At 42.7% G+C, this 71,586-nt stretch overlaps 2 protein-coding genes across 7 annotated transcripts; one reads left to right on the forward strand and one right to left on the reverse strand.

The window, feature by feature from the left end:
- Positions 1 to 758: 758 nt before the first annotated feature.
- EIF4ENIF1 (eukaryotic translation initiation factor 4E nuclear import factor 1) lies at positions 759 to 39,555 on the forward strand. 6 transcript variants are annotated; one of them, XM_061141501.1, is made up of 19 exons: positions 759 to 792; positions 1,892 to 2,011; positions 14,233 to 14,306; positions 16,284 to 16,411; positions 17,405 to 17,691; positions 17,942 to 18,143; positions 21,567 to 21,742; positions 26,289 to 26,424; positions 26,639 to 26,818; positions 27,445 to 27,677; positions 30,584 to 30,655; positions 31,108 to 31,291; positions 32,219 to 32,298; positions 32,644 to 32,786; positions 34,881 to 34,965; positions 36,237 to 36,369; positions 37,504 to 37,848; positions 38,089 to 38,253; positions 38,784 to 39,555. In XM_061141501.1, the coding sequence occupies exons 2-19, from the start codon at positions 1,919 to 1,921 to the stop codon at positions 39,023 to 39,025; spliced, it is 2,958 nt and encodes a 985-aa protein (XP_060997484.1). In that variant the 5' UTR covers positions 759 to 792; positions 1,892 to 1,918; the 3' UTR covers positions 39,026 to 39,555. The 6 variants fall into 6 exon arrangements, with proteins under 6 accessions (XP_060997484.1, XP_060997483.1, XP_060997486.1 ...); XM_061141500.1 differs by lacking the exon at positions 759 to 792 and adding an exon at positions 909 to 973; XM_061141503.1 differs by lacking the exon at positions 759 to 792 and adding an exon at positions 909 to 973 and having other exon boundaries at positions 32,647 to 32,786.
- Positions 39,556 to 44,093: 4,538 nt separating this feature from the next.
- DRG1 (developmentally regulated GTP binding protein 1) lies at positions 44,094 to 57,892 on the reverse strand. The gene is made up of 9 exons (XM_061141506.1): positions 57,740 to 57,892; positions 56,833 to 56,956; positions 55,740 to 55,915; positions 51,410 to 51,479; positions 49,001 to 49,170; positions 46,823 to 46,953; positions 45,639 to 45,806; positions 45,251 to 45,373; positions 44,094 to 44,407 (listed from the first exon to the last, which is right to left on the reverse strand). The coding sequence occupies exons 1-9, from the start codon at positions 57,779 to 57,781 to the stop codon at positions 44,308 to 44,310; spliced, it is 1,104 nt and encodes a 367-aa protein (XP_060997489.1). The 5' UTR covers positions 57,782 to 57,892; the 3' UTR covers positions 44,094 to 44,307.
- Between the last annotated feature and the right edge of the window lie 13,694 nt (positions 57,893 to 71,586).

The raw sequence follows: 71,586 nt of genomic DNA on the forward strand, positions 1-71,586 counted from the left end.
TTACGTACTAAGCGCTTGACATCTACAGTCTCATTTTCAGCCAAAAGTACTTGCACTTCCCCTTTCTGTGCAGGCTAAGGAAAGATTCAGGTTACGGGGCGGGAAAGAACATTTCAATGAATGTCAGTCGCCCGTAGCTCATTAAGAAGCAACCGTGGCAGTTTTGCTTGTTAACACAGCAACCCGTAATCTCGCTTATTCCTCATACACATAGATCATTTCAGTAAGAAGAGCGGAACTCAAGAGTTTTGCCCAAGATCACACCACCAGTTTAAAAAAAAAAAAAAAAGCCGAGGTTCGAACACACTCCGGAAGGCTCCAAGCCCCCAGGTTCGCCTAACACAGAATCCCGCTGCCGAAGCCCCAGAGTTCTCCACCGACGCGGATAGTGCAAACGCACCAGCCGCCGCCTTCCGAGGTTGCGACCCCCTGACCCACTTCCCGGCCCCGGTTGCCTTCCTCCGACAGCCGCCGGGCGGTGATGGTGGGCTCCAAGCTCCGCCCGTCCCGTCCTCCCCGTCTGCCCCGCCCCGAAGCGCGCGTGGGAACGCGGCGTCCTCCCCGGGGCTGCCCGCGACGACTGCCTGCGCGCATCCGGGAGCGCTCTCCAGGCCCCCGGCCCGGTCTCCACCCGCCGCCGCCATCGCCTCCCGGCCTCCGCCTCCCCGCCGCCGGGCGCACGCAGGGGCCGGCGCCCTGGGAGCGCGCCGCGATGTTTCCCTTTTCCGGCCGGCACCGTCGTGGACACCTCACATCCGGGCGCGCGGCGGCGAAGGCGGTGCTGGGGCCCGGGTGCGTGGAGGGAGTTATTAAGGGGGAGGGGGCCGGGGAGGAGGGGCGGAGGGCTGGGCCGCGGTTACGGCGGCTGAAGGGAGACAGCCCGGGCTGGTGGGGGGGCGAGAGCGAAGGCCGCGCGGGGCAGCTCTCGGGCCGGCGCGGGCGGCGGGGAGGGGAGCGGCGGCCGAGGCAACCAGTAAGGGCCGGGCGGCACTGGCGGGGTCCGGAGCTCCGCGCGCCTAGGCCCGCAGGGAGAGAAGGGGCGCGGGCGCGCTGCGCCCCGGGGTCGCGTGCGTGAGCGCGAGCGCCGGGGCGCGCGCGGGGGGCGGGCAGGGACCAGAGGCCAGCGGGGCGGCTGGCGGGCTGCGGGCGGGCTGGCGGGGCCCGAGCCGCCGGGCCGGGGTGGACAGCGGCGGGCCTGCGCCGGCTCCAGCTCGAAGCGCCGGGGCTGGGGGATTCGGCCCTCCCGCTCCCTCTGGCCCGCCTCCCCTCAGTGAGTACCGTCCCCGCCCTTCCTCCGAAGGCGGCTGCTGGGCCAGGGCCTGCGCGAGAGGCCGGGGGTTGGGGTCGCGGCCCGGGGAAGCCGAGTTTCGGATCTGAAGCCGGCGCTCGCCCCTTCCTTGGCACGGGCGCCCCTGACATGTCCACAGGTGCGGCGGGCCGGGCGAGGGGAGCTGTGGCCCCGTCCCCAGTCCCCTGCCTCCGGTAACAAGGGGCAGCTGGCGCCGTCCATTGGCAAGTGACAGGCACTTTACCACTGCCCGACTTCCCCGATCCCAGCCCGTCTCCTACCTGCCCCCACTTCGGGAAACTTCCCTACTACCGCCGGACGGCCCTCGCGGGTGGCAGCGACCAGCCTTGGTTTCTTTTTATATTAAAGCTGCTTAGAGGCTGTCCCCTGATCTGGGCACGTTCCACTTCTGCTTTCCTTACCCTGTTGATGGTTAGAGCTCTTGTAAGAGATATCCAAGTACCCGTGGCTTTGTTTCCAGTGGGTCCTGGTTTATAGAAAGGGCTTTTTAAAGGGAGTCCGAGATCATTTCAGTTTCTTAAACTGTGAGGACTTTTGAAAATTTATGGTTCTAGGTGACAGTTTTGTGCTGATTTTTTCCAGGTGCAAAAAACTGTCAACCAAGGAGCCATGGATAGAAGTGTGGGTGAAACAGAAAATGGAGATGCTTTTCTCGACCTCAAGAAGCAACCGGCTTCCAGATCCCCCCATCGCTATACAAAAGTAGGCTTTGTTATTAATGAAATAGTGTTTCTTTATAGGTGCGGAGATTAGCAACAATGTGCAGAAACTTCATTAGTGCTGTTTAAAGGGGCAGCTCATTCTGACTGACTGTGTGGACTAAAGATTAACTAAAGTTAGGAAAACATTGCTTTGAAACACCCATACTTTAAAATTTGCCCCTAAGTAGGCTTCCACTGAAGGCTCAGATCCTCCCTGTGTGAATCTGTGGATTGGAATATGTTGGCACTTCCCTGGTGACTCAGTGGTACAGAATCTGCCTGCCGATGCAGGAGACCGGGTTTTGATCCCTGAGTCGGAAAGATCCCCTGGAGAAGGAAATGGCAGCCCACTCCAGTACTCCTGCCTGGATAATCCCATGGACAGAGGAGCCTGGCTGACTACAGTCCATGGGGTCGCAGAGAAGAGTCGGACAGGACTTAGCAATCAAACAACAGCAGCAAATGTGTTGGCGCACACTTGGTATAACGGCTGTGTCACTGGCGTGTTACTGCTGACTTAGAGCCCGCAGAGGAAGGATTCCAGCTCTGGGATGCCTTGCAGAAATCTGTGTCCTCTGTGCTGATGTTTCCTTGAGAGGTGAACTCACAGGAGTACTCTTTGGTGTGCTTGCCTAACCAGACTTTTAAATTCTTTTTATGTGCTGTTATAAAATGGATATGGACTCAAGAAAGTAAGACTTTAATCATATTTCCCTTAGCTGAAGACTTGTGGTGATTTCAACTCCTTTAGATACCTGCTTTTCATGGGGTTGGGGGAGGAATCACCTCAAGGTCATGTGTTTATTGAAGCTATTGCTTCACTGTCTTATGGGCTACTGACCATTTCTGAAGCAGTTGACGAGAGCATTGAATTCCTTCCTAGTTCCCTGAAATCTGTTGGGCTGTAGTACATAAAATGTGCTTGGGACTGTTGGTGGGAAGGGTTATGCCCCAGTTGGGCCTTGTATCTGTTACTTCCCTTGTATGAGCCCAATCAAGGACTCTAATGTGGTGGTTGTCCCAGGCTTCCCAGGATGCTGACTGGTTAGTGTTTTAAACTCGGGACTTGTCTGTGCACTGATGCCACTGCTTTTAACTAGCTGTGTGTGTACTGATGCTGCTGCTACTTTTAACTAGCTAATTTTGATTCTTACTAAAAATAAATATTACTCCAATAACATTGGGTACTTTAATTACTTGATAAAATACCCAATATTATTGGAGTTCGTAATATTCATTTTTAGCATAAAAAATTTTTTGAGGACAAGAGTGTTTCCACTTGTAAAAGGTTTTTGGTCAATTTCTATCTTAACCCAATCTGTTTTGGCATAACAGAATATGCAGCGATAGAAAGCAGTTCTTCATTCAGGTTTGGTCTTCCCAAATGTAGTTTGTCTCAAACCTGAGAGTGCTTGAGTAGTATTTCACAACTTAAATTCATTACCTAAAATGTTGACAAGTGAAATCTGAACGGAGAAAGGCTTATTAAAAGAAAGGAAAATGCTTTCATAAATTCATGTGAATTCAGGTCTCCCAGTACTTTTTGAGTAAAAGTTCTGACTGGTACATGATGTTGTACAGTCCAGGCATAGAGGCTGTTGAATCACTTTCACACCCTGATTAGAGGGTAAGATGTATATTTCACTTTTTAATGTATATCCGCCTTTATGAATAAGTCATTTTTAGGAAGATATTATTAATTATAATAATATTAAGAGACTATTAATTTCTCTTAGTGTAGAACTTATGTATGTCTACAGTGAAGATTGAGAAGCTCAGTATTGCCTGTATTTGACAATCTAGCCTCAGAATTCTGCCTCAGTTAGGTAAATGTGCCTTCAAGAAATTTTTTCGGTTAATGACAGTTAAGTTTAGATTCAATGGTCTCTACCCAGTCTAGTTAGAAATAGTTGTACTTTCCACCTTGTTGAAGAGTTTTTAGTTAATGACAATTATAGGGGCTTCCAGGTGGCGCTGGTGGTAAAGTATTTGTCTGCCACTGCAGAAGACACGGGAGACAAGTGTTCGATCCCTGGAGTAGGAAATGGCACCTCACTCCAGTATTCTTGCCTGGAAAATTCTATGGGCAGAGGAGCCTGGCAGGCTTTGTGGTCCATGGGGCTGCAAAGAGTTGGACAGGACTGAGCACAGACACACACAGTTTTAGGGTCACGATTGGGTAGTGTTGGGGTATTAGGTTAGTGCTTTCATATACATTTCTCAATACTCTGGTAATTTTATGTGGGATTTGAAGCAAACTAAGCCTTTTTCCTTTTGAAGGAAGTTTAAAACAGTTCTGTGTTCTTAGGACTATAGTAAATGGTCTGTTGATTCTACTCCTGGAATGATGTTTAAGCCATCCTCCTCCCTATCTACTTATTGGGACCAAACTGTTGGAGTAAATAAAACATTTAGTGATGTTTCTGCCTCTCTTTAACCAACTCTTTCAATGAGACTTTTTAACCAGCTCTCAGGTGGGGCTCATTCTGCTGGTCCACTGACCATGCTTTGAATAACAAGGCTTTCGTCTTCCATGGGGAACTTGAAATATGGTGTTGATGTTGTCAAGGAGCTCAGGTGCATAGTTACTCCTCAGGGTTCAGTTGGTGTATGTTGTGCTTCCATGAATGTCTCAGGAACTCATGTAAGAGTCACACTGGGAGTCAGGCCTCCTCCTAAGCCTCAGTGATTATTAATTTGGATGGTTATAAGTAGACTTATTATATCACTTGCTATTTTGAGGGTTTTGAGCCCTTAATGTGTAAACCTACTCGGGTCCATTTTGCCACATTGGCATTTTTCTGAGATCAGAAGCTATGATTTGGTAGTATTTGAATGGTGCTTTTTTTTTTTTTTTTGAGTGAGTGCATTATGTTTAAGGACTTTGGGAAGTTATAGAGTAGGATCCCACATCAAAAGTCATGGATTAAAAATGGTTTAGACAGTGGTTCTCAAAGTGTGTTGCTTGAAATATCATTTAGTGAAAAGTAAAAGTGTTAGCTGCTCAGTCATGTCTGACTCTCTGCCACCCCATGGAATTTAGCCTGCCAGGCTCCTCTATGGAATTCTCCAGGCAAGAATAATGGAGTGGGTAGCCATTTCCTTCTCCAGGGAATCTTCCCAATCCAGGGACTGAACCTAGGTCTCCTGCATTGTAGGCAGATTCTCTACCATCTGAGCCACCAGGGAAGCCATGGTTGAGTATCATCTGGTAAACTGTTAGAAATAGAAAATCTCGGGCCCCATCTCACAGGCATTGAATCAAACTCTAGGGGTAGGGCCAGCCATCTCTGGCTGAATAACAAGCAATTCAGAGAATTCAGATTCAGGTTTGAGAACCATTAGTTTAGAAAACAGGAGGTAGTGAGGCTTACAAGTGGAAAAAGTTGGGGACTCATTGAATTGCTTCTTGCCTTCTTCAGATGTCCTCTTTTACCAGTTCTTGAGATGCAGTACCTGCTCTTCAATTAGTGATAGCATCTTTTGCCTGAAATGCAAAATAGAAATGCTTGGGACTATCTCACTGTTCAGATCCTTGGTTGTTTTTGTTTCCTTCAGGTAAGAAAACTGATTCTCTTAGATCACAGAGTATTACCTGCTTGGTAATTTTCCTGTTTTGCTCTTGTAGCTTGCTACAGACTCCTTAATGAATGCTGTCACCTGCCAGTTGGACAGGGAATAAAAGCAGAGGACATTTAGAATATTCACCTTGATACTGACCAATGTTAAGCATGCATGTTAAATCTACCCACCTGAAAAATAAGTGTTGGATTATCTGAGTTACCTGTGTGCTCTTCATTGCCTTGACTAGGTATAAATTGGCACCATTTAGTCAGTGTAAGGGTCTTTAAAGGAAACCACCCTGATTTGTGGCTGATGGGCAGTTGGTTACAGTGGTACAGCCATGTTGATGTCTTTGCTTTACGTTTTGTTCTGTTTGTTTCTGTGTGTGTTTGTTTTGCCACGCTGCACGGCTTGCAGGATATTAGTTTCCCAACCAGGGATTGAACCTGGGTGGGCCCCAGCAATGAAAGTGCTGACTGCCAGGGAAAATCATTAAGAAAACAGACAAGCAACTAAGTGGACTGCTTTGAGTAATCATTCTGGCCTTCTTAGAATCAGTTGTGAGCCCTGAAGTCAAGCCTTTGAGAATACCCTTTGATTTAAAGTCTAGGTTGAAATCAGTAGTCAGATAGTCAAGTTTTTGCTATATCAAGATCTCGTTCGGTAACTTCATGAGTGCCTCATGAATTGAGTTAATAGGTGGCATTTCAGTGAGGCACTAAGCTACAAACTTTTAAGCTAGTATAGAAATAGGGGTGCTTGTTTATATTGGGGAAGGCAGAATTACGGTATGAAAAATACAATACCATGTTGAAGTTTCTGCTGTCCAGAAAACCTAACTGGAAGTTCCTAGAGGGGGCTGACTGATAGCACCGCAGATTCTGTCTTGCTAGTGCTCTTTCCTACCTGTTCCAGTTCTGAATCATCTGAAGAAGGTGGGATTCAGGGTCCCCTGCCCCCTTGGGCATCCTCTCCTTGCTCATGGTGGGAACTTCTAGCTAGATAAGGAGCCAGTCACTTCACAGTGGGAGCTTGGGACAGACGTTTGTGGGCAGGGCCTGTGGTTCAGGAAAGGTGCTCCGAGAGGAGCTGGCCTTGGGGAGCCCTGCCCAGGGAGGGGGCAGTGTTTCCAGGGCTCCTCGTGGCCTCAGTGGACAGAGACCACCCCAGCCCTGAGCGACAGAGCTGCTGGAGGGGCCGGGTCCCCTCCTCCACCCTCCAGGAGAAGCAGTGGGAGGATGAGGAGCCGCCGAGACCCACTGCCTGGTGTGGGATCCCCACTTGCCTAACCTGTGTTGCCTTCAGTCACGTTCCTAGCGCCCTGCCTCCCATCCTTGTCCTCTGTGAAATGCAGATAGAATAGTGTCTACCCCATAGGATTTTTGTGGAGGATAAATGAGAAAATGGATGTAAAGTGCTTAGAAAAGTGCCTGACACACAATAAGTGTTAGAAACAGCTTATGACATAATAAGGGTAGGGGGAAGTACTGAAAGATGTAGCTTCTTCAGATACCGACTTTAGATCAACAGGCTTACTTTGTATATGTCACAGTAACCACCTCCATTTTAATATGAAACCATAAAGCAGTATTGCAGATATAGTGCTTCTACTCTAAAAATGATTTTTGTTTCTTTCTGTACTTATTTACCTGCTTACTTGCTTTTATCAGCTGTATAAACACGTTTAAAAGCCAAGGTTTATTTTTATTGTGTTGGCCAGATCAACAGAAAAAGCAGGCTCTCCTTTTTCTTTTTGTCCCTATTTCCATTTTCTTATCTTCACACGAATTCTTTCAATAGAAGAAAGTGTGTGCATCAGATCAGCCACCATTAGAGGCTTGGGCTGAATCCAGGTGCTGCGTCCTGCAGGACCCTACAGAATCTAGTCTGAACCCTGACCTGCTTGTAAGAACTGCTCTGAACGGTGCCCCTTCAGCAAACTTCATGAGTGGGGGATGGGGAAGTGAATCCCACGCACCCTGTGTCGGTCATTTACCATTGCCTGGCTGTCATCTATGGATGCCATTACCCCATTGCTATTTTTAAAAGCTTTCTAAGCCTTTCAGAAAAGTCATGTGACTCATAGATTGAGATATCAGGTCAGTCAGGAACCATCTGAGAGCCTCATGGGCCAAGCCCAAAGTTAGTGGGCGTGTGGAGGGTGGGGACCAGGAGAGGAGGTCAAAGGGGGACCCAGCCCAAATACTGTTCCAGGGACATCTGCCCTCTTCAGGAAGAGCAGGCACACAGGTGAGGTACTGGATCACTTCCAGGGTGCTTGGACAACTAACAGTGAAATAGAAATATCCAAGGTAATCATAAAAAATTGGGCTTTGGGGACTTCCCTGGCAGTCCAGTGGTTAAAACCCCTCATCCCAATACCGGGGGCACGGATATGATGACCGGGGGCATGGATATGATATGATATGATCCCTGGTTGGGAAACTAGGATGCCTGATGCCACAGGGCACAGCGTGCACACACACACACACACACACACCCGCCAAAAATGGACATCTTACTCATGAATTAAACTCAGCTCACAGAAGTAAAGAACATCTCTCTAAGTGACTTGTGTGAAATTCTATATCACATTGTCAACAGAATGCATAGGATTTCTGCAGAAACTGTATAAGGGTTCAACTATTGCTTTGGACTTACATCATTTGCTTTCTACTTTAATTCTGATCGCTGAAAGTGGGTGTCCATGTTAGTAGTTCCCAGATTGTTTGGGAAAGCTTGATACACTTTCTTTAAGGAAGGCTGCTAAACCTAAGAAAATATGTTTACGCTTCTATGGGTGTGGGACTCTTAGGGAATTAGCAGCTTATTCTTGCCCAATCAGGTTTTAGCCACTTATGCAAAAAAGTAAGGTCTCAGATAATAACTCTTCTCTTGACCAGATGATAGTTTCAGTAAATCTGTCCATGATGCAAGTTTCTGTAGGTTGTCAGAACTCTACAAAAGGGTAATCTCTGGTTCCCTCCTGAAGTACTCATAGGGAAGGAACATACTCAGTTCAAAATGAGCACTCTGAAGTATTCTGTTTTTCGCCAAACTTGAAGGTTTTCTTTGAAAAGTATCCCAAAGAGATTCCTTTCCATGAATAATTGCTGTTAAGAACTCCTATGATGGCAAGTTCAAGATGTCTCTTGAGAGACTGGAGAGCAGTGGGGCCAGGGACAGCAGTCATCTGCCTGTACTTGCCACTAAGCCCGGCACACAGGAAGTGTTCTGTGGACAGTTATGAAAGAGCAGACTTTGTATCGACCTAGCTAATGGCTTCTCTCCTCCCTACTTATGTGGAGGATCCTCTCAGGCTGGGAAACCATCTTAAGCAACCTGAGACATTGCTGAAGGTAACAGGTTTAACTCTCTAAAACCCATGAAGAGGATCTCATTTTTCTCCAAATGTTGGGATGGACGTTGGGCCACATTTTGAGAAACATGATTGGTTTAAAGTACTACTTCTTAACCTCTTAGGGTCCAGTAGAGGTCTTTGGATCACCATTGGAGATGAACCCTTATTGCAGAAATTGCACAAATGTGTTCATATGCAGTTTCCTTGATGCTGTGAAACTGGTTTTAGAAGCCCTACTCTCAAGAACAGTGTATAGTTTGACCTAGATGTTTAAAGATGTTATGGAAAGATGTTATTTCCAGCAATTATTACAATCCAAGAATTGTTTTGTTTTCCCAGTTCTTGGCCTATTAATAAAGTAAATGACTCTTTATCCTCTGTAGACAGGTGGGCTGTGTTTTGGCCATTGCATTTGGTCAGAGGCATACCCTGGCACAGATGTTGCTGTTGGCATGGTTGGTGCCCACTTGCACCAACCTTCGTGCCCGTAACTTTGTGCATGTAACTCCCCTTCGTGCTCTTACATGCCTGTCAAGTTTGTGGTCACTTGAGCTGTCACACCTAGTACATGCCAAGCATATAGTTAACAGAGAAAACTGGAATAATATGGGAGAGAAAGGTAAAACATTTTTACCAATCTGAGCCTCTTTTCTGTACCTGAGAGTCGTTGGTGTTTATTAATCTGTAATTAAAGTGATATATCTGTAAAAGGAGAAAGTAAACAAAACACTAACCTTTGGTAACTGAACCTCTTAGTTTGTTTAAAATTTTTTTGTTGTTGAAATAGAATTCACATACATAAAATTCACCTCTTTTAAAATGTACCATTTAGGGACTTTCCTGGTGGTCCAGTGGTTAAGACTCTGAGCTCCCAATGGAGGGAGCATGGGTTTGATCCCTGGTTGGGGAACTAAGATCCCACATGCGGTGTGTCCAATAAATAAAACATTAAAAAAAAATAAAATGTACCATTTAGTGGTTTTTAGTAAATTCGAAAAGTTGTACAGCCATCACTACTATCTAATTTGAGACTGTTTTCATCTCCACAAACACTACCCACTAGCAGTCACCCCCCATAGTTCCCTTCCCCCAGCCCCTGGCAACCATTAACCTACTTTCTCATTCTATGGATATACCCATTTTCAAAGTTGCATATAGACAGAATCACACAATATGTGGCCTCTTGTATCTGACTTCTTTCACTTAACATAGTGTTTTCAAGGCTCATATTGTATTAGGACTTACTCTGTTGCATTGCTAACTATTGCATTGTATAGGTTTATAATTTTTCAGTTCTCTTTGGTATGTAACTTGGAGGGGAATTGCTAGGTCATGTGTTTAACTTTCTGAGGAACTGCCACCATTTTCCACAATAACTGCACAATTTTCATTCCCATCAGCAGTGATAGAGGGTTCCAGTTTCTCTACATCCTTGTCAATACTATTTTCTTTTCTTTTTTTTTTAAACAGCAGTCCTGGTAGACATGAAGTGGTATCTCATTTCAGCAACAGCTATAGTAATAATAGAGAACACCTATCACTTGGGCTCCCTGTTATCATTTGGAGTTAAAACATTTCAGAGCCACACTGTTTAGAAACTTTGTATATTGAGAATATACCTATTTAAGGATGAAGTTATATTGTCCTTGTTTTAATAGTATCCTGGGGTTCTTAGTTTAATATTGGATTTGTGAATGGTGAAGTGAGGGGTGTGTACTCATCTTTGGGCTGCTTCAAATAGCAGAAGACTGCAGTGTTTTTTCCTGCAGTGTATGTATAAGTATTTCCTATATTGCACGGTCCTTCCTGTTTTTACTGGGAAATGTTTTTTAAGCCCTCCTGTTCTTAGGATTTCTGTGTTGTTATATCTTCTGTCCTTGTAACTACTGTTGGTCCATCCACCCCACCCCTCACCACCAAGCTGTGTCACTCCTGCCTGTCTGACGTTGTTCACCACACAGATTTCACTGGCCTCCACTCCCTACTGACAGTTTGCAGGTGGTATGTCAGCGCTTTGACAGTGTTTTTCAGAATTTTTAGTAGCCTCTAGACATTTTCTTATATTTGGGATTCTGTTTATCTCAACATTCCCAATTTTTCTAGGTATTTCTACCCAGTTAATAAGACACAAATCATAAGTGAATCATAAATAAATGTGGACACCTGATTGATATCCTGGTATTAAAACTAAAATGTCTTATTCTCAGGCATTTTGCTATCATGGAGAAAACATTTAGGTGCCTCAGGTGTCTGATGACACTGGCTGATTTCATGGCATGCTTCTATGCAGTGATTCCTAAAGACTGGAGAGTAACTGTGTCCCTCCATATTCACCCCAAGATAGGGGAAGCGGTGATCAGACAAGCAGCAAGTGTTCTGTGCTGAGGTCTGTGACTACAGTGTTGGAGAAGCCCTGGCACAGTGGTATGTGCGTTTTTGCAAAGCAGTTGTAGCATTTTACTGGTACTGAACATTTGGGAATTGCTATTTTTAGTTTACTGTGAAAATGTTTATATAAAAAGGAGGCAATGGTTTTGTGTATATTCATCTATATGAGCAGGTGTGTGTGTGTGTATGACATCGGTTCAGTCTCTCAGTCGTGTCTGACTCTTTGCAACCCTGTGGACCGCAGCACGCCAGGCCTCCCTGTCCATCACCAACTCCTGGAGCCTACTCAAACTCATGTCAGTAGAGTCGGTGATGCCATCCAACCATCTCATCCTCTGTCGTCACCTTCTCCTCCTGCCTTCAATCTTTCCCAGCATCAGGGTCTTTTCCAGTGAGTTAGTTCTTCGCATCAGGTGGCCAAAGTATTGGAGCTTCAGCTTCCACATCAGTCCTTCCAATGAATATTCAGGACTGATTTGCTTTAGGATGGACTGGTTGGATCTTCTTGCCATCCAAGGGACTCCCAAGAGTCTTCTCCAACACCATAGTGCAAAAGCATCAATTTGTTGGCACTCAGCTTTATTTATGGTCCAGCTCTCACATCCATACATGACTATTGGAAAAACCATAGCTTTGACTGGATGGACCTTTGTTGGCAAAGTAATGTCTCTGCTTTTTAATATGGTGTCTAGGTTCATCATAGCTTTTCTTCCAAGGAGCAAGCGTCTTTTAATTTCATGGCTGCAGTCACCATCTGCAGTGACTTTGAAGCCCAAGATAATAAAGTCTGTGACTGTTTCCATTGTTTCCTCATCTATTTGCCATGAAGTGATGGGACCAGATGCCATAATTTTACTTTAGTGAATGTTGAATTTTAAGCAAGCTTTTTCACTCTGTTCTTTCATCTTCATCAAGAAGCTCTTCAGTTCCTTTTCACTTTCTGCCATAAGAGTGGTGTTATCTGCATATCTCAGGTTATTGATATTTCTTCCAGCAATCTTGATTCCAGCTTGTGCTTCATCCAGCCTGGCATTTCACATGATGTACTCTGCATATAAGTTAAATAAGCAGGGTGACAGTAGACAGCCTTGACGTACTTCTTTTCCAATTTGGAACCAGTCTGTTGTTCCATGTCCGGTTCTAACTGTTGCTTCTTGACCTGCATACAGATTTCTCAGGAGGCAAGTAAGGTGGTCTAGTATTCCCATCTCTTTAAGAATTTTCCAAATTTTGTTGTGATCCACACAGTCAAAGGCTTTGGCATAGTCAGTGAAGCAGAAGTAGATGTTTTTCTGGAACTCTCTTGCTTTTTCTATGATCCAGCAGATGTTGGCAATTTGATCTCTGATTCCTCTGCCTTTTCTAAATGCAGCTTGAACATATGAAAGTTCTCGGTTCATGTACTGTTGAAGCCTGGCTTGGAGAATTTTGAGCATTACTTGGTTAGCGTGTGAGATGAGTGCAATTGTGCAGTAATTTGAACATTCTTTGACATTGCCTTTCTTTGGGATTAGAATGAAAACTGATCTTTTCCAGTCCTGTGGCCACTGCTGAGTTTTCCAGATTTGCTGGCATATTTGAGTGCAGCACTTAAACAGCATCATCTTTCAGGACTTGAAATAACTCAGCTGGAATTCCATCACCTCCACTAGCTTTGTTCATAGTGATAATTCCTAAGGCCCACTTGACTTTGGACTCCAGGATGTCTGGCTCTAGCTGAGGGATCACACCATCGTGGTTATCTGGGTCATGAAGATCTTTTTTGTATAGTTATTCTGTGTATTCATGCCACCTTTTCTTAATATCTTCTGTTTCTGTTAGGTCTATACCATTTCTGTCCTTTATTGAGCCCATCTTTGCATGAAATGTTCCCTTGGTGTATCTAATTTTCTTGAAGAGATCTCTAGTTTTTCCCATTCTGTTGTTTTCCTTTATTTCTTTGCATTGACCACTGAGGAAGGTTTTCTTATCTCTCCTTGCTATTCTTTGGAAGTCTGCATTCAAATGGGTATATCTTTCCTTTTCTCCTTTGCCTTTAGCTTCTCTTCTTTTCTCATTTTCGAGGTATATAACATACCTGGAAGCAAATGAGGATACCGAGTTACCAAACCTCGAATTCTTACACCATTCTCACTTAAAGGAACTTGGATTTCTCAGAGAAATGGCTGACTCTTAAGACTAGGACAGGATGGGTACATGTCATGCAGAAAGTAAAAATGTGCTTTTTAAAAAATAATGGGGGACTTGCCTGGTAGTCCAGTGGTTAAGACTCTGTGCTTCTACTACGGGGGTGCAGGTTTGATCCTTGGTTGGGGAATTAAGATCCTGCATGGCAGGCATCACGGTTAAATAAATAAAAATTGCAAATGATGGGGTGTGCCCAAAGGATACAGGAGCCAGTTTGAAGAGGCTCTCAGTTTGAGCATCAAAATAGTTAAGGAGAGGGATTGTGAATGTTAAGGACACGTACACCAACTAAATGGTATATGGGTGTTTGGGATGCTTTTTTTCCCCTTGCAATTTCACTATTCAATGAAAAGAAAATCTGTCCCCTTGTAAGCTGGATTCTGACGCGTTTGAGACGAGTCAGTTAGCGGAACGTTGTCTATAAGCCTGAGCTGCCACGCCTTCTCAGCGTTCAGTGTGTGGGGTATATCATTGGATGGAAGTTTATGAGAGAGTGTGTTTTAGCAATAAACTGATCACTTACATTGTTTGTCACTTATGCCTGAGCGGCTGTTGAGAACCTTGAGCCGACTTTGTCCTTTCAGGAGTAAGCCAGGGTGTAAATAAATAAGAACTGTGTGAACTGCTTAATGTAGACACTCAGTTACTGATAACAAAAGTAAGTTGAAAATATGTGACCTAAGAAATATTGTTCAAAATCACCATATGATTTCTCTTTCTAGGAGGAGCTCTTGGATATTAAAGAACGCCCTCATTCCAAACAGAGGCCTTCGTGCCTCTCTGAGAAATACGACAGGTATTTATGGGGGGTCAGCTTCTTGTTATACTAAACTTAGTAAATTAAGAGTTGTATTATTATGCTAGAATTAACAAGTGGGGAGATTTCAGGGGTGATGACATTGGGTTTCCACACGAATACATTGCAAGTAAGCTTGAAGTGGCATCTCATTGCACTGTCGTCTTCATCACCTTCATTATTGATTAGCTAAAATTCAGAGATATAAGCTGCAGAGAACTCCAGGGACAACTGAACCAGTTCCCTTTCAACTAACTGGTGATGAAACGAACACTAGAAGATGACTTGGTCAGAGGCACACAGTCACAAAGCAGAGTTGACTTGAGCACAGGAGTCCCAGCCAGGGCCTTTTCTCTCTACCAGTGATTTTTTGCACATGCTTTTGAGGGTTCTTCTTCAAGGGCCTGCCTCGGGTAGGATGATCAGCAGAACTCTGAGCCTTTTATCAGCCCCCTCCCCACCAAACAGGAGAACCATTAGGCCAATCAGATTAGTCCTTTTGCATCTTGTGCTCCCTCAAAAGAAGTAGAAAGCTTTGGTTTGAGAAGGCCATAGCTAACAGTGGTCTGAAAGTCTCTTACAATAACCTTACGTTGCATTTCTTATGGTTATCTTAAGACTCTAAGGTCACTTAAATATCAAGGTAAATACTTCATATTGGCCCACATTTTTTTCAAAGAATATAAAGTGTTTAATTGTTTGGTAAAATAGGACATGCTTTTTTAAAAATTTTGCATATGGACGGTTCATAGCGTTGCTGAATCTGGACTTCACACCACTTACCCCTGGTAAGGGTGATCCTTGAATAATGGCTTTTCCAACTGGTTAGTATTTTTTGCTGAGTCTCAGATTAGCTGGAGTTTTGGGTTTTTTGTTTTTTGGGTTTTTTTTCCTTCATTAAAGCTGTAAAGGTTTTTTTATGCCTCAAATTGAATTTTCTTGTTACAGCTTTTCCTTGGCATAAAATAAATTTATCATGGGCATACGTACTCACTTTAATCCTGAAGTGGAGACATTGTGCCTAATAATATTGATGATAATGAAAATAAGAGACAGAGGAAAGGGCTTCTCATTCTGCTATTTCTCTTCTCTCAGACAAGTAAGATTTATTGGGTTCTTACACTCCAAGTGATCCTTTATTATGAGGAGTTTGAGACCTAGCGGTTCACTGACTTACTGAAGAAATGTTGCATTGCTGCCTGCTGTGTGGCAAGTACTGTGTGTCAGGTGCTGCCAGCTGCCACACCATCATCCCGGACTCTGGGTCTGTGCAAGGATACAGATACTCCTGAGAGCCGGTTATGACCGCCATCACAGGCTGTGAAGGACAAGTGCAGGGTGCGGTGCTAGTGTGCAGCATAGCCTGGTCTGACCTGGGGGCGGGGAAGTCCTTTTTGCACAAGGCTGAAGGACATAGCTCAGTAAGGGGTCCAGAGGTCCCAGTCAGTGGTGGCAGAGCTGGAGTTTGGTACCAGATCATTAGGCTCCAGAGCTTCTGCTCTGCACATGGCACCACCTGCCACCCCATCATTAGCATGGGAGTAACAATATCAGACCTAGACTACGCACCTTCAAGGGAAAACCCAAGACTATGCATAGAAACTCTGGGAGAATGTATACCAAGTGTTCCAGGAGCTGCTTCTAGTGAGAGGGTTAAGGGGCTTTCCCTGCCTGTACTGATCTTCAGTAAACTGAGTAATCAGTATTTAGGGAGCATTTCTTTGTATAGACAGGGGTAGATACACCCACTCTCAGACCATTACTTTTCAAGTGACTATTGCTATTACATGAACAGTAGCAAAGTACTGCAGAATTTGTTAGTTGTTTTTATTTTGAAAGAGGGAACCATTCTGATGGCCACCATGAAGTTTCCTATTGGAAAGGGGTTTCCATGACCTGTCACCTGCAGTGGTAGAAGCTAGACTACCTGTGTAGTTTGTGGCACAGCAGCTGACTGTGGTGCCCTTTGATTTGCAGTGATGGTGTCTGGGACCCTGAGAAGTGGCACGCCTCCCTCTACCCAGCTTCAGGGCGGAGCTCACCGGTGGAAAGCCTGAAGAAAGAGCTGGACACGGACCGGCCTTCCCTCGTGCGCAGGATAGTAGGTAAGCAGTCTCCAAGAGGTGGGAGCAGCGATTTCAGAGGCAGTGCCCTTCGCTTCTGGCTTCATTCATAGCTGTGAGAGTTTTGGGCATTGGGAGAAAGTACCATTATCAGAAAACTGACTTAACAGTTCATTTATGATTACCTGGCAAGTAAAATCATAGCCCTGCTGTGTGGCCATGGTGAGTAGATTTGCTTTTGTCTTCTCTGAACAGTAACTTTAAAAGAGCAGAAGTTCTAGATTTTGATCAAACTCAGTTTATCATTTATTAAAGTAGATCGTGCTTTTGGTGTCAATGCCTAAGAAAACTGTCTAAACCCACTGTCATAGATTTCCTTCTTCTTCTAGAAGCTTTATAGTTTTAAGGATCACATTTATATCTATGATCCACTTTGAATTAATTTTTGTATGTGATAGCAATGTGAAGATAAGGCTTTTTTGGCGTATGGATGGTCAGCTGTTCAATACCATTTGTTGAAGAGAGACTTTAACTTTTAAAGTAGCTACTGTTTGAAATAATGACACCTACTATAGTTTATAAGAATTTAGTCAGGGGACTTGCCTGGCAGTCCAGTGGTTAACACTCTGCGTTTCCCCTGCAGGGGGTGCATGTTTGATCCCTGGTCCGGGAAATCCCATGGACAGAGAAGCCTGGCAGGCTACGGTCCAGGGGGTCACAAAGAGTTGGACACCACTGAACGACTGAACACACACACCGGGACTAAGATCCTGCATACCATGCTGTACAACCAAAAAAAAAGAAAAAATTTAGTTAAAAGGACTGTGGAGATTAATCATGGAAAGTTATTGACATTTCTTCCTCCAGAGAGATGAAGCAAAAGGCCTAATCTTTGTTAAATACGTGAACTCTCTGGCTGTTTCAGTGGTGACTCTTTCCCAGGACCCCAGTGGCCACCAGTCACGGACACACCCCCCAGGGAGGAGAACTACCCCTGCTGGTTCACCTGACTCTCTCTTTCTGGCATCTTTGCAGATCCACGAGAGCGTGTGAAGGAAGATGACTTAGATGTTGTTCTCAGCCCACAGAGACGCAGCTTTGGAGGGGGCTGCCATGTGACGGCTGCCGTCAGCTCCCGGCGCTCAGGAAGCCCGCTGGAGAAAGACAGCGATGGGCTCCGCCTGCTTGGCGGACGCAGGATCGGCAGCGGGAGGATCATCTCTGCTCGGACCTTTGAGAAGGATCACCGTCTTAGCGAGAAGGACCTGCGAGACTTGAGAGACAGAGACCGCGAGAGGGACTACAAGGACAAGCGTTTCAGGGTTTGTCTCCTCGATCCTCTGGCACCTTGTGTATGCACTTCATTTATACCAGTTTAGTCTGATGCTCCTTGAGCATGTCCCATTCTTAGTCCAGAGGGAGGAGCCGAGAGCTGGGTGGGGAGCAGCATCAGTCCACCACAGAGCATCTTCATCACACTGCTGAGCATCACTTAATTCATCAGGACTTGGACTGAGGTAGAATGCCTTGACTAGAATCTTACTCTTTATTTTGCGTTGTGTACTTTTCCAGAGGGAGTTTGTGGATAGTAAGCGTGTCTTTGGTGAGCGTAGAAGAAACGATTCCTACACAGAAGAAGAACCAGAATGGTTCTCAGCTGGACCCACGAGTCAGTCTGAAACCATTGAGCTGACTGGCTTTGATGATAAGATACTGGAAGAAGACCATAAGGGGAGAAAAAGAACAAGGCGACGAACAGCCTCTGTGAAGGAAGGTCAGCAAAACCTTTGGGAGGGAAAGCTCACTGTTCTGAAATGAGACATGTTTATAGTTGGTTTAATTGTACACTTAGAGATAGACAGCAGTGGCAAGCAAGCTTAGAAGTGCCAAGTTTTTAATAGTGACACTGCTTCCTATGCGTGAGTTCACTGTGTTTAGGCTGCACGTCTCCTCAACTTGCGTCCTGCCTGCGGTGCTAAACAGAACGGTCTCCCCCTACCCAGTAAGAGCACTGTGTACACAAAAGGGCCCCCCAGAGGTAAGAGTATGTGACAGAAATAACGAGGGGTCTCGTTTACTGAGCACGTGTATACTGGACATGCGATAAGCACTTTGTCTATATAATCCTACTTCTAACAACCCTGTGAGGTAGATACTGTTGTACCCATCTTACAGATGAGCAAATGGAGACATGGGTGGCTCCTGTGACTTGTCCGTGGACGCTGAGGAAGTGAGTAGTGAAGTTGAGAAAGATGCTTGTGCTTCTGAGCCCACCTCCCTCACCATGGTGGTAGGCCTTCCTAGTCAGCTGTCACTTGACTTCTCCCAGACCCACTTTTTCAGGCACCTCCCTGGCTAAACTGAAGAAGCTAGAGCTGAAGTGTGAGGGATGCCTGCTGCAGGGTGGGGGCTCATAGTCGTGTTCAGGGCAGTGACCAGACTGGTGGTCTTGGGAGGAAGCAGTGAAGAGGCAAGTGGGCAACTTGAGAGACTTTGCAGTTAAACTGCCTTTGAGAGATGCCTTTGTCTTGTCTCAGGTAGGCAAAGGCAACACCACCAAGTGTGATCTGTTCACCTAATTGTAAAGATCAGGCTTCTGGTGAGAAAAAGCCCATCTTTTTCTTAACTAAGATGAAATATGAATTTCAGCCATTCCTGTATCAACAAGGAAGGAACCAAAAGTAGCAAAATGTATCAGTAGTGTCACCTCCTCACCTCACAGATGCAAAAAGAGACAGGCCTGGAAAGAGGTGACAACGGGGACCCGCCCCGTGGGTTTAATGGCAGAGCCTCAAGTAGAATCCAGGGGTCCTGGCTCTGTCACCCCCATTGGTTAATTACCCTAGGGACTGTCTTTAAGATGAATACATCCTCTAGTTGTCTCTTGGCTGCAAGAATGAAAGGACGGGGAGGGCTGACGAGTGCCTTTGAGCCCATTTATGTGTGTATTTTAGCTTTCCATTGAACTCGGTATGTTGAGTTCTTTGCAGGCACATCACGGTGCTAGGAGTATAGCCATCAACAAAACAGACGTGTTCTTTGCCTGCATGGTTTTAACACAGTGTGTGTTGAGCACCTAGTATGTAGGGCCTAGTGCTAGGTATTGTATATGTTGTGACGAATGAAAGTTTGAATATGTATTGCACTTAAAAACAAAAAAAATTATCTGGAAGGAGGAAATGGTTAAAGCCCTCCATTGATAGAAAATTTTAATTTGTGTTCTCTCTAATGAAAAATTTGTATTCATTCTGTACTTCCCTGGCTGCCCAGTGGTTAAGACTCCTCCATACTTCCACTGTAGGGGCATGGGTTCGATCCCTGGTCAGGGAACTAAGATAATCCCATATGCTGCACTGCAAGGCCAAAAAAAGAAAAGTATATGTTCATTCTGAAATATGATAAAACTTAATCTTTAGTTATCTTTCCTGGGTCCTTGGCTTTGGAGACTATCATAATACATGGCCAGTTGTGTTTGTCTGCTAGAGCATATTCCTACCCACTGTCAGTTGTTAGACCCAGTTTGCTCTCAAGCTGGCATAAACTTACACACAGGGCACTTTTGCTGCTTGCAAAAGCCATTCATCTGTTAAGAGATGTTCTCATCTCCACACAGAAGAACAGGAGAATCATTAAAGCTTTTTTGTGAGCATTTGAACTAATTTCAGACTCTGCTGGCTCTCATAGTGAAGTAGGCAGACAGGTTCCAGTGGGTTCAATGAGTTAGAAGCACTGCTCTAGTGGAAAAGGACACAGACTTGGCACTGATTAGGCTGTTGTTTGCCTTTTCTAGGGTTTGGTTTCTTTGTCTGTAAAATGAGGAAAATACCTCCACCAAAGTAGTAGTTTTAGTTAAACGTCAGTCAGCCTCTGCTGGCTGGCAGTGCGTGTGCGCTGACGCACTGCCTTGTCCGAGGCACATAAACGCCGTCTTGCTGGGCCTTAGGCCCTCAGAAGGCCCGGGGCCCTGCGGGGGCGGGCACCTCTGCAGAGGGCCAGTGCTGCCGTCGGGCACAGCACAGAGCACGGTGTGGAGGAGCACTGCTGCCCCCCCACCCCCACCCCCGGCTGACGTTTCCGCCACCTGATGGTATCAAGACCTGGGTGAGCAGGTCACCTCACCTTTCAGCTGCTGTAGTCCCCTGCCTTGCTGTCTAGCTTTTTGAAGTGTTGATGGAACCAAAGCAGATGATAGCACGTAGCCTCTCTTGGTCTAGAATATCCTGGCTGAGTGATAACAAGACTGTAGGCCTGTTGGTGCCTTTGGAGAAGGGATGGGTCCAGGCTTTGGCACTCTTTTTTTTCCTCTAGGAGGACTTCATATCTGCTGTGATCTTGAAACCATAAGCAGCTCTTCCACAGGTGCTTTTGCAGGGGAAGGGCTTTGGGAGCTCTGTTCTTCAGATTAAAAAGTCGAGTTTCCTATCTCTCTCAGTGCACTTACTTTAAAAGAAAAAGAAAAGAGTGGGGTTGTTTTTATCTGAAGGATTTTGCTTTATGCCCATCCTCTGGCTAAAACTAAGATGTTAGCTTCCCTTATCTTCCCATCCTAACAACTGGACGTAACTGAGTTTTACATGTACCAGGCACTGCACAGTAAGGCAAAGCTGATGAGTCTCATCAGACTGTTAATATAGTGTGATGTGTACTCTGAGAGATAACACAAACATTGTAGAGAAGGCGGCGATTAATTTTCTGGTAAAACTGAGTAGGCAGGACATACTTCCCAGTGAAGGTGACATTTGAACTTTACCTTGAAAGATGAACTACAGTCAGTGGGCAAGTGAAAATTGCCCTTGGACTAGGTTTCACATAACTACTCTGACTTAAAGTGTTAATGCAGGTGCATGGGTGAAAGCAGAGCCAAGGTAATTTGGTTCCATTCTTAGAAGATATGCTCCAAGATTGTCCTTTTAAAAAAAAAAATTAGAAGAAGATCCACTGCATCATGGAGAACTTGAAGCCGGGGCAGAGGAGGGACCATAGCCCCTGCTGAGTCAAGTTGGTGTTGTGGCTTGGTATTCGGGCTTTCTCCTCCACTGGCTCCCGTAGGAGCCATATGTGGCAAGCGCTACACCCGCACAGAAGTCTGCTTTTAAAGTCGCCCGCGGCTCTTTGCATTCGTGATAGTGCTGAGGCCACTGGATACCTCTGGAGCAGTGTGCTTGATCAGACTGTCTTTGTCCGGTTTTGCTTTCAGGCATAGTCGAGTGCAATGGAGGAGTGGCTGAAGAGGATGAGGTGGAGGTCATCCTCGAACAGGAGCCCGCTGCTGATCAGGAAGTGCCAAGGGAGGCCGTCTTGCCTGAGCAGTCCCCAGGAGAATTTGACTTTAATGAGTTCTTTAACCTTGATAAGGTGCCATGCTTGGCTTCGGTGAGTGTAGCAGCATGCTTATAATTAATCACAATTGGAGCAGCCAACTGGGGTTAAATTTGACCTGAGTCTTTCAAGATTCTATTTAAGAAAGTTTTGTTTAACAAGTTAGATGATTGGGAGTTTTTTTGACTTTTATTCTTAAATATTATTTGAATTTTTGTTGGCTTTGTTTTGACAGGCTAAGTAGAAATGATTGAGTGAGGATTCTGTACCAGTTAACTCTTTTTCCAGGATGTTAGCATTGGACTAAGAATTCTTCAGAGGTTTAAGAACATTGCTTCTGTTTTTAAATAGTTCAGTGTTTGTTGTAAAAACTTACTGTGGAGGTGGAGTTTTATAACTGGTGGTCAGTACCACACTGATCTGCATTCCTCAGGTAAAGCTGGTTAGGTGGTACCTGTGTGATGTGATGGTTCTGAAAACCTTTTGTGGAAAGGAACGTGGGACACCATCACTGTTGCTGTTAAATTGTTGAGGTCTAATCTTTCTCAACTTTTAAAGCAGAAACAATAAGATATCCCAAATCTGCACTTCGTCCCTGCCCTTGCCCCGTCCCCTTTGACCACTTAGGGATTAGCAATGCCTCATCAAATTTTCAGAGAAAATATAAAATTGTGACCTATGCCCTTAGAACTCTGTAGTTGTTGAAACAGTGCATAGGACTGATGAGATAGAATTTTTAAAGCCATTTGACCAAAAGCGTCTGTACATCTTAGACATCATTTATAGGACATAAAATACAGCTAGTAAGTTTGGTCAGTCCTTTAGAATCATTGGTTCACAGACTTTAACTTAACTTGACTCCTCAACTGTAACTGCTTCCTGGTCGATTATTACATGAGTGGACAAAACTGGGCATGACCAAGCAGGCAGTATTGTCCTGTCTCCTTAGTCATTTGCCTGCTACCCTAAAAGATGGTCGCCCAGAATAGGTGAGCAGACACTGCATAGCACTCACAGGTATAGGGTCACAGGTGAGTGCTAGGGCAGTGGAGCTTAAATTCTCTATGTTGAGGACCGGATTTTATTTCCAATCCATGCAGGACCAATGCTTTAGTATAAAGTAAAAATATCTCAGCAATGCCGGATTGCTACAAAAGTTTCTAAGCATTTACTGCAACTCTGAACTTCCCTTATTGTGGACCAGCCTGGCCCAAGACCACACTTGTCCACAGTGCTGGTCGGGAGCAGGTGGAGGGTGGCTGCAAACAACTGGCAGCTGCCTGGCTTTGCCCCTGAAGTTCTGGCACAGTTTTAACTGTTGGCCTCCTAGTCTGACATCTTGCTGACAGTGAGCTGGCTAGTAGTCCCTTGGCTCACTGTGAGCAGAAGGGCTGCACCCAGATGTGAGTTTAATTCACCTGATGTAAAACCAAGTGGTCTTTTCAAATTCTTAGGGGACAGTAATTTTTTATTTTTACTCCCACTGTGTTTAGTGACTTTTTTTTTTTTTTTCTGCATTCTCTTAGAAGACAGATGGGAATCTTATTATAAAAAGTTTTCACAGCTAAAGGTCAAAATTTAGAGGCCTGTACTTGGCTCCCAATGTGAGCACCTGTGAAACTTATCTGTGTGCCTTGACAGAGAAAGAATTCAAAGCCAAACTTTTCATGATAGGTAACAAGCATACTGTGCCGACTGTTTCAGGCTCTATATTCAACAAGTTATTTAATCCCCAGAAAAACCTTGTAAGTTCGATTACAACGGTTTCCATTTTGTAGATGAGGAAGCAGGCACAGAGAGAGGTAAATAACTTGCCTGAAGTCACATAGCTAGTAAGTAGCGGAAACTGAATTCTAGTGTTTGTACTTTCAGTTAAAAGTTCTTTACTCCAAATTCCCCACAACTACACTGCCTCTAAAATACAAAAGGGAGGAATGGAAACTGAGCACCATCTTATCCTTTAGCCCTCACCCTCAACCAAAACTTGGTTAATTCTGAATAGGAACCTAGGCTAGGAATTCTCTCCAGGTTTTTCATGGAGGTACTACTCACTAAGGTATATATTCTACAATAGGTTCACTTAAAAGCAAAGCTAGGATCAGTAAAAAGAGATGCTCTGTTTGTGCTGTATAAGCAACTAGACTCATAATTCTCAGAAAATGACCAATCAGTTGGAGAAAATAAGGGCAATATAATGTTTGAATATCAACTGACAAATGATATAAATGTTTGAGATAGTACCTGGCACTATCTTAAGGTACCTGCCAGTACCTTAGTGGGCCCCATAAATGTTGGGTATTAATTGGCATAAACAGAACTGCACCTCTATTTGTAAGTTATATTTACTAGCATTACAATACATTAGAAGCTGACAGCAACAAAAATCTGTACAAAATGAAAATTTGGATCACACGTGCAAATAATTTCAGTCAAATAAATAATTAAAAATAAGTTGATTTTAGATATGCACCTCTTACCACAGAGCCTAACACATAACAGGTACATAGCACTATGTCAAATGAAGGAAAAGGAAATCAAAACAGAAATCCCAAATCACTTAGTGATGAACAGGAACATGACAAAGAAAAACCTTGGTGGTGTAATCAAAAGTATGCTAAGAAGAAAACAGGTAGCCTTAAATGCATTCATTAGAAATCCAAAGAAAAATCAAACTAGAATGAATCAAATACAGAAATATACACGTTTCCATGAAAGTGGGAAGTAAGAAAAGCATTGATCAGTAAAAGCTAGTGATTGTCAAAGAGCAAAACTATTTCACAGTATCTGTATCAGAATAATATGAATCCTAGGATATGAGCAGTCTAAACAACCTTTGACAGACCAAACTAGCAGTCATATGGGTTACCTTAAAAATGCTATTAAAAATGTCTAGAAGGAGCAGCTGAAACATACCAGACTGCAGTTCACAGCCCCCTCTTCTTGACTAGAGGAGGCTGTGGGATGTAGTAGCATTCAGCTGAGCATTGGAACATCCCAGCTGGCTCTGTGGTAAAAAGGACTGACACGATTGACTCTTAGGATTCTTTTTGGCTTTAAAATGCTTCAGTTCTTGAAATTGGCATTTCCAGTAAACATGTATAAAAGCGACTTTGTTTCTACGTATGTTTTAGCTATAATAAAACTTAGTTTCTCTAACAAAGTTGGTCACTGATCAAAATATGGAAATGAGTTTCTCAACACTTACTGTCAAATCCTTAGAAAATATCCAGATACTTTATATTTACTTTCTTTACTTTTTCATGTTCCTCCTGTGTATCTTCTGGCTTTTCTCCTATACAGTATGATCAGAGGAAATAAAAACAAAGTACAGTACAAAGCTATTTTTGCTATTTGTAAAATTTCAAACACTTCCCAAAATTAAAATATTTTAAATAGCTGTAGCTTTTACTTTTAAAAATAACCACTTTTCACCAAGGCGGTTGTGTTTTGGGTACCATTCCCAGTTTTTCACAGTGAAACATCACTTTACGATGCTTATCTTAAAATTTATTGATTGTAAATTGGTGCACTTGAGAGTCAGCATTATTCAAGATGTGAGTGTTTACAAGTGGAATGTGATTGACTCTGCTGTAGAAACCTGCGAAGACAGAAGTATGAGTTCTAGATTTCAGATAAAACAAAGTCCTTAACTCCGTCATATATGTACAAGTCTTGGGGGAAAAAACCTGTTTGCTGTTTATGCCTTATTGTCAAGGATGGGCCTCATTTTTGGATTGATATTTGCTTTATCTTATCTTTTCTACATATTGATCAGAGCACTGCATAAAGATCAATTTGGGTATTTAATTAGATTTGTAATAGGGTACAACTGAAAATTTCTTTCCTAAAAATGCTTAAATCTAGTTTTCAAGGACTGGTAATAGAAATTACTGTTATGAAACACTGTTGAAAAATTATTTCTGATCATAATGCATCATTTAATTGCTCTTATTAAACCAACAACTATGGAGGTCAGATTTAAAAGAAAACAAACACCTGAAACTTTCCATGAAGTTCAGACAGACATTAGAGATCATTTAAAAGTTCGTCTTTCACATTTTGACACTTCCTAAACTTTGACTTGGAGATATGAGCTCTACTTTTTAGCTTTTGGGTTCTGGAATTAGCAGCATTGGATTTCACAGTGTTCATTACAACCTTGAGGATGTTGAAGTTTGAAGCAAGGGTTTTCTTTCATCAGCTCTCCACACCTGATGCTTAGTTGAAGGCCACTCATCAGCTTGGCAGCGGAATGCTTTACTTTGGTACTGATTTGGATTTTGAAACTGCTCTCAGAACACTCATGGATTTTCTAAATGAGGCAAATGATAGAAAATCAGAATACTTTCTGTGGCACAGAGGTTTTGCTTTATATGCTTAGAGAGTACATGGTTATGCCCAAGTTTGGGTTACTCAGAAACGATCCAGGAGGGGAAGAAAAGTTAAAGATGTTCAAAATCCTAAGTTCTGAGGGTGTTTGCCTTCAGGTCAGCAGCATCAAAGGAAGTTTCAAAGTAAGTGACCCTTTCTTAAAATTTGAACCTTCTTGTCCTTTTCACCTGGAAACTGTTATCTTAGCTTCTTTCATTTCTCCCTTTAGATGATAGAAGATGTTTTGGGAGAAGGTTCCGTCTCTGCCAGTCGGTTCAGTAGATGGTTCTCTAACCCAAGCCGATCAGGAAGCCGATCCAGCAGCCTTGGGTCAACACCTCATGAAGAACTGGAGAGACTTGCAGGTACAGTTGCTTCAGATTCTGCCCTGGACATAGACTTGAGCTTTCCTTGATATGGCTCATTTCATCTTCATTAGTCAAGGGTCCATCAGCATTCATGGGTTTCTGGATACTGAAAAATATCCTTCAATTTGTGTCCTTTTAATACTGTTGAAAATGCGTTTCTGTGCTTTATTGAGGACCAATTAATTATACATATATTAACTTGCCATATTAGGTTTGGAACAAGCCATCCTCTCTCCTGGACAGAACTCGGGGAATTATTTTGCTCCTATACCATTAGAAGACCATGCCGAAACTAAAGTGGATATTCTAGAAATGCTACAGAAAGCCAAAGTGGATTTAAAACCTCTCCTTTCCAGCCTTTCTGCAAATAAAGAAAAGCTTAAAGAGAGCTGTAAGTGTCTGTTAGAGTCTGTTTTAGGTATTTGAAACATTTGGATGCTCAGTCTTAATTAAGGCTGAATCTGTTCTAACCGACTGCTATTTCATCAAAAGTCGGTTTTGTTTAATGTTCTTCAAAAACACTTTTTATCAAACAGTACCAGCTCTTTTGAGAATCTACCAGATCAGCAGGTCATGAACTCTGTGGCAAGAACCTTTCTTCTAAGTCCTGCTCATCTGGAGCCTGAGTATAACCCTCCAGCGTATTTAGTCCTCCTGAGCGTAACTTGGCAGCTGCTCACACCTCTGCCCCAGCCTGCCATGTTCTTGCTTAGGTTATGAGCCCTGAACATGCAGCCTTCACGGCAGAATAACCATCGTGCAGGCAGCAATCCTGTCCTCGTTGGGCCGTCTGGGATTCCTGTCCCTCATAACGAGCCTCCAGAAGACTCTTTGTAATAGACATCCTCCTGCAGGGTCTCAGAGCCTTCAGTTTGTCTGTTTTTGGTACAGTCTTTCCTGACAACTTCACTCAACTGTGAAATAAATCATTTTCACCTTATCCACCACAGAGTACAAAGAGAATTCCTACTACATACTCCTTTGCTTGGCTTAACGTAGACTTTCTCAACCTTTCAGCACATTCAGGGGTTGTGCTTTCCGTGGAGGAGGTGGAAGCAGGGCTCAAGGGCTTGAAGGTTGACCAGCAAGTGAAGAATTCGACTCCCTTTATGGCAGAACATTTAGAGGAGACCCTAAGTACTGTGAGCAGCAATAGACAGCTCAAAAAAGACGGAGATATGACTGCGTTCAACAAGCTAGTGAGCACCATGAAGGCAAGTGGGACTTTGCCTTCTCAGCCTAAAGTCAGTGTAAGTATTTGGCACAAACCCCAGCCTTTTCTGCTTTTCTCTCTTTTTATTCCACTTCCCATCCAATAAATGGATTTTTAAAAAGGTATTCTGAGTAAGCTGGAAATTCTTTAGTAGTCATTTGATCCTCGATGCTTTTGTGTGTTCTCTAATTACCACTATACTGTTTGTTACTTGAAAAAGCAGGATTATCTGTATGTATTCTGCGTGACAGTATAGAAATTAATAGATTCAGATATAACTTGCTTATCTTAATTCAGTGCTGAAAAAAAAATGTTGTAAAAATACATTTTGGGATGAACTCTAGAGAAAGTTTTCTGTTTATTCAGCTGTTGTTGTTTAGTCGCTAAGTCATGTCTGACTCTTTCGCAACCCCACGAACTATAGTCCACCGGGCTCCTTTGTCCCTGGGATCTCCCAGCAAGAATACTGGAGTGGGTTGCCATTCCTTCTTCAGAGATCTTCCCTACCCAGGGATGGAACCCACATCTCCTGCATTGGCAGGAGGATTCTTTACCATTGAGCCACCAGGGAAGCCCTTATTCAGCTACTTAAGTTAAAATAATTTACCATATTTTTATAGTAAAATCTTTTCACAACTTCTAATTACTCCCAGATACCTGGGATTACTTGCTTTTTTGATTAGGTAGTTGACAGATATACATGGCATTTGTATAGTATCTAAGATGGATTTTTCAGGACAATTACATTCTGTTTATTTACTAATAGAAAAAGCTATGACTCCAAACTTATACAACACCTTTAGGCTTGAAGTTGGGTTACAAGGTGATTGTATGTCAGTAAATGCAGGTGTGTAGCCCGTACTGGTCTTCCTCATAACACATTTAGAGTGTGCCTCTCAGCCACAGTCTATGTGTTACTATTGCTAACCCTTGATGATTACAGAGTGAAAGGGAAACAGTAAATCGAATAATATTAATTAAAAAAAAAAAACATAGACTCACTCTAGTTGCTGAGTTATCGCAAATTTACCAAATTGAGGTTTGCCTCTTGTTTTTCTTGACACCTTCCTGTCTGGGAACTACTGGTTAACCATGGGGGAAGCATCTGTTTCATTGTCCCTTGTACCAAGGAAGAACAGCTGATTTTTGATGTTTTGAATCTGACTCACTGTTAGTGATAAATCCTAACAGAGATACCATTGTTCCTGGCCTACCTACCTGACTCTCTACCTCCAGAAGGAGACATCTCAGATAGGTAGAGTTATTCCTGTGTATCTGACCACACCATGCCAGTTACAGGGGAATGTTCCTTGTAAGCTGCTTTAAATAATTTCCATGCAAGGAACTATTATATGTAAATGCTTTCAAATGAGAACCAGATTACTTGGCTGTAAACGGTCCTGTTCTGCTTTCTTGCTACCTTTATGTCTTGGTGATTAGGTGCTGACTACAGCAGTGTGGGTCAAATCTTGTAAATAGCTTGTTTTAGTGTAAGTAAAGAAATGGGAGTGGGGGTGGGGGGCGGGGGGCGGGGTTGTTCAACTGTTTACCTTATGATGCTTTTGAACATTTTGTTTCAGATATGATTCTAGGGTTTGATATTACACAGTTGCCCCTGAGCTGTGAGGATAACTTGCTTGATGTTGGGGATTCAGTGCTCTGAAATATATCTGGCTTCAGCTGAGGGAATGAGCCTCAAACAGATGCATAAAGGAGTGGATGATATAATTTAAGGTGCTAGGCAAAGAGTAACACAAACTCAGCCTAGGAAGAAGAACAACAAGGAAATAATCTATTAAGTGCACCAGGCATTATCCCAAAATACTGCTTAATTTGCATGTTGCTGTTTGTCACGGACTGCTTCCAAGCCTTCAGTTACTACCACTGTGTCTGTTATGTGTACTATTTCTGATCTGCCTCCAACCATTTTGGTTCATTGATATTGTTTATCCCCAAAAGAGGACATATTGGTTCAATCTAAACTCTATTTCAAATTAAGCTGTAGACTCTATCCTCCAAATATAGCAAGCCATCTAGTATAAAGTTGTGTGTTTGTTTTTGCTAGTTGGAATTAAATGACTCTTGAGGAGGTCTTATTAAAATCATTTACAGTCAGTTCCAATTCCAAAACCAACAATGAAACACTTGCATATTTTGGGGCTATTTGTCATGCCTGAGGACACTGCTGTGGACCTTCACAGTTCCAGCTGGTGGAAGGGAAACAACAGAGAAAGCACTCAGGCAGAGCTAAATGGACACACAAGGGTGTCCTGAAGCACCAGAGGTAATATAGGTTGGATGCAAAATATAACTGCTACTGCATTAAAAGAACTGAAAGTGGAAGATTTTAATTTCACCCTGAACAGGAGACCCACTTTGGAATAGCTGTTTAAGCTTTATTATTTTTATTTTTTTAACTCTATTATTTTTAAATTTCCTAAAACATGAAACTCTGAAAAATAACGACTTTGGCCAAACTCGCATTTTTTTGGTACCATCTATGATCTGTAAATCTTGTTAAAGATAATAGCTAGCAAAGGTTGCCGCGAATATTAAAATCTGTAAGTTATCAAAATTTCCTACTTGTGGCCTCTTACTAAACAAGTGTTCCCCCATTTCGCCATTTTCTTTTTCCCGTCTTTTGGACGCAGTATTAGAAATAGTGAAATGGACTTAGGGTTACCAGAGAGGAAAAGACCTTGTCTGAGGGTCTCTGAATGGACTTTGCATGTACATGTGAAAATTCTTCCTGTTCCGAGATCTCTGGGACCTGTGCGATAAGAGAGTGGGACAAGTTGATCTAAGTTTTCTATGATTTGGACATCATCCTGCTGTTAAGTGCCAACTCCCTGAGGAGTTTTTAATGTTTTCTTGTGGTCCCTAATTAATCTATAAGTTAAGTATGTGAGAAGGTTAAAACCAGTTTTCCTTTGACTTTTTTAGCGAACCCTTGAAAGCCATTTGATGTCCCCTGCTGAGATTCCAGGCCAGCCTGTCCCTAAGAACATCTTGCAGGTACTTCACAATCTTATACAAAGGCCTTGGAGTCCTGAACAGTAGTCCTCCAAACTGGTTTTGTGTAGTGGGCCAGCTTTGGGCCATAGAGAATGATCTGTGTTGCCTGGCAACGAAGGATACGGTTTTGCTGCCTGACATAGTTCTCTGTAGCTACAAATGTGGGGTGGGTTGGTGGCTAAAAAAAATGATCAAGTAAAGCCATTGGTTTCCTGTTTGCAGGTTTGCAATTTCTTTGGAAATTTAAAGTATCTAACCTATATTTATAGCACTAACTTAAAGGAAATGTTGGTAGCTGAACGTTCAGAGAAATTTGTTGCATGCACATGTGCCAAGTCCTTCAATGAAGCAGGAGGGAGATTCATCATTGGCTTCCAAATTCATAATCCACAGTCTGTGACTAGGAGAAAGAACTAGGTTTGTTCACAAGGATTTGACTTTTCTGCCTCTAGGAACTTCTGGGCCCACCTGTTCAGAGACCTGCTTCTTCCAATCTCCTGAGTGGCCTTATGGGGAGCTTGGAGCCTACAACATCATTACTGGGCCAGAGAGCACCCTCTCCTCCATTGTCACAGGTGTTTCAGACGAGAGCAGCCTCAGCAGACTACCTTCGTCCCAGAATACCATCACCAATTGGTAAATGCTTTTGTGCACAGGTGTCCATCTGTCATTTTCCTTCTCCTTCCCTTCGGTTATACTCATCTCCTAAAAGTGGCAAAGTCTTTTTCATTGGTACCCTTGAAGAGTTTAAAAAGAAACGTGCTGATTTGTTATGCTTTTTTCAGGGGGTGGTAAGGACACAAGTGGAAGATAATTATCTAGCTGCCCTTCTGGATAAATAGGTTTATGTTACAGTTTTATATTTTTTCTCTGGAGAACTAAATTGGATCCAGCTCTTTAGTCATCTTCCTTATTTGGGAAATTCAACTGAAAAAAAATTAATTTGGCTCCTTAGGTTTTTCCTTCATAGAGAAGTCAGACTAGTGGCTCTCTGCCAACCTGATGAAGCTATACACAACCAACTATGAGGTATTATGGCTGATTCAGAACACGAATGGGAGAAGCACTTCCAGAAAGCTGTGTTAGCAAAAGTGTCGTGCAGGATCTGTGTTCCTGTACCCTTGATTACTCTAGGCCGCTGGCTGTTGTGACCCCTGCCAGTCATTGTGAGAGAAAGTTTTTGTAATCTTTCCAGTTAGGGAGATCTAATGGAAAGAGAGTGAACCTCAGAACACTGGTGTCTGCTTTGGTACCAGCTGGTGTGGTTACAGTGAGCCAGGTCACTGGCTCAAGCTGTTCTCTCCCAGATAGAGGTCTCGGCTCTGAAGAGACAGCTTAGTGGGGGATGGATGCGCCAGCAGCTTGAATTGTTAAGTGCTCAGATAGAGGTCCGTGAGGTCCCCACTGTAGGGGCATGGAAGAAGAGGGACATCATCAGCTCAGGAAATCAGTCCTTCATGAAAGAGATGGTACTCAGCGAGGAGCATCGTGCAGTAGAGATAATGCCTCTCTGAGGGACAGGTGCTACCTTGACACACATTAAATCTGTAACCTTCCCAACAGGTTTCACGTCAGGACCACAGCAGCTTCTCGGAGATCCATTCCAAGGCATGCGCAAGCCCATGAGCCCAGTCACAGCCCAGGTCTGGCTGAGCTCTTTCTCGAACTAGTCTTTTGCTTGCTTTCCACCCTTGTTGTTGCTTGTGGGATACAGAATTAAATGACTATAATGCTTGGAAGTGGTTTTGAACTGTAACTCAAGCTCAGTGAAGGCTAGAAAATTGGTGAAGTTATATCATCATATAAAGTCATAAATCACTAACATCCAGTTCAGTGGATGGCAGCACAGTTTAGGCAGGTTTGCAGTATCTTAGTTTCTCTTAGCTGCTGCTTAAAACATACCTCTTCTGAAAGATCAAAGAGAGACCTTTGTAGAAGGTGCACTGACTCATTCTTCTGCTAACTCCCCCTCTGCCACATCTGTCCAGCAGATGAGCCAGCTAGAATTGCAACAGGCAGCTTTGGAGGGGCTGGCCGTGCCACATGACCTCGCGGTGCAGGCAGCAAACTTCTACCAACCTGGTTTTGGCAAACCGCAGGTGGACAGAACCAGAGATGGATTCAGAAACAGGTAAATTTCTAATCCTACCCTTGTGGAGATTTGCAAATGAGTTATCCACAGTATCATTTCTGTTGTACACACTGATACACTGTACAACATATGGTGACAATTCTTACCTACCGAATGTTCATCAGAGGAAATTGTATTGCAGGGGCATAGGCTTTTCATCCTATATAATTTTACTTATATTCTTCATTTAAAGGGTTCATTTTTACAGATGTAGCTGGCATAGCTACTTATTTCCTGTTATACTTATGAAATGATGAAAAGTAAAACTCCACCTCACTTCCTCACCCTCAGGCTCCTTATTGAGTATCAAACTATCCCTTGAGTCAGGTTTGTTGATCAAATAATTTCTGACTTCACTCTGCTCCCATCTTCTCCACCAGTTTCAACAGGTAGTGAAATGAAATGAACCATAAGTTGGGGAAGAAAGGGTAGCGATACTGTCCTTTTTTTATTGTAAAGTAAAACAGGCAGAAAACTGCATGAAGCAAATGTATAGCTTACTGTAAGGCAGACTCCCTTGTCAGCTCCCCAGAAGCCCTCCCTCTGCCTTGTCCCAGTACCCCTTTCTCCAGAAGTGATCACTGTCCAGTCTCTCAAAGAAAAGTAGTCACCACCTTATATTTTTAGTTTATCACCAAAGTGGGCATCCTTAAACACTGTACTCCCACCCCATATAGTATTTGGTACTTGAAACTTATTTGTTTTGATGTGATTATTAAAAATGCTGCCTCAGTGTCTTACTTCATCTGGTTATATGTTGACACTTTCAGAAAACACTGGAACTAGTAAGTACCCCGTTCTCTTGCATAAATGTACCCGCCCTGTAAGAGCCCTCCAGCCTATACAAAGAGCTCACAACTGGTCTGCTGAGCCCCTTCACTGGACTTCTCTCTACAGCATAACAATTTGTGGACCTTCAAAGCACTTTAGATATCCACAACTTAATTTGCTCTTGGCAACAACTCTGTGAGGTAGATGGGATAAAGAACTGCATTTGACAGATACGGAAACTTAGGTTTTCAAATGTGACTCACTTGAAAGTAGCAGGAAGATCCAAGACTGTCGATTTTTGGATCAGATGGTAGGCCCTCCATGTACTCCCTGTGTACAGCTGTGTCCCCAACAGACACGATTTCTCCTCGTCTTGCTTTTCTCACCTTAGTCACTCAGAGCACTCTCTCCCCTCGCCGTCTTACTTGGTCTCAGTGTGGCAGCACTGGGGCTTACCTGATACAGGCTGGAGTTTAGGGTTCCCTTCTGCGTTTGAGTCAGTGAACTTCAGAATCATTGACTGTCCTTGGGCTTTGGCCTCTGCAGTACAAGGTCTGACATCACTGAAAGGCAGTGAAGCTTTGATTAGCCAGTGAGCTCACATAATTCATTCTTCTCTCAGCCTATGTGGTCATCAACTCTCCTGTTCTCTTCCAAGTTAGGAGAGAATAAGTAGAATGTCTGGGGAGGGAAGGAAGTCTGCTCTTCTAAACTTGCTTTGGGAGGCCTGGGGCCAGCCCTCCGTGTAGACCCGGAGTGGCAGGGAATGCTCCAGGTGACTGGGCCCTAAAATAGCTCAGTCTTGGTGCTCTGTTTGACTTGAACTGGTGTTTCTCAGAGCCTCAGTTCTATGCCAGGGATTTGTGGTACTCGCTGTTGCTCCCTACCCTCTGGAGCACAGCCTGCCCTATAGAATGAAGGCCCTCCAGCCTGCCTCACTGGCATAGTCAGCAGTAAACTACACACCAGCCTGGGTGACCCTACACTCCCAAGACCTTCCCACGTCCCTGCACCTGTTCCCTCTGCCCCTTGTTTTCCCATCGTACTCTGCTGGTACCCTTGACGTGCCGTGTTTGCCCTAGATTAGTATCTCCCCCATTAGATGACAGCTCTTAACAAGGCCCAGGATTATGTGTCATTAAGCTTTTGTCTCTCCTCAGAACTTGGCATATAGTTTTGCATACGTGAAACACTTATTAAATGCTTGGGAAATTGAAGAAAGGAAATGGGATGTTGCCTAGGCCGGCCTTGAGTTTTATGCAGTTTAAACTTGGGAGTCTGAGCAGCTAGGGACTCACACTGATAACTGGTTTTTGTTTATAGGCAACAGCGAGTGACCAAGTCACCAGCACCCGTGCACCGAGGGAATTCCTCTTCCCCTGCCCCAGCTGCCTCCATCACAAGCATGGTCAGTGACCTCTGCCCTTACGCATGACTCCTAGGCTTCTTCCTGCTTGGCTGTGCCTGTGTCACTGTGTACCCCACATTGTCCTTGAGTGCCTTCCCTAGGAGTCAGTGGTTTAACAGACATTTATACCTGCCTGTTTATTAGGTCCTCCCCTTTCAGAATATAGTCTCTTAGGATTCTAAGTTCTAGTGAAGCCCCCATGTTGGGGAAAGTGTGTTCCAGCAGACAGAAGAGTCAGGGCCAGAGCATACAGGGTGGTGTGGTTTGTTCTGATGAATGATCACTGGAGTGGGGAGCAGAGGGATGAACGTGACGGATGGGAAGTGAGGAAGATGGGTGATGGGAGCTAGAGCATGGGGAGTCCAGTAAAACATGGTGTGAGTCCACAAATTTAGATTTAGGTTTCAGTGAGAGTTAAGGCTGGGCAGAGTGGTTTGCTTATTTGCGGTGACAAGTCAAGCTTTACAACTGACTCATGAACCAGCATTATTTATTTTTCTAGGTTTCACTTACCCCGCAGACCTTTATCACCTATTCAAGGCTGAATAAGATAAGGGGAAAAGACTATTATTCTGTACTTTAGGACCTCAAGTGGTCTTGGCACCAAGCACCTTGAAGGCAGGATCTAGGAGCTTTTCTGTTCGTAATTCATGCCATGTCTCCTGTCATCAAGGATACGGGGTTGTTTAATGAGAAAAGTTTTCATGCACAGTAAAAACATCAATGTAAAAATTGGCAGTAAAGGGGTGGGAACAAATGACCCCAAATGGTGAGTACTGGTGCAGAGGAGACCATCAAGAAGCTACTTGGGTTTTCTGGTAGCCAAGTTAAGGTGGGAAACGTTAAGACTACAGAAGAATTTAGGTTCTGTGGTTGCATCTGAAATGTCCTTTCCCAGCTTAGGGGAGGGGGCCTGCTGTTTCAGGGTTTTCTCCAGGCCATGTTTTTCCCCCTTCCCAGCCTAACTCTGGGCTGGGGAATGGCTGGACCAGAGGCTGCATAGGCAGGTAGAAGTTCCTGTGCTGTAACTACCTTTGTGTGCTAGCTGCATCTCGGCTTTGATTAAAGTGAACTGTGAGCAAGGGATGGCGCACTGGGGACACCACCTGTCCAGCCCATCCTGATGCTCTTCTTCCAGCAGCTAGAGGCCAGAACGTTGGAGTTGGCCTCTGCCACGTGCTCCCAAAAGGGGACTCTTCAGCTTCAGTAGTTTGGCCACTTGATTAGGGAGAGGCAATTAAAGAATGTGTGAATACTGTTTTCCTCTACAGCTTTCTCCTTCCTTCACTCCTACCTCAGTGATTCGTAAGATGTATGAGAGCAAAGAGAAAAGCAAGGAGGAGCCAGCCTCTGGAAAAGCAGCTCTTGGTGACAGTAAAGAGGACACTCAGAAGCCCAGTGAAGGTACTTCAGAGCTGTTGAGGCTGTGTGACAGAGCACCAGCCTGCAAAGCCTTGGCCAAGGCCCCTGCTGCTCTGGACCTCAGTTCTGGGTCTAACAGGAGGAGCGGACCAGCTCACAGTCACTTAGCCACTTGAAATTCTGACCAGTCTAATAGTGGCATGAGTGCTGGCATTAGGAAGAACAAGCATTCAGGATCCTTATTTAGGCTTGAATTATGAGTACATTTATTTGGCAAATTAATAAAAGTTCAACCAGTTTTATTTCTGAAAGGTTCTCTCCAGTCTGGAGACTATTACCCAGTAAGATCTGTGCAGTGGGAGAAGCATATAGGAAGGAAGTGTGTGAGGCTTTCAGAAATACGTGGAAAAATATAAGAGGTTTTTAGGGGTTACACAGTTGGGATTGTTAAGGACATAGTGAAACAGATTCTAATAAGTGAGGTTTACATAGGTCTATAGTATTGGTCTAAGAGCTTTCTGCCTGTGAGAAAGCTTCTGGGGAAAGGAAGGAAATCCTGTTGGTCCTATTAAGAGGCAATTCAGATTCCTTCATCAGACAATAATCACTCTTTAGGCTTTCTGTTGTGATGAATTTGCATAATTTTACTCAATTGACTTTCCCCTTAGGCTGAAAAGCATGTTAATCGCAAGCAGCCGACACTAGGACAGGACCAGCTCCCACGGAGAGCCAGAGCACAGCCCTAACTATGGACGGAGCCAAGTGCCCGACCAAGTCAGGCCAGCAGACCTGATGTGCCAGGCTTGCTCTCCCATAGCTGTTCTTGGATTGGGAAGAACAAAGATGGATCCTTTTTTTTTTTCTTTCTTTTTTTAAAGTTATCTCATTTACAACTTCAGAGTCTTTGAATTTTTAGAGTGTAGCAACACTAAATTCTTCCAGCAAACTGTTGGAAGACTGGAAAACTTGGAATCTACTCCAAGGTCTGTTCCTAACTACCCATGACTTTGACTAGGCCAGTTCATAAGGCAAAAAACAGTGAGCCCTACAATGCAGTCCTCTAAATCTGTTGAGGAGATCAAATGATTGTGAGTTTTCTAACAAATGAGTTACTGATTCATTGGGAAGACAAAAAAAGTTTGTGAATACCAAAATATTCTGTCTGGATCCTTACAGAGAACCTCCTGTCATCCAGCTCTGTGCCCACTGCTGATCGGGACTCTTCTCCCACCACAAATCCCAAATTGTCAACCCTGCAGCGATTTTCCTGTTCCACCCCACTGTCCCAGACCAACCGTTACACCAAAGAACAAGATTATCGACCTAAAGCAACTGGGAGGAAGACACCCACCCTGGCATCCCCAGTTCCAGGAACACCTTTTCTCCGCCCTGTCCACCAAGTTCCCCTGGTCCCCCACGTCCCCATCGTTCGGCCTGCTCACCAGCTTCACCCAGGGTTGGTCCAAAGGATGCTGGCCCAGGGAGTACATCCACAGCATCTTCCAAGTTTGCTCCAAGCTGGTGAGTTTCTAACTTCGCGTGAGTTGTTAGAACTGAAGTGCTGTACCTTTGGAGGGTTTTATCCCTAGACAGACATTCCATCGGGTCCAATCTGATCTATTCCTTAGTCCATTGAAAGATTAGGAACCTATCTTGAGCATTCTTCATGCTTAAGGAACCTTCAGATCAACAATACTGTATAGTCAAGCTTGAAGATTTTCAGGTAGATTATTTCTGACGTTTCTTCTTTCTGCCCAATAGGTGTGCTTCCCCCTGGGATTGACCTGACTCATTTACAGGGACTATCTGGCCCAATCCTGAGTCAACCCTTTTACCCTTTACCTGCCACTAGTCACCCTCTCCTAAACCCTCGTCCTGGGACACCTCTGCATCTGGCAATGATGCAGCAGCAGCTGCAGCGCTCAGGTAGGTTCAGGAGAGGACCAGATGAGCTGAGGATTAGGAGTTTTTGAACCAGTTTCCAGTGAAGGGGATAAAACGACACTATTTACTAATATATCCTAGCAAGATTGTATTGGGAATTCCTGTGAAGACAATTGGAAAGCCAGGTGTACTAAAAAAAAAAGCCTGGCTTTTTTTGTTTTTTTTGGTCTGTTTGCCTCTTTGGAGAGGAGGCTGAGATTCCTTCTGACAGATTCAGCATAGGGAGTGCCCAGAGTAGATACTCTCCCCAGCTTGTGTCTTTGCTTCTGCTAGTCATGGGGAGTAGGGGGTGTGTCATCCAGGATGAACTGTCAATACAAATGGCTTCTGAATAGCTCAGCTTTTCCAAGGTACTATTCTGGCATTTTGGAAAGGAGTTTCCAAAAGAAGTCTAGATTCAATCACCTTGTTAAGACCTGTTTGTAGTTTTGTGGATAGTGAAGCAGGGCCTAGTGGAGAACTACTTCCCCTCCTTGTGCTCTGAATGAGAACCTTCCTTCGTATCTCCATAGTTCTTCATCCTCCAGGCTCTGGTTCCCAGGCTGCTGCTGTCAGCGTTCAGACGACTCCTCAGAATGTGCCCAGCCGGTCAGGCCTGCCCCATGTGCACTCCCAGCTCGAGCAGCGCCCCAGCCAGAGGAGCAGCTCCCCTGTGGGCCTCGCCAAATGGTTTGGCTCAGACGTGCTACAGCAGCCCCTGCCCTCCATGCCCACCAAAGTCATCAGTGTAGATGAACTGGAGTACCGACAGTGAGCAGGGCAGGCAGGCTCACTCGCTCACCAAAGCCTGGACCTGTGGCGGCACCCTGGTCAGGACTCTGCTTCCTCATCTCACATTGGTTTACGGCTTTTACTTTGTAGCACTCTTGTGTGAAGCTGTTTAGGGGCACCCAGGCATCTGGTGTGGTCTGCGTTATCGTTATGATGGAAGGAACTTAACCAGTCAGTGGAGCCTACATGGTTTGAATACAGGATGCAGTATTGTCAGTCCTAGAAAGTCTTTTTTTGTAAGATATGTGAATGAAGTGTTGGTGTCTTCACCAAGAGGTGGCACCTTAAGGGTTCTGAGGAAATAAATGTATAGACCCTTATGTACAGACCTGTGTATAAACAACTTTTGTACATACATATAGGGATAGCTTTTTTGAAATTATACAGCTGTACATAAAAGTAGCTGGTATTAGTTAAGCCTGTGTCAACATTTTGGATTTTCTTTTTCACTTGTACAGTTGGGGCTTTTTCTTTTGGTTGATTAAAGTTGCATATGCTAAGTGTGTGAATGAAGTGAATGGCACTGTTGTGTTTATTTCTTCCTGAATCCCTTCCTCTTCAGTAGGTTCTTGAGGGAAATTACCTTGAGTTTTTTCTGTAAGACTCATGGAACTGAACTCTGATTAGGAGGAGGAAGCCATGACCCTCTTTCTTGAGCCTTAATGACCCCAATGGGTGAGTTTAGACTGAGCTGACCCTATAGGTAGTCTTGTGGCTAATATCAGATGATAGTGTGTAATTTCTAAAATTAAACCCACCTAGTGAAAATAATTTATTGGGTAATCAGGTATATGGTCATTTGTCACATTCACTGGGGCAAAGTCAATGGTTGGCTTCCTGTTCTCCAGGTCAGAGTCCCCAGTAGGGAAAAATGGAGCCTTAGAATTCTGATTCACTCCAGAATTGTTTCCATATAGAACTTCCCTCAAGACTCTGGTGCCTGTGTCAATTTCTTCTGTGTTCTTACTCCTCCGTTCCGTTATTCTGTGTACCGTAACTACATGCACAACACTGGGGGAAAAAAAGGATTCTGCCAGAATACTGTACTCTAACTATGGCCTTGAGTCCCCTTTCCTGACTGAAGGGTTTTTTATTCCTCCCAATCTAAGGGGACAAATCTCAAGCTCCTCGAATTAACTCAGCCGATTTCTCAGTTCTTGTCCATTTAGGGCCCTCAACTCTAGTTTGACTTCATAGTAGAGGCTCAAATAATGAGACCATTCTGATTCACGAGTGAAGTTAGCAAGATGACTGGATTTTGACTTAAAGGTTAACAAAAACAGCCTAAGGGTTAGGGGTGCAACCTATAAACCTGGAGCTTCCCACCCTGCCCTATACTTCCAAGAACACAAAGCAGGTCGCTTTTCAACAAAACCTGCTTTGTGGATTGAGCATGAGGTCTGTCTCTTCATAGCACTTAGCACTTCCAACTTTACCCCCTCCCTCCCTGCAGTGGGATCTGCTGAGTGAGTCAACTTCAGAAATAAGCCCTGTTTAGAATTCTCACAAATGCTTTGTTTCATAAACAAAGACTCTGGAAAACAATCTGAAGCAACAGTGGCAGAACAGAAACCTGAATCCAATTCTGTCTTTCTTGTATGTCCTTTCACCTCCTTTCCTTTCATGTTGAACCAACAGTCCTAGGTGTGGAGTGGGGAGGATTGGTTTGAAGCTGATAGTGAGGAATTCCTTTTTAGGCCAGAAGCTAATACGACAGACATGAACAAATGTAGCCCCACCAAGCAAAGGGCAAAGCCAGTAACTGGTGAGATGGAGTCAGAAGAAAATAAAGGAGTGCTGCTAAGAATAGCACAGCAGAAGCTAAATACATAGATCTTAAAACTATTTTCGTGAATGGGAGTAGAGGCAAAAAAGGAAGTGAATACAGTCTTCAGAAACTAAGAGCAAGCTATGGAGTAAGGAGAACATGACGACATGATGTCTCAGCTAATAAGCCACCTTACATGCAGCAACTCTGGGAAGTCTAGCAGGCATGAGACAAGCTTAGAAGCAATCAAGGCTGGAAGGATGTGCAAAGCCTCCTCAAAGTAAAACAGCAGAGGGCCACAGAGAATGAGGGGTCAGGTAGGAGAGAACAATGCCCCTGTCCCTAAGGAAGCAGTTAAGCAACCAGTACTTTGGAAATTAGTAATAATGAGAAGGGGGGAAATGGGAAAGTACAGGAACGTCCGTGCTGTCCAGTGGTTAAAACTCCACACTCCCAATGCAGGGGCCCTGGGTTCAATTCCTTGTCAAGGAACTAAGATCCTGTGTGCTGTGAGGCACAATGAAAAAAAAAAAAAGCTAAATTTTTCTTTAAATGGGAAAGTACAGCCAGGTCTTCTTATAGGAGATATCTTATAAGACAGTCTCATAAGGTAGAAAGGAAGTCAGGTCCACTGGCCTATAAATGAAAGGGATAAACTCCAGGAATGAAGATAACATACTGGAATAAATGGACTCTTCAATATTCTACTCCCTTTACTAACAGCTGGTTCAAGAATGGGTATGAGACACAAACAGGAACTGGCTGTGCAGCTTCTGGGAAATGGCTTCACCAAAAGTTAAGATTCAGCCTTCTAGCATCCTCTGGATACTGGTATAAAGCCCAAGGCCATAAAGATATTGTTCGACTGTGAGGGGAGCCATTTGCCTAGCAAAGCAGTGGACAGGGTGGCATCATGGAAAGAACTTAGATCATCAGTGACCTACCAGCTAGCCCATCTGAGCTCCAGAAAACTTATGTGAGAGACCAAGTTTTCTTCCATTTCAGCTGGTTAAGTTATTGTCTGCTATTAAACACAGCTTAATACTTTTGGCCACCTGATGCGAAGAGCCGACTCATTGGAAAAGACCCCAATGCTGGGGAATATTGAAGGTGGGAGAAGGAGATGACAGAGGATGAGATGGTTGGATGGCATCACCAACGCAATGGACATGAATTTGAGTAGGCTCCGGGAGTTGGTGATGGACAGGGAAGCCTGGCATGCTACAGTCCATGGGGTCGCAGGAAGTCGGACACAACTGAGCTGAACTGAACTGAAACACAGCTAAAAGAATTCGAAAAGAAAAATGGAAATTCAAGCCATGTTGTGACAGTCAAACAACCCTAGTCTTGGAGTTCAGGAAGAGAAAGATTTATCCTGTAGGAATAACCCTCCTTGGTGGCCCTACCCCAGGCAGCATTCCAAACACAAAACTGTACCTCTCCCAGAACTCCCAAGTCTGAGCCCAGAAAGGAGAGGTAGGGTAATGCTCTCCTCAAACACCAGGGGGCCACTGATGGGGGAAGGGGAAGGTGTGGAAGGATGGAAGCAAAGCCCATTCAAAGCATATCCTGAAGCTTTGGAATGAACCCGGATTTCAACCTCTTTCTCAACATTCTGGCATTTCATTGCCCAATGAAAGTGAATTTGAGGACTCCCCAAAACCCAATATATGCTCTGCCTGGAAAGGAAACCTTGCTGGAAATCCCATATCTCAGAAAGCCAGTGTCTCCCTGAAAAGCCAGAGTAGACGCTAAATTATGGCCTCTATCATGAATGTACCGGTGATATCAAGATCTACACCCTCCAAAGTGACTAGGATACCAGGCCTAAGAGGCTTATCTCCTGGGTCTGGGGACAGTGTTAAGCGCAAGCTCTAGGAAGACTATGAGAGGGAAACAACTGTCACTACCATAACAAGAGTAACAACTACTGGAAAAGGCTGAGTATGTGGATAATCCCACATCCTCACTGCTCACAGCCTGCTAGCTCTAGTTCACTTCATCTAAAATCAAACTCTTTTGTCTTCCTGTAAATCTGTTTCCCTTTCTGATTTTCTTATAGACCACCCTTCTCTATCATCCCTGCAATCCATAATTATATAACCTTTGACTTCTCTTTCCAAAGAGCAAGTCAGTTACCTGGTTTAGATTTCTCCTCCTATATACCCACACCCTCCCTCTCCCATATTCTCACTAATCCACTCCAGACACAAAGATTTTTGCCAGTCAATTTTCTACTATCATGGAGAAGGAAATGGCAACCCACTCCAGTATTCTTGCCTGGAGAATCAATCCCATGGACAGGGGAGCCTGGTGGGCTATAGTCCACTGGTCGCAAAGAGTCGGACACGACTGAGCGACTTCACTTTCACTTTCTACTATCAAGGCAATCCCTTTAAATTCCCTTATTCCCAGTCCAAAACCTTTAATGATGTCCTTAGCACCCTCTCCAGTAATCCTGACCCCATTACTTCTTATAATCTACCCTCCCTCCAACCTACATACAAACACACAGGTGTACCCACAAACCTGCTCTGATCATACTGGTTGCCTCACTTGCACTGGGCTACCTCCATGCTTTCACCCAGGTTATGTGGTTGGGGCCAGGACTGCCACGGGAGTTCAAGAAGGGCTGGGTTATGGCAAAGGAGATAGTGGCATGCAGCTGGCAGCACAGTTCAGCTCAACACAGCTCAACACTGATACACAGCTGTGCTCTATCTAACTAAAGGAGAGGAACCAGTGAAAACAACAGCCAACATTCACCAAGTACTTACATATCAGACACTGTGCTAATTAGCATTTTATAAGTACCATCTCTTAATACTAAAAATCTCCATTCTAGAAGGTATTATTACTATCTCCATGTTACATGAGGAAACTGACACTTACAGAGATCAAGTAATTTATGCAGAGTTCCACAGCTAATTAAAGGTGGGCTTGCCACTCAAAGCCCAATGGGTCTGGTTGGAGTATTTTACTCAACCACCACACTACACCATCTCCCAAGTGGGCTAGACTTGCAGGGAATAATCAGTTAACTTACATCAAGTCCTTCCTTTCTCCATTATCATTAGAGAAAGACCACTTGAAAGGACTGAAAGCCACATCCAGTTGGAAGCATTTCTCATGACTAACCATCAGGTGAAATGCTGCAGTCACATTTTTACCCATTTCACATTCAAGACCAAGCTCCCAAGTACCTCTTCTGCAGCTGCCTCACTATACATAACCATCCTCATTCAATCCATCTCAAAACAAATTCTGACAATGACACATGAACTGTACATAGTCAGCTGGCCTACCAGGTCCTTTATGCAGCTCAACACATAAGGTGACACCAAGTTAAGACAAGTGAAGTTCCAATTTGGGTGCTTCCATCTCCCTCCCTGTATCCTGATCCAGAGCCTGTCAAGCCCAGGAGGGGCTTGGAGTCAGGTGTTTGATCATGGAGAAAGCTGCTAGGGTTGGCCCGGCAGATGGGGAAGGGGATGGCATCACTTCTTCACAATCTGAATGACATCTTCGTCCTCCAACGTATGGTCTTTACCCACTTTTTGAGGATTGTGTTTCACAGAGAGACCCCACACCAGAGCACTGTATGGAAGGAAAAAAAGAATATTCAGTGTAAATAATCACCTAGCTTCTACCTACCTAGGTGTCACTTTCTGTTTAGAGCTAGCATTCCAGCTGTTAAGAGTCAAAGGCCTGCAACAGACAAGATTTCCTATCCCCAGTCAAAGTCCAGAGGCTTTAGCTTTCCTGAAGTGTGGCATACTAGAACCTTCACATAAAAAGTGGAAGTCTTGAAAGTTATGTGGTTCCCCATGATCCAGAGCCAACTTATGAAAGTCAAAGGAAAAAAATACAAAGGAGAAGTGTGACGAGACTAATTTAAAAATAAAAGGAAAAAGCATAGGCTTGTTACAGAGAAATACCCTGAAATAACTTATTGGAAATTGATTCCTACAAATGCAATGTCAGTTACAGAACACTAGTTTTTACTGGGTCTATGAACCATCAGTGGTTACTGGTAACAAATGTTACCTTCCTTAGCCATACTAGGAAAACTCTATCAAGAGAGTATTTACTTATCCAAAAGGTGTAGGGGGGCATCGGTACCCAGTGAAGCCCAATATGATGCTGGCAGGAAGAATGAACATTTTGTGTTTGCCAAGAGGAAAATGAATTAACAAGAGAACCTCAGAGCAATTTGTATTGTCAGCCCTCCCAACTTGAAAAGGTGTTTAGGGCTCTTCCTGCTCCAAGTTGGTATGGTGTCACTTTCTATTTTGATTTAGCATTTAAGAAGACATTGCAAGGTTCTAACCAAGCAAGCATTTCCTGATGCCTAATTTCTATAACACTACCTAAGAATTACTCGTTAGAACAATCAGTAGCTCACAGGGAAAAGAAAGCACCACATGCCATGATACTTACTATTTAAATTCTTTGATAAGATTTTTGTGAATCTTCATGCAGAAATCCTCCACCGTGGTCCTGGAGTAAGGCAGCACCACTGGGGACGTGTAATCGGGCAACTGGCCTTTGGGTTTGGTATAACTGGAACACAGAGGGAGCAGAGGCTGCTTACTTCTTAGAATGCTTCATGTGTGAACACAACTCAACCCTCCATCAACCCAGAGACCAGACACGGATAACCTCTATCTTAAGGAAGAAGGTGCCCTCAATATGGCCTTGCAGATGATAGGAATTAATTTATTATTATCTCCAAAAACAGATTATGTTAATAAGCTCTAGCAGGTATTATTTTTGGACAGTCTGCTTTAAGTCCTACAATAATAATACTGTCTCCACTAAGACTTACATCCTCACTAGTTTCAGATAGTCCCAGATCTTTTCCAACAGGTCGTCAAAATTCCAGCGGTGATGGGCAGAGATGGGTACACAGTGAGGCACCTTATAGATAATATCCAATTCCTCAATGGAGATCTGATCAATCTTATTTAACACATAGATACATGGGATATAGACTCTACAGGAGTAGAAGAAAAACAGTATGTTAGTCTGGAGCTGTGGACAAGACCGTCAGTCTGATTCAACAGCCCCTCACCCAGGACTCATAATCAGAGACTCTAAAATGGAATCATAAGAAAGTCAGCCAAAAAAAAGAAAATGTTTCCTACCAAAATAAGGTAGAACATGGAAAAAGTGAATTATCGGTTAAGAAGTAACAAAACTCAAGCCATAGTCCCTAGTCATGCAACTAATTACTGAGAAAGCATGCTGCAGTGTAAATAACATAAGCTTTAGAGTCACACAGATTGTATTCCCAGCTCTGTCACTTTCTAGACATGTGTCCCTAGGCAATCTCAGAGTTGATTTTATGAACTGTAAGAATGTAACACATTTCTAATATAATAATTTCAAGAATTAAAAAAAAATTTTTTTAAACACAACATCTAGCAATGTCACAATCCTAACTGTTCAATCAACAGGGCAGCTAAGGTTACTAATAATTAGGCAAGCTACAACTTCTTAGGCTTCAGTTGCCTCACTTATAAAACATGTAACTCAAAGCACCAGTTTTTGTCTGTTTTCAAAATGCCAGAAATAACAGTAGTTTCAATTATTACTTAATTTCAAATAGTAATGTCTCATGTTACGTACTCTTAGAGAAAACAGACACAGCCCAGTGTGCTCTAAGCCCCGCAGAACAGCCTACAGAATTTCTCAGATGGATTAATTCTGTGAGAGCAGACTGAGAACCTACTCTCCTGAACCATCGTACAACACAGAGCTTAGGGGACAGCCTAGTTCACAGCAAGTAACTGCAACAAGCAACTTGATTATCATCATCAAACTTCAGAGCAAAGAAGGATGTTAGCAATCAAGACAACCCTTCATTTTATAGATAAAGAAAGCAAGGCCCACTATTATTTGAGATAAGAACACAACTGGAGTTAGAATTGATGTCTGCCAGATTCACAATCCAATGCTGTTTCCATTATAAGGCTTCAAATTCAAACTCAGGCACCATTTGGTCAGTACCTGTTTCCTTCCACCACATCAATGAGATCATCTGCTGTGGCATCACTACGCAGAGTCACATCAGCATTATGGATTTTGTACTCAGCCAGAATGCTCTTCACAGTTTCAGCATCCAGCTCACTCTGAGGGCACTGAATGGGCAGAGAAGACAACAACTGGTCAGAGCGCAAAAGAAGACAATCTCCTAAAAGTATCTGTTGATGTACCCGGATAATTCTAGATAAAGTGCAAATTTATTTCTAAAAACCATTATCCTAGATGAGACAGGCTTTGAGTAGGAAATACTTAAAATCTAAAGAGGTAATTAAATTAAAATGTCATATGGGTGGGCCCTAATCCAATATGACTCATGTCCAACACAGACACAGAGAGGGAGGATCATACGAAAACACAGGAGAAGACAGCCATTTACAAGCCAAAGACAAGAGGCCTCAGAAGAAACCAGTACGGCTCACATCTGGATGTCAAATATCCACGCTCCAGAATTAAGAGAATTAAATTTCTGCTGTTTATGCCACCCACTCCATAGTACTTTACTACAGCAGGCATAGTAAAAATACAGAAAGAAAGCTCCAACTCAAACATTATGAGAAGATAATAGGAAAGATCTTTGGGGCAGAACAGCTTAAGTCTATGCCAGTCAAATAATCTGGATCTCTAGAATGTTAGACATCATAGGAAGTTTTCAATCCTCAATCACATGACTTAGAAGCAGCATTTGATAGAATCGATCACTCTTACCAATCTGAAACACTTTCTTTAATTGACTTTCAGGATTCCAAACTTTTCTGATTTTCTTTCTTGACTGAGAAGTTTTATTTGCTGATTCTTCCCATCTCCTGGCCTTTAATCATTGTGAGAGGGTAGAGGAAGGTATCACAAAGCTCAATCCTTGAAACTCTTTTCTATTTATACTCCCTTCCTCAGCTAAGTGATCTCAGCTAAGCTCATGGCTTTAAAATTGATAATCAGTAAATTTATACCTCCAGCACAGATCTTTCCTCAAACGCCTATTTGACAGTAATAATACTTGGATGTCTAACTTGAGTGTTACTGGCATCTTAAACTGAATACCTGACCTTCCCCTCCCCTCCAAACCTATTCTACACTTAAATCCTACCATTTTAGTCACAAGAGTTCATTTCCTAGCTAATTACAAAAACTCACCATCACCTCTTTCTCTCACAACCCACATCCAGTCTGGCTGTAATTCCCACCAACTATTTCCAAAATCTTTCCACAATAACTAGTCTACATCTCCTCCACTATTACAACTCTGGTCTAAGAAACTATCACTTCTTGACTAGATTATTGTAATAACCTCTTAAATAGGTTCTGTGTTTCTGTTCTTAACCCATTTCAGTCTGTTTTCAACAGTAAGAGTGATTCCATTAAATCCTCAATCAATTTCATTCCACAGACTGGAACCCAACCATCTTCTACAAAGTAAAAGTATGTATGGCCCTATGCTATGACTTCGTTTCTTACTACTCTTCTACTTGCTCATTCTGCTGTTCTTCAAACAAGCAAAGGCATGCCCTACCTGCCTTGCACTTGGATGTTCCCTCTACATGAAATGCCCTTCCTCAAGATATTCATTTGGTTCACTCCTTCTTGTCACCTCAGTGAAGATTTCTCTGATCAACCTACTTAAAAAATACAACCATTCCACCAACACTCTCCATCCTCTTTCCCTCGTTAACTTCTGTCCTTAGTTTATCCTAACCTAATGTACTGTATTAGTGCAGCAGGTAGCACTCAGACTCATAATATACTATAATCACTCATTAATTTTGTTTGCTACTTCCCCATTTGAATATAAAGCCAGGAATTTTTGCCCCCTCTTCCATTTCCCCTGAAAGCCTAAAACAATGGTAGCCCATGGGAGGTGCTCTATAAATCTGTGTTGAATGAATAAAAATAGATGATACCAGCAGCCATCTACTTCATGCAAGCATAAGCTTTAGTTTCATACCACCCCAAAGAGGAAATAAAGCCACAAAAGTAGTCTGAGATGGACTTCTGTCCTACTCTGTCAGTCATTACAATGTCATCGTATTACTTCAATTAGCTCTGGGGGAAGCCAGGTAATTTCCAAATGTCAGTGTCCATGTACTACAATCCACTCTCCACCCCAGTCCCTTCAACAACCTATCCCATATCACTTTCTTCACTTACAGTGGCTGTGAGATTAATGCCTCCTTTATCCTTCTTCTTAAAGCCAATGTTGGGGGGTTTGCTGTTCAAGCGAATGCCAAAGCCTTCCAGCTCATTTTCAATTATCTTCTTATGTCCCAAGGGTTTCAGGACATCCAGAACAATCAAGATCAAATTACATGTTCTGGCCACTGAAGAAATGAAAATAAAAAAATCTTTTTCAAAGATCATTAAAGACAACATAATTCAAACACTCCAAAACAGGGAGGGGGTGGTAGACAGTTCCTACACTTAAGAGATAGAAGATTTTTTAAAAATATACATACATATCTATATCTATATCTATTTATACATATATATATAGAGAGAGAGAGAGGCTTCCCAGGTGGCACTAGAGGTAAAGAACTTTGCTGCAAATGCAGGAGATGTAAGAGACGCAAGTTCGATCCCTGGGTAGGGAAGGTCCCCTGCAGGAGGAAATGGCAACCCACTCCAGTATTCTTGCCTGAAAAATCCTATGAACAGAAGAGCCTAGTGGGCTACAGTCTACAGGGTCACAAAGAGACGGACACCACTGAAGTGACTTAGCACGCATATACACACACACACACACGTGAAGTTAAGGTTTCCAAAGATTTATGTCAGAAGTCACTCGGTAATGTATGCTTTGTTTTCTATTAGTGCATCAAGAGATATATCTAGATCTAGATACACTAGCATTCTAGATATACTAGCAGAAAAGTAATTTGGAATGAAGATACAAACCAGGTAATAACCTGAATCCCTGAAAAAGTTCAGAAAGATTTAAAACAGTAAGAATTCTAAAAGAAAAAAGTTATCCAGTTAGCATATTTTTTGGCAAATTTCTTGAGCTATAATTTATAAAAAATAAATAGCACCCATGTTAAGCATACAATTTGATGACAAATGTATATACCTATGTAACCACCATAACAACTGAGATTCGGAACATTTCCATCATCTCCAAAAGTTTCCTTGTACCCCTTTGCAATCAATCTCCCTTTCAATTCCCAGTCACCCACTGCTCTGTCACCATAGGTTAAGTTGCATTTTTAAGAATATTGTATAAACGGAATCACACAAAATGTAGTCTTTTGTGCCCAACTCTTTTCATTTAGCAAGTTCCTGATAGTCAACCATGAATGACTTCAAACCTATAATTCTATAAACAGCTAAATTATTAATTTAATGCAAGGGTGGAATAAAAATACTTTCAAACATGAAAAAAACAAGAACAATTTACCTGTCATTCACTCTTTTTCGTTAAGTTTCTAAATAACGTACTTCAGCAAAACATGAAAATAACCCAAAAAAGGTAAGACAACCAACTCTAAGAAATAGAGGATCCAATACACAATCTCAGCCATGCAAAAAATCTGGAGCTACACTGTACTGGAGCTACAGACTCTACTAGTCACCTGGGGCTATTCAAATTTAAATTAAAATTATAAAATTTAAAATTCCATAATTCAATTGCACTAGGCACACAAAGTCCTCAATAGCCACTGTTTTCAAGTATCTAGAAAAATATTGATTGATAGGCATTTGATCTACAGGAACATTTGAAAAATATTAGCCAACAGAAAAGTAAACTAAATAAGAACCAATTATTAACTCAATGAAAAACAAATTTAAAAAGCAGATTTCAAGAGAAAAGAAATCAAGTCATAATACAGTACTTATCTCAGCACCGAACAAGTTACAGTCATTACATAATAGCATACACCATGACTAATGAGTTAACTAAAAATTATGATATAACTTCTTTGAAAAAACAGGAGAAGAGATATGGAGTACAAGAGAGCTAATTTCCTACCATTACATGAAACCAATAGATGGTATTTAAAATTAATTAACCATGAAATAGTAATATAAGCATAACATTTTAAAATATGAAGTAGAAGAAACAGTTGAAGACTTGACAGTACTTGCCAATGGGGAATGACAGTAGAGATGAAAACAGATGGAGTAGCAGATTACTGAAATTTATGATTAGCCTTTTTTTTAAAAGGTTCTATCATGTGGCTTGTGGTCCTTAACCAAGGACTGAATCCACTCCCTAAGCAGTGAAAGCATGGAGCTCTAACCACTGGAACCCTAAAGAATTCCCCTATGATTACGCTTTTATAACATTTTACTTTCAATAAAAAGAAAAGAAGAAAAGGCAAGAGTGGGAGTCAGGAAACCTGAGGTCTAGCTCTGAACCTGTCACAACAGGGCAGCACTGTGTCAAAGCACTTCACTTCTCCTGTCCTTCCTTTCCCTTCAAATGGGAAAATTCTGCTCCAGTGAGAAGTCAGGTAAAACTATTCCCTTCACTGTGGTACCAACTCCAAGCTCCACAGTCCCTAAAGGAACAGCATCCAGTAAAGAGATGATACACCAGGACAGTGGCCCCAGAACACTCACCTGCAATGACTTGACGGCCTCTACCTTTCCCATCCTTGGCACCCTCAATGATACCTGGGAGATCCAGAAGCTTCAAGATTAAGGAGAGAAAAGGAAAAGCTGGTTATAAATCTGAACATTTCCTGGGCATCTACTAAAGCTGAACATTTACTAAGCATCTACCAAATATCAGCTGCAAGCTTCTTATATACTTTATCTCATTCAAAAACCTAGCAAGTCTGTGAATAAGGATATTAGTTGAGGTTCACAAAGGCTAAGTGGTTTGCCCAAAGTCACAGTCCAAATACATCAGATTTTAATCCACATCTTGGGGACACAAATCCATAATTCTACTTTAGTATCTATCAATATTTTCCCACTTTCCAGAAAGTTGAGCCTCCACACAAATTCCTTACTATAGATATAACTGAATCACAATATTCACAAGTGATAAATCTTGAGACCTTTGCAAATCCTCCAATTCACAAAAATTTCTGCAGCCATTCTTAAGCAAGCACATAAGAATCACCTATAAAACAATTCAGAATGCAGATATTTAAGCCCTATCCCTGAAAATTCTGCTTTGCAAGAGCCAAAGTAGGATTCAGATACTGATCTGTATTTCAAAAGGCTCCAAGGGTGACTTTGATATGTGTCCTCAGTTGAAAATAACTACTCAACTACTAAAACTTCACATAAGTCACAGTGTATGTACCTAACGATGAGAACATCAAAACCAAATCTGTAGCACTCATGGTTCAAATTCATAAACTACAGTTATAAGTTCTTAAGTCTTTTACGAGCATATGTAAAATCTGAAAATACCAAGGACCATGGTACAGTATGGCCAATACTGAATTATCCACATGAACAGACAGGGATATAGTTGCAGTTTATCAAAACATCATTTAAAACCAGTCTTTGCTGGGGAATTCCCTGGCAGTCCAGTGGTTAAGACTCTCCACTTTCAATGCCGAGGGCCCAGGCTTCATCCCAGATCTAGGAACTAAGATCCTACAAGCTGTGCAGCATGGCCAAAGGAAAAAAAAAACAAGTATCTTTTGCAGTAAGCATATCTGATATTACAGAAATATACTTCACATTAAATACAGAAATATACTTCACATTAAATAAACAAGGAAAAAGAATGAACTCAGGAGGTATTTAGAGTTCAACTTTTCCATTCGAGAACCTGCTCAAAAGCTCCTCCCTATTCCTCACTACATAATAAATAACATTAACTCCTCTAAAACTGGGACTAGTGAGCACATCAGATCTTGATTTCTAAGTACCTATCTCCAACAAAAGGAAGGAACAGCTCCTTCAGAAGTGGTTCATTTCAAGGCTGGGGTAGGGAAAATATAAGATAAGCCTGGGGACTTCCCTGGTGGTCCAGGGGCAAAGACTCTACACTCCAATAATTCAGGGGGCCTAGGTTCAATCCCTGGTCAGGGAACTAGATTCTGCATTCTGCAACTAAGACCTGGCACAGTGCAATAAATAAAATAATATTTCCTTTAATAGTAAACTCAGAAAAAAAGAGCAAAAGCTTTCTAACTATGGCAGCTGAACATGGTAGAGAAATTTATTGAGGCCCCGACATACATAAAAGCAAGTTAACTTAAGCTTTTCTTGAGAGGGAAATATTTAAAATTACATTAAACTATTTAAATATTTTAAATTAGACTGAACTAGTCAAATGTGGCAACTAAATTTCACCCAATAAAAATAGGCCATGCTTTACATATATGAATATCAGATTACAACTAAGAATTGAGAAAAGAAAAAATATATCTTCAAATCACATAACTGTAGGATTTTAAGAACTGGATGCTAACCTACTTCAAATTCCAATGCCTTTAGAGGTTAAAGCAGATATATGTGCATGCCCATATACATACACACACACACACACATATGACAACAGGAGTCCTAGGGACTCTGGCAAGGTGAAACATAAGACCCATAATTTTTAAAGCACTGTACACCCACTTTGCAGGCCAATCTCTTGACTATGTGAAACATCAGTTTTCTTCTAACATCACTGGTTAATTGCTTGTTCAGCTACTACTTAAACATCTCCAGACACAATAACTAATTAACTCAAGAGGTACTATTCCATTTTTAGGCACCTTTATTGTTAAAAAAGATCTTCCTAACAATAGCAACAACAACAACAAAAACAGAAATCAATATCCTTATAATTGTTAGATGGTTCTAATTTTGTATACCATGCCCAGAGAGTCACAGACAATGAGTCCTCTGCCACAAAAGAGCCTTTTAAAAAACATTTTGAGGGCAGTCATTTTAATCCAGTTAAACACACCCACTAGTATGCCTGGAGAAGGAAATGGCAACCCACTCCAGTATTCTTGCCTAGAGAATCCTGTGGATGGAGGAGCCTAGTGGGCTGCTGTCCATAGCATCACACAGATTCAGACACGACTGAAGCAACTTAGCATGTATGCGTGCTTTGGAGAAGGAAATGGCAACCCACTCTAGTATTCTTGCCTGGAGAATCCCAGGGACAGAGGAGCGTGGTGGGCTGCCGTCTATGGGGTCGCACAGAGTCGGACACGACTGAAGTGACTTAGCAGCAGCAGTATGCCTACTTAACTTGGTTTCTGGAGAAATTCAAAAGGGAAGGAAAAACAGGCAGAGGGCACAGATGGAAAAGAAAGCACCATGAAAAAAAAGGAAGAAAAAAACCTGAAAAGGTCAAAAGAGACTGAAATAAATGAAGGTTTTGAGGAAAAGACAAAAAAAGAGAGGGATTATACCAAGAGGCGCCATAACATCTCTTCAGGAAAGAGGTTACTCTCTGAACTGACAAAACTATCAACAAGATTCTGAAACCAGATGAAATTAAGCAGTGGTCCAGATATGCCCAAGTGTCCTCATTCTTGTTATGTACGTGGAGTCCTAGAAAGGTCCATGTTCTAATGGTACCTAACCAGAAAGAAAAAAAGTTACTGAAAATACCACCAGGACACTGGTCGCTCCTTACTTCAGATTCTATAATAAGGAAATATGAATGCACTTCACAACTCACTGTGTAACTCACTGTTTAGAGGGAAAACAAATGCCTACACACACTAAAGAGTTCTTAAATGCTCTGCCAAGGCATTGGGGGTATTCTAATTTTCAAGACAAACAGTAATTCTCAGTATTTGTCAACCTACTAGATCGAAGAAGCTCACAATTTCACCATTAGATTCTATTACACTGCTTTCAACAATAACAGATCCAAATCTTGGTAAAGCTAGATTTTTCAGTGATTACTATGGCAAAAATTAAGCAACAGACAAAAATCAGGGTGGAAAAAGAAACAAATGTGGCAATATTCAATCTGACTCCAAAGTTTGAGAAGTTACATGGTACCTAACAGTGTCCATATCCCATCAGTAAATAACTGTATCTGTTAAGGTCCTATATACTTGTTTGGGTCTAACTATTTAAGGAACAGAACCATTAGGTTACTTCTCTTGGCCTGGAGCACCACAAAAAATTACTGGAAACAGAAAAGCTGTCAGGAAATAATTACTAAGACACTAAGGGTGTGAACCTACTGAAACACTAAGGATTTGGGAACCTCTAGCCTAGATTCAAATGTCATGAAATTCAGAACCTTACCTTCTTAGCTGTGGAGCCAAAAAAAAAGTGTTCCATCATATTTTACATATATCTTTCACACTCAAGTGGACTCCTCATTTGGGAGTCCTAAATCTATCATCTATCTAAGAACTTGTGAAGACAACAACTTCATTAAGCCTCACAGATAAGAATTATCCTCTAAAAAGGGTCTTAGGGTCTTCTAAATTATCTTCTAAAAAGGGTCATGTTATTCTTTATTTAGAAGTTTCTAATGGCTCCCAGCTATGTACAAGATAAAATTCAACTTCCTTCACAGGCACATAAGATCCTTCATAATTCAGCTCCAGTCTACCTTTCCAAATTCAGTTTCTACTACTCCCTATCCACAGCTAAGCTCACACTACAGGCTGTTCCCCATTACAGCTGCTTGAAATTGCCCTTTATATTCTCCAGCTAATAAAATTCTAATAAACTTCAAAACCCATCTTACTGTTACTTTCTATGTAAAGCTTTTTCTGTCTTACCAGACCTTCCCTCACCCCATCCTCAGATGGAAAAAGTAGTCCTTCCTTTCTCTGTGTTTTTACAAACAATATTTTTATTTGTATGCATTTGTCTTCTCTGTCTCCCCTGCTAGACAAAGAGGTTCTAGTAGATCAAATACGAGGCTTGGTATATAGGAAGTTCCAAATAAGTTCTTCTTAAATGGATGGAAGAATTGACTTCTTCCAGTCTTTGGCCTGCAGACCTAACTTACCTGGATCTTAGCACCTTTGTATCTGATGACACCAGGCACAGTGGTCAAAGTAGTGAACTCATAGGCTGCGACTTCCGAGTATACCCCTGCCAGGTTACTGAGCAGTGTTGACTTCCCCACAGATGGAAAACCCACAAACCCAATTCGAGCATCACCTGTCTTGGCAACATCAAATCCTAAAACATCAATAAATATAAAAAGAAGAATGTTATCCCTGGGAGCATTGAGACTCAAGCAATTCCTTTTACAGTCTGGTTGCCTACCCCTCTAAAATCTATTTCTCCAACTTTTAACAATTTGACTCTAGGGTAGAACTTAAGCACACAAAATTCCCCCATGGCAATTCACAGTATTTAATGGATTGTTTGATGGAAAAACTTTATACCTCTAACTGTTGTTATATACTTATGCACAGTATTTAGAGCCCAAATATTAATTACAATAATTAACCTAAAAAAATTTTTTTTTCCCTACAAACCCTGGGAACTGTGTGACTAACAAGAGTTTTCTTTTCTTACAATTAGCTGCAAACAAATTCAAAGCCAAATTTATGGCCCTTCTCTGGAAGTGTACAGACCTTGTGACATTACTTTTCATACCAACTTTCTCTTGGCTTCAACTTATTCTTTCTACCTTCCCTTTGCAGCAACTTCCTCTATCTTGTCGACTCTTTATTTACATATTTCAGTGAGCCAACATAAATCTATTTTGGATCAGGACAGGATATACATAAACAAAACCCTAGTTCACTTAGAGAGAGTATTCATTAGCCTTTGAAATCAGCAGAATTGGGAATTCCCTGGTGGTCCAGTGGTTACAACTCTGCACTTACACTGCCAAGGCCCAGGTTCAATCCCTGATAGGGGAACTAAAATCTCACAAGCAAGTATATGACCAAAAACAAACAAACAAAAAAAACCCCACACAAACCCAGAAATCAACAGAATAAAAATAAACACAATTCAAGAATTTAAGCTTAGAAAACATAAACCTACTTTGATAGACATTTCTAAACTATTTTTTACCATATGCATTTACTACTTTCATAAAAATTACACACACACGAAAAGAAAATAAACACCCAAACACAAACCTTCTCCTGGTCCTCCACCACCACCACCTTTTGGAGTAATGAGCTCCCTGCGAAGCTTAGCAAGACGAGCCTTAAGCAACCCTAGGTGGTGTGCTGTGGCCTTGTTCTTCTGAGTCCGAGCCATCTATTAGGGAGGAATCACAGCCATAAATCAGAAGCAGTTCCTACAAGGTAAAACATCCAGAATGACTGTTCCCCCAACTCTGAGAAGGATGTTTTCTTCTAAGTCCTACTAACGTCAATATACCCATTTTAAGTCAGACTTAAAAAGAGTAAAAATCCATTTTCTCCATCACCCAGTCAATTCGCCTCATTACAGAGCAAACAACTGAGGCCCAAAGAGAAGAAATGTGACCAAAATCATTACAATCAGCGTTCACAGATTGGACTACAACTCAACTGCTGAACCCTTTTCAACTGCTTGTACCCCGTGTACCCCAAACGATTTTAAAGAGCTCTGAGCCCTTCAGACAGAAGAATCACACAACAATCCAGGTGGAATCAAAACTACCAGAGATAACAATTTACTTCCAGACCCTATTCCCGGGAGCAACACTCTGGGAAAGGGGGTCACCAAAGCAGAGACTGGGGAAGAAAGGGTGTGAAGAAAGATACTGAGGTACGTAAGCAAATCAGGGCTGAAGTGAGGGGATAGAATTCCGTTCTGCTCACAGAAAAGAAAGGGAAAACTGAAAGTTCAGACAGGAGCCGAACGATGGGAGGGGGCGCCAACTAAGGTGCAAAAGTACTGAACGCGGGCCCGGGCTGCGGGGAGTCAAGGAAAGCGAGCCGAGGCTGAGGAGAGTCCGGCAACGCGGCCCCGGGCCTGACACGTCTGAGGGGAGTTCAGGCGGGAGCAACGCCGCTTTAGAAGAAGGCTCGGATGGAGCGTTCGAGCGTCCATTACCTCGGCCTCGATCTCCGCGATCTTAGCTAGAGTGCTGCTCATGGTGGCGAGTTGCGGCGGACTCAACGGCCTCCACAGGAGCAGTTCCCCGCTTCACAGTCGCCGGCAAACCGGCCACAACCACGAGCAGCTACAGCAGTGCGCAAGCGCGGTCTTTCCTATTTCTCACGAGAGTTCCGCACGTGGCTCACCGCGAGATTTACAACGTGAATTGGTTTCCTCCTCCTCCTCAGCCAACCCCGCCCCGTCCCGCGAGCCAGTGCGGTGTCATAGAGCCCGCGGGAGTCGGGGCCAGAGAGGCCGCCCGGGTCCTTACCTCCCCGAGCGCGCTGAGGGTCGCGCGCCGCTCGGCCCCGCCCCGCCGGACGTGCGCTCCGCGTAGGGCTCCGCGCCCAGCGCCCAGCGCCCGGCGCGTGGTGTCTGAGGAGCGGTTCCTCGCTGCTGACCCGCAGCAATCAGACCCTCTTTCCTTGAAAAGGGCACCGCATTTTCCTCTCCAGCACCGATGGGTCCTGCGGCCCCTTTCACTGCTGGGGAGACACCCCGGGGGACTTCTTGGCCTCCTGGGTTGATGTGGAGACCGATCTTCAGCCTGTCTTGTCCTCTTGGGAAAAGAAAATACCCCCTTTCCATCACTCAAAACTATTTTTAGTTGTCTGTTTTGTTTACCCCCCAACCCCAAGTAAAGTGCGTGGCACATGGTGAGCCCGTAGTAAATGCATGCTTGGATATTCCCAAAGAACCGGTCCTTGGAACATTGCTTGTAATACCGAAAAACTCTAAACTGTGTTAAGGATAATTAAATAGCGGTATCTCTATGCTGTGAAACACTATTTCAGGCATTAAATTAAACGTAGGTCTGTGTGGTCTTGAAGGATGTCCAGGACATAGTGTTTCAAGAAAAAAATGGTAGCAAGACTGCACCTACGTTGTGATCCCATTTATGTTAAACTTCAGTAGCTCAGTCGTGTCCCACTCTTTGTGACCCCACCCCCACCCCCGGACTGCACTGCGGCAGGCCTCCCTGTCCACCAACTCCGGAGTTACTCAAACTCCTGTCCACTGAGTAGGTGATGCCATCCAATCATCTCATCTTGTCTCATCTCACCCATCAGAACAAGACCCAGTTTCTCCCTCAGTCAGTCTCTCCCATGAGGAAGCTTCCATATGCCTCTTATCCATCTCCATCAGAGGGCAGACAGACTGAAAACCACAATCACAGAAAACTAACCAATCTATCACATGGACCACAGCCGTGTTTAACTCAATGAAACTATAAGCCATGCCATGTAGGGCCACCCAAGATAGACGGGTCATGGTGGAGAGTTCTGACAAAACGTGGTCCACTGGAGAAGGGAACTGCAAACCACTTCAGTATTCTTGTCTTGAGAACCCCCTGAACAGTATGAAAAGGCAAAAAGATAGAACACTGAAAGATGTTACAGTTAGATGTTTATATAATTGTACATGTCAGAAAACACATGGTTAAATGGTCTGAATTAAAGGTTACAATGTCAAACAGTGGGCTGGATGCAAGGAAAGGGGGAGATAGCCTTTCACTTGTTACTCTGCATATTACTGGCATTCAGTTTTTTTAAAAATTAATGTATCCATGCATTATCTGTGTAATAATAATCAAATTTAAAATTTCAAAAAGCTCCGTTTCCCCAGTGTCTTGTGCAGAGGAAGCCAGGACACCCAGAAGCTGTGTGCTGATTTTGAAAGCTGCTTCCTGAAAGATCAAGGAATTCTTGTTGATAGATTGATTGATCCATTGGGAGTCCGCAGGCCAGGCTTAACCTGCAGGCTCGCCTCCACTCAGCCCTGGGAGGGAAGTTTATTTATCTAAATTTTTAAGTAAGAACAATTCCAACTTGCCAGAGACACAAAAGGAGGTTTTATCCCGCATAAGGGAGGGAATGGGGAAAGGAAAGCTTTTATAGAAAGTCCCGAAGGTCTAAGAAATTTCTTTTTTTTTTTCTTTCTTTAACCTCAGTCTTTTCATAAATAAATTAAGGGGTGATGAGGTAATTAGATTGTGCACCGTCAGTAATGGAGGAGGGAAGGAGAGGAGAGGAAGTCCAGCTGGAATGGGATAGGATCAAAGATCAGTCTTAAAAGACAGATAAAATCAAATCAGCAGGGCTTTGCTAACTTAGAGTACTTAAGGAATTAATTGGCTGACAACATCAAGGGCACGATACTCTGTGAAGAGGTTCTCCTTAGCAAATCTGTCATAGGAAGCCTGCCGCTAAGTTAACCACTTCATTGACCAAAGACACCCCAGGACCCACCTTGGGGGCCCCACCTGTCAGATTGTGCCAAAGGGTAATATTGATCTCTGCCAGGTCCTGTGATGGTTTGGTCACTAAGTCATGTCCTACTTCTACGACCCCATGCATTGTAGTCCATCAGGCTCCTCTGACCATAGGATTTTCCAGGCAAGAATATTGGAGTGGGTTGACATTTCCTTCTCCAGGGGATCTTCCCTACCCTGGGAGCGAACCCAGGTCTCCTGAGCTGCAGGCAGCTTCTTTACCGACCAAGCTACCAGGGAAGCATTCCCAGGTCCTGGATGGCCATCTTCTTTATCCAACAAATAGTAACTGAGCTCTGTACCAGGCACTGTACCAGGTCTGCGGACAGAGCAGAGAGTGAATAAGGCACTGTCCCGGTACTTATGTATCAAGGTTGAGAGGCCAAGTGTGTGTGTGTGTGTGTGTGTGTGTGTGTGTGTGTGTGTTAGTCGCTAAGTCGTGTCCAACTTTTGCGACCCCATGGACAGTAGCCCGCCAGGCTCCTCTATCCATGGGATTCTCCAGGCAAGAATACCAGAGTGGGTTACCATTTCCTTCTCCATGGGATCTTCCCAACCCAGGAATCGAACTTGGGTCTCCTGCACTGCAGGCAGATTCTTTACTGACTAAGCTATGAGGGAAGCCCTTGGGAGGCCACAGCCAGGCCTTAAAGCTCAGCTTCTAAGAGCCAGAGCTAGCCCAGGTCTGCTGGGCACTAATGACAACAGAAGGCCTGTTTGCCCTAGGGCTAAACTACTGGTGCCTTGGCACTGTGTTTCTTAGAAAAAAAAAAAAAAAAAAGGAATCAAATAGAGGAAAGACAGAAAAGCTTTGTCTCTTGCCAGGACACTCCACGCATTTTAAAATTACCGCGGTTCTTCAAACATGCACGTGTTCTCTGCACTTGCGTTTTATGCTCAGTATACTTTTCTCCCACCGTTTCCTTGCACCACCTACATCTAGATAACTCTTCTTCCACCTCATGGTCTTCCAGTCCATACAGTGTCTGAAAAGCTTTCCTTGAAACTTAAGACTGGGTAGAGAGCTGCCAATGGCTGCCCCAGGTTCTCACCGCATCAGAGCAACAATCTCTCTGCTTGCTTACTCCTCTGACTCCCCACCAACCTCTGAGCCTGTGAGGGTATAAATCTCCAACACCAGCATGGGAACAGCTACAGGCAGTCCTTGAAACATATTTATTAAACAAATTGAATAATTCTAACAGTTAAATAATAAAGGTTGTACACCAGGAAAAAAAAATGGAAATAAAAACAAGACAGGGGAAAAATTTTTTTAAGCAGAAGCTTAAAAGATATGTAACTTTTTTCCTAAATGACCGTTTATACTTTATCTACAGACACAATAGTATGGTAAGCTAAACATCTGTGTCTGGTTGATGGCAGGAGAAATAACAGGATAATGATACATGAAAAATCCATGTTACCACTTATTTAATTGGCTTCAAAATTCCCAGATACAGAAAGAAAAAAGAAAAAAAAATTCCCAGATACTGTGACAGTAGAGGGTGGGAAGCCCTCCATGAAGGATGGGTATTAATATCACTAGTGAGTGATGTGTTTTGCTTTTAGAAGGGAAATTCTTGAGAATGTGCACATCTAGGGCAGTTTGAGCAAACTTCAGGAGATAGCAAAGGACAGGGAAGCCTGGTGTGCTGCAGCCCATGGGGTCACAGTTGGACATGACTGAGCAACTGAATAAAACAACAGAGCATGACAAAGACAATTCTTCTCTACAAACACTTTGTCTCTTAAATGCAAAAAGAAAATACACAAAAGTTTTCACTAAAAGTCTGCCTCTTCTGCCATTCAAGTGGGTGATTCCTTGATTTGCACAATATAGTCTAGTCATTTCTGTTCAGTATGTATTATGAGCCAGGGACTGTGGTAGGCACTGGGGATGCAAAGATAGGATATCTTTTATCCCCCAGGAGAGGGGTAAAGGTATGAAAATACCCCAAACTCATTAATACAAGACGCAATGAGCAATGCCAAGTGTCAGAAGAGATATAAACAAGCTACCTTGTGGGGTTCAAAGAAGGAAGTGCTTACATCTGGTTTGGGTCAGAAAATGGCTTTGAAAGAGACGTGCCCAGGGAAATGGAGATGGAGATGAAAGAAAGGGAACATTCCAGGCAGATGAGCAAAGGCAGGGCAGGGGAAGCACTGTGGGTTTCAAAAGTGCCATTAGACTGGAGCGAGTGTATGGGCTAAGGGTGTCTCAAGAAAGGAAATTATTCCTAAACACCAGCATACATCCTGCTCATCTGAGATGGTGAATATGGTCAGGGCAGGCAGTCATTTGGGGGCAAAGTGCAAATAGTACCTTGCTGAAAGATAACTCATTTTCTTCCTTTAGTTTTCTTCTGAGAAAATTGTAAAAATATCCAAAAACTTGTATTATTTGTTCTAAGTAAGTATGCTCAAAACAGAAGAAATGAACTGATGAGAAATCTTATTAAAACCCTAGACTAGAAATGTCAATCTAGTTTAGCAAAATGGAGGTAGATTGGAGAAACACAAGTACCTCCAAAGTCTTAGTCATATATAACTGTAGTATGTTAATAAAGAAACGTACATTTGATTATGATGTCAGCAATGGGAAGGTAACAATGTAGGATCAAAAAGTATAGGAGAGCTTCTAAAATAACAGGAGGGATAAAGAATATGATTAGGCAGCAAAGTAATGAAAAAGATGAAGAGGAAATAATAAAGTAGCATAAATAATAAACATAAAATAGAATGAAAGGAATAATATCCAATACATCTATTCATACAATAAAAGACTGAATTCCCCTCTCAAAAACAGAAATTTGGATTTTTTAAAAAAATCTAGCTGGATCTTAGTATTAAAAAAAACACCTAAACAATTGACAAAGAAAGGTTAAAAATAAAAGAATGAAAATAGACAGACACGTAGACAGTTAAAGACATGCCAGATAAATGCAAATAAGAACAAAAGAGCATTATTCATAATAGGTAAAAAGTCTGGAGAAAGAAATGGTAACCCACTCCAGTATTCCTGCCTGGAAAAGTCCATTGACAGAGAAGCCTGGCGGGCTGCAGTATATGGGGTTACATAACTGAGCTTGCATGCATGAGGGTGGAGGGAGATGGGTTGGTAGCAATAAACTGGTAGAACTGAAAAAAAAAAAAAAGTGGAAATAACCCACATATCTATCAACTGATGATGGATGAATAAAATGTGGTATATCCATAAAATGGAATATTGAGTGAGTGAAAGTCACTCAGTCGTGTCCAACTCTTTTCGACACCATGGACTGTAGCCCACCAGGCTCCTCTGTTCATGGAATTCTACAGGCCAGAATACTGGAGTGGGTAGCCATTTCCTTCTGCAGGGGATCTTCCGGACCTGAAGATTGAGCCCAAGTCTCCTGCATTGCAGGTGGATTCTTACCATCTGAGCCACCAGGGAAGACCAATGGAATATTATTCAGCAATAATAAGGAATGAGGTATTGATTGATGCTACAATAGGCAAAGCCTTAAAAACATTATAGTGAATGAAAGAAGCCAGTCACAAAAGACCATTTATTGTAAGATTTATTTTATTTGAAATATCCAGAACAGGAAAATCTATGGAGACAGAAAGTAGATTAGTGGCTGCCTAGGACTTGGGGGTGGGATGGGAACGGTGGGTTGATGACTGCTAATAAGTAGGGGGTTCTTTTTGAGGCAATGAAAATGTAATAAACTTGACTGTGGATATATCAGCACAACATTGTGAATATACTAAAAACCACTGAATTGTATTTTTAATCTTCTAAATAACCAAGTAGTAGAGATTACATAGGCTGTGTTCTCTGAGCAGACTCTAATTAAACTAAATATCAGCAACAAAGATATGAGGGAAATGTAACCACTTGGAAATTAAGAAACACTTCTAAATAAATTTTGAAAAGTGAAATTTCAGGGACAAGATAGAGGTGCAGGAGCAAGAGATATAAACTACTATGTATAAAATAAGTATGCAACAAGAATATATTGTACAGCACAGGAAAATGGAGCCATTATTTCATAATAAATTTAAATGGAATATTGGGAATTCCCTGGCAGTTCAATGGTTAGGACTCTGAGATTTCACTGCTAGGGGCAGGGTTAAGTCCCAGATAGGGAAACTAAGATTCTGCAAGCCACACAGTGTAACCAAAAATAAAAATTTGAAATAAAATAAGAAATAGAGTATACTCTATTAAAACATTGAATCACTATGTTGTACAGCTGGAACTTATATAATATTGTAAATCAACTATACTTAAATAAATAGTGAAATGTCAAATTATCTATAACCTCATGAATAAAACATGTCATACAAAACCATGGTAATAGTACAAAAGCTGTACTCAGGAAATTGTGTAGTCTTGAAGGTTGTAACTATTTTTAAAAAGATAAATGAGTTAAATATTCAACTTTAAAAATTAGTACAAGAACCATGTAAAGTAGAAAGAAAATTCTAAAAAGAACTTAAACAGAAAATGAACAAAATAACAATTTGTCAAAATAGTTGAAAGGATCTGAAAAGCCCAATAAAATAGAAAGGAAAAATATCCTGGCAAGTCTGAAACATGGGTAAAAGATAGAAAAAAAATAAATAAACTGTAACCATGAATCAGAAAGGATGTGTAACCACTGATAAAAGCAATTAAAAATGATTACCAAAAGCTATTCTGTATAAGTCTACATCAAATAGTTAGAAAATCTATGGGAAATACCATCATTCCTTGCAAAAAAACACAAATAGAATATTACAATTTCCCCAGAAGAGAAGACTAGACCTAAAAAGACTAGTATAGAGTTTGTAATAGAGTTTGTAAAAGTAAGTATCAATCATTTTTAGGAGGCACCAGGTTCAGATGGTTTTAAGCTGAGATGTCTTCAATTCTAAAGAACAAGAGGAAACTTGGGGGTTATTGATATGTTCATTATCTTTATTACTTTTTGTGGTGATGGTTCCATGGGAATATACATAAATAAAAGCTCATCAGTTGTACCTTTTAGGTTCTCCCCTGATGGTCCAGTGGCTAAGAGTCCACCTTAAAATCCAGGGGATGCAGATTCGACCCCTGGTCAGGGAACTAAAATCCCACATGCAGCAACTAAGACCCAATGTAGACGAATAAATAAATATCTTAAAAATTGTACACTTCACATAGGTACATTGTATTATGTCAATTATGCCTCTAAAAAGGCGTTTACAAAAAGACAGAGAAAGTAGGACTTCCACTTCCAATGATGATGAACTAATCCTTTAATCCTCAACAACAACTGTATAAGACTGGACAAAATCAGAGGCAATTGGTTTCATGCTTTGGAAAATAGGCAAGGCAGACTGTGATCCTTGAGAAGAGGGAAGGAGACAAGACGAGTCCCATGTTTGCTGGTTTTCTCGCTGGTGACAATTTCCCAGCTGCAGGGGATCCCAAGCAAAGGAGTGGTCTTCCTGAGCTGAAAAGTCAGAAGGCAGTATTTGGGGCTGCTGATGCAGCAAGAATTTGCAGGTCAGGGTACAGGAGCAGCACAACACGGGGTGGAAGGAGGCAAAAGTCTACGTGGGCATTCCTCTTGATTCTTCTGCTGAAGAAAGCTGGGCTCTAGGCTGTGTGTATACAGAATGAGACCCTGTGAGGCTCAGCAGAGACGACTGCTTGGGGCTGAGTTGAATAGAGATAGCAAAGTTGCTCAACACTGGAACATGGAGTTCAAACAGAACCAGGATGTACTTCCCCAATATTTGGGTTATTCAGTTGAGACTCCCAAAAGGCCATGCTTTAGGAGTAAGAACTAAGCCCTAGGGTAAAGGTCATGCCCAAGGACTAAAGACAAAAACCAAAAGAGACTCTCCCAAACACAACTCAAAACCAAACCTGGTGGGACTTCCCTTATTGGTCCAGTGGTTAAGAATCCGCCTTGCAATACAGGGAACAGAGGTTCAATCCCTGGTCAGGGAACACCGGTTATTTAACTACCTACCAGACCAAAACTCAAAACTCTTGAAAAGAATGCAGCAAAATCCAGACTCCCTACAATGTATCACTCATATCTACCATACTATAAAGCCTGCATGTGCAAAGACAAAAGAAAGTGAGATATACAACCTAGAGAAAAAAAAAAAAAAACTATAGAAGAGGACCTAGATGTTGGAAAGAGCAGGAAAGGATTTAACAAGACTATTAGAAACATATTCAAGGATTTAAAGGAAGAAGCAGACATATGAGGAAACATCTAAGCAGAGACATGGGAGATATTTTTTCAAATGAGATTTATAGAATGGGTAAGTACCACATCTGGAGAAGGAAATGGCAACCCACTCCAGTATTTTTGCCTAGAGAATCCCTTGGACACAGGAGCCTGGTGGGCTGCTGTCCATGGGGTCGCACAGAGTTGGACACGACTGAAGCGCCTTAGCATGCATGCATGCATTGGAGAAGGAAATGGCAACCCACTCCAGTGTCCTTGTCTAGAGAATCCCAGGGGCAGAGGCGCCTGGTGGGCTGCCGTCTAAGGGGTCGCACAGAGTCGGACACAACTGAAGTGACTTAGCAGCAGCAGCAGCAGCACATACCACATCTGAAATTAAAATTTCACCTTTTGAAGTCAACAAAGGATTTTAAAAGTGCAAAGAAAAGCTAAAGTAAACTTGAAAAATCAATAGAAATTATCTAAATTGAAAAATGAAGAGAAATAAATTTGGGGGAAAAAATGAACAGAGTCTTAGTGTTCCACAGGACACCACCAAATGGTGTTATCAGGAGCCCAGAAGGAGCGGCGAGATAATAGGGTAGAAAAACCATGCAAAGAAATAAGGGCCAAAATCTCCCCAAGTTTGGCAGAAAACATAATCCCATGGATCCAAGAAGCTCAACAAACCTCAAGTAGGATAAACACAAACACACACCTAGGAACACCATATCCGAAGTGCTGAAAACCGTGGCTAAAGAGAAAATCAAGCAGCAGCCAGAGGAAAAAAGACATATGGAGGAAAACTGTACAAATGACAAGTCCCGTCTCATCAGAAACAGATGTAAGAGGATGCCAGCGCAAGGCCCTCCACGTACAGAGAACCTGTTTTCGAGAATAGAGAACAGAAGTCTACCCAGTAAAAATATTCTAAGAAAGTGAGGGTGTCAGTGTCACGCGGCAGCCTAAACGGGAGCGGGGCCTGGGGGAGAATGGATATGTGTATGTGTACGGCTGAGTCCCTTCACTGCACCTGAAGCTACCACAACACTGTTAATCAGCTGTATCTGATTACAAAATAAAAACTTTAAAGTTTAGGAAAAAAGGAAAGTAAGAGTGAAATAAAGACGGGCTCAGATAAATGAAAGTTAAGGCAAGTTCACTGCCAGCCACAAGAAATGCTCAAGGAAATTCTCCAGATGGAACTCTGATGACAAAGAGCACTGGAAATGACAAATATGTAGATAAATATTTTTTAAGTTGTCTTTTAAATTACATATTAACCGTGTCTCGGTAAAACTGGAAAATTTTGGTTTTATATTTCCTTAGAAAGACAACTGTTTAAAGCAAAATCAGTAATACTGTATTGTGAGTTTTGTATAGACACATGGAGTGTGACTAAGCACAGAGGACAATGTTGGGGGTGTAAATGGAGCTATACTACTGCTCGAGTGTCATGTTTTACATGACATGGTGCAATATTAAATCTTCTAAAATGACCACAATCAAGAGAACGTGAAGAAAGCATTTATAAAAACTTGGGTGAGTGGAGCCTCCTAAAATAAGACAAACCCGGGGGCCTTAAAGGAAATGACTGGCAAATTTAACTACAAAACAACATATTTTTGGACTGTAGGAGACACTCACAACAAAGTCAAATATAAGGAACCAACTGATAAAAAAAAATATTTACAACACGTACGAAAAACAAAGCATTATCGTTCTTATTGATACTATATGAAAAAGCTTCTACAAATTGTTGTGAGAAAAAAGATGAGTGATCTAACAGGAGTGAGCAAAGGATACGAATAGGCAATTCCAAGAAGAGAAAACCCAAATGGTCAGTAAATATATGAAAAACAGCTTACAGGGTCTACTGACCAGAGGAATTCTAACTAAAGAAATAAGGAGATAGCATTTTGTCCCCATTATATTGATAAAAATAGAGAAATGACACCCAGAGTAGTAAGAAGGTGGGAAAAAGGAGCACTCTCATTCCTTGTTACTTGAAAGGTGATTTGTGCTCATCCTTTTGGGAAATAAAATGACAGTATTCACCAAAATTTAAAACATACATGCTTTTTGACCCTGCATTCCACTTTGGGGAATCTATCATATAATTTCTGAATAAGTACAAGAATGTTTATGGTAGTATTGTTTGTCGTTGCAAAAAAAAAAAAAAAACTGCAACAATCCAATGTCCATCAGTAGAAGAACAGTAGAATCCATTCTGTGTATGAACAATACAGAATTATGCATAGATACTAAAAGGGAGGGCGCCCCAGGTGACGCTAGTGGTAAAGAACCCTCCTGCCAGTGCAGGAGACATAAGGGACGTGGGTTTGATCCCTGGGTCAGGAAGATCCCCTGCAGGAGGGCATGGAAACCCACTCCAGTATTCTTGCCCAGAGAATCCCATGGACAGAGGAGCCTGGCGGGCTACGGTTCTCAGGGTTGCAAAGAGTCGGACATGACTGAAGCGACTTAGCATGTACACACACATGCAGTTTACCTAATTTTTATGAAAACAAAAACAAAACAAAAAAACTCACATAAAATACTATAGATACAAGCTCCCAATGGCCAAAACTAGAACAATTTGAGCAATAAGATAAAGAAAGAAGTACATACCCAAAAAGAAAGAAAGAAAAGAGAATGCTAAGTCGTGTCCAACTCTTACGGCCTATGGACTGTAGCCCGCCAGGCTCCTCTGTCCATGGGATTTTCCAAGCAAGAACACTGGAGTGGGTTGCCATTTCCTTCTCCAAGCATCTTCCCGACCTAGGAATTGAACCCAGGTCTCCAGCATTGCAGGCAGTTTCTTTACCAACTGAGCTATGCGGGAACACAACACATACCCAAAGGATAAATAATAAATGTCCATGAGTCCATATCGGTGTAAATGATTGATTAATAAGTACATGATAAAGGCCTTCCCTGGTGGTTCAGTGGCCAATATGCCAACCTCCCAAAGCAGGGCGCCTGGGTTTAATCCCTGGTCAGGGAACTGGATCCCACATGCCGTAACCAAGACTTGATGCGGTCAAATAAACAAATAAAATAAACATTTAAAAAAAGACATGGGCAAAGAGACAAATCTGTGCAAAATTCCAAATGATTTATACAACTATTCTATTCATGAGGAAGGGGAACAGAAGTCCCTACTACGTAGGTGCCCGCTCTGTATAGTGACTTCCTTCTAAAGAGTCCAGTGTGTATGGAGAAAGGGGATAACTTGACCTTGGGGAACTCTGAAAACACTCTCTCAGCCAGGTGATCAGTTAACAACAACTGTAATAAGTCATGCAGATGGTAGGTGCCCTGGATATGATGTGATGAACAGTGCTTTACCTCTGTGGTCTTCCTGCCCTAAAGCCATAACCTCAGTCTGATTAGGAGAGAAACACCAGACCACTCCCAGTAGCAGGGCATTCTGCGGAATAGCTGACAGGGACGGCTCAGAACTGTCAAGGTCATCAAAACATGGAATGTCTGAGAAACTGTCACAGCCAGGAGGGGCCTACAGAGACGTGCCAATTCAGATATGATGCGGTGGGACTTCCCTGGCTGTCCAGTGGTTAAGACTCCTCCTTCCAATGCAAGAGACACGGGTTCAGTCCCTGGTTGGGGGACTAAGATCCCACGCGCCCCTGGGCAACTAAGAGAGAAGCCCCCAGGGCTGCAATGAAAGGCCTGCGTGCAGGGCAACAAGACCTAATGAGCCAAAAATAAATCAATAAATGTTTAAACAATGACAACAAAAACAAATACAATGTGGTGTCCTGGACAGGCTCTAGGACATTAGGTAAAAACGAAGGAAATCTTAAGCCATGATTAATTAATTAAGCCATGATTAATTAATGTGACTATTCTCAGCACCTCACTTTGTGTGTATGTGCTCAGTCGTGTCCAGCTCTTGGCGACCCCATGGACTGTAGCCCGCCAGGCTCCTCTGTCCATGGGATTTCCCTGGCAAGAATAGGGGAGTGGGTTTCCTTTCCCTTCTCCAGGGGATCTTCCCCACCCAGGAATCGAACCCACGTCTCTTACATCTCCTGCACTGGCAGGCAGATTCTTTACCACAGTGCCACCTGGGAAACCCTGCAGCCAAAAACAAAAACAAAAAAAGTTAAAGTCTGTTTTTCAAAACCTTTATACATACATGTAGTTATGTTTATCCACAGATATGTGCATGAATTTGGATAAAGAAATAGATACATACTGGGCTACAAACTTGGTTACATTCAGGGGGTGGAAAGAGAGGCCAGTGGCAAGAGATGATTAAGAGAGTTTCACCTGTTAAAACAAGTATGAACAGAGTATTACTTCTGAAACTTAAAATTATATATTAAAAATAGTAATACAAATAAATACCAGTGGTGTAAGTGTACATGTCTTAAGGTAGGTTACTACAAGATACTGAATATAGTTCCCTGTGCTATACAGTAGGTCCTTGTTGTTTATCTATTTTATATATAGTCATGTGTATCTATTCATCCAAAGTTCTTAATTTATCCCTCCCCACTTCCCTTTTAGTGGCAAAGAATCTGCCTGCCAATGTAGGAGACAAAAGAGACTGGGTTCGATCCCTGGGCTGGGAAGATGCCCTGGAAAAGGCAATGGCAACCCACTCGTGTATTCTTGCCTGGAAATCCCATGGACAGAGGAGCCTGGTGGGCTGCAGTCCATAGGGTCACAAAGAGTCAGGCACGGCTGAGCATCTAAGCACACACAACACCCTTCCCCTTTGGTAACTATAAGTTTATTTTCTATGTCTGAGAGCCTATTTCTCTCCTGTAAATAAATTCACTTGTATCATATTTTAAATTCCACATATAAGTGGTATCATATATTTGTCTTTGTCTGACAGTGTGATAATGTCTAGGTCCATCCATGTTGCTACAAGGGAATCATTCTTTATACTGTTTCACACCAATCTTTTTTTGAACTCAACATTGTATCATGAGGAACTTCTCTGTCCATTAACAATAGTGGTTTATCAGAATCCCTTTGGGAAAATACTCCTGGCGCTCACCTCTCCTTCAAACATGTGTTTTCTGAGCACCTGCTCTGAGTAACAACCAACACATTGTCTGGCCTGGAAGAGCTATCGTGGAGTAAAGACGGCATGGCGTGGAGGAGCGCAATCTCACAAATCAGCAAACAGTCAAAATCTGGGCTCCCTGCTGCCTCAGTGGTAAAAAATCCGCCTGCCAATGCAAGAGATGTGGGTTCAACCCCTGGGTGGGGAAGATCCCCTGGAGAAAGAAATGGCAACTCACTCCAGTACTCTTGCCTGGATAATCCCAAGGACTGAGGAACCTGGCGGGTTACAG

The sequence above is a fragment of the Dama dama genome, chromosome 5 (assembly GCF_033118175.1).
Source record: "Dama dama isolate Ldn47 chromosome 5, ASM3311817v1, whole genome shotgun sequence".
Taxonomy (NCBI): domain Eukaryota; kingdom Metazoa; phylum Chordata; class Mammalia; order Artiodactyla; family Cervidae; genus Dama; species Dama dama.

Coding starts and splice junctions, on each gene's coding strand:
- EIF4ENIF1 (XM_061141501.1), top strand. CDS start 1,919: ATGGATAGAAGTGTGGGTGAAACAGAAAATGGAGATGCTTTTCTCGAC. Junction 17,692..17,941: donor ACAAGGACAAGCGTTTCAGG/GTTTGTCTCCTC, acceptor GTACTTTTCCAG/AGGGAGTTTGTGGATAGTAA. Junction 27,678..30,583: donor CTTCTCAGCCTAAAGTCAGT/GTAAGTATTTGG, acceptor TGACTTTTTTAG/CGAACCCTTGAAAGCCATTT.
- DRG1 (XM_061141506.1), bottom strand. CDS start 57,781: ATGAGCAGCACTCTAGCTAAGATCGCGGAGATCGAGGCCGAG. Junction 45,374..45,638: donor TATCTGAAACTAGTGAGGAT/GTAAGTCTTAGT, acceptor TCTGTGTTCCAG/TTATACCAAACCCAAAGGCC. Junction 44,408..45,250: donor CTTATCAAAGAATTTAAATA/GTAAGTATCATG, acceptor CCTTCCATACAG/TGCTCTGGTGTGGGGTCTCT.